General features: G+C 42.2%; 1 non-coding gene across 1 annotated transcript; it reads left to right on the forward strand.

Annotated features, from left to right (window-relative positions):
• Nucleotides 1-35,479: 35,479 nt before the first annotated feature.
• Nucleotides 35,480-35,617, forward strand: LOC114815885. The gene has a single exon (XR_003763682.1). It is a non-coding gene; the product is annotated as a small nucleolar RNA SNORA7 (small nucleolar RNA).
• The last annotated feature ends 36,472 nt before the right edge of the window (nt 35,618-72,089 follow it).

The raw sequence follows: 72,089 nt of genomic DNA on the forward strand, positions 1-72,089 counted from the left end.
CGTTTTCTGAAAATAAAAATGAAAACAATCTTATGCACTATGATTATGCATTGTCATTGTGAAAAATGTGTAGATAAATAAGGATGCTGAAATCCAGGGCTTGCAAGTGGTGGTGTTATACAGCATGAAGGAAGCTGTTTTCGGCTAAGGATTTTTGAGAGCTATTTTGAAGGCTGGAGGCAGAAGATGGATTTTTTAGAACTCCCTGAGACAGTTTCTCTCTGCCTCAAGGAGCTTTCCAGCAGCTGAACCATTTTAATGGATCAGGTATTAGAGAATTTAGTGTTGCCTTGTACATTTATCAGCCACCCATTCTAACAAAGCTAACCTCCCATAAGATTTTAAAATCAAAATAAAAAGTCCAAAAGTTGTTTGTCAAAGACTCAGGGATAAAGACAACAAAAATTACATTTTTAAACCCACCTTGGGAAATTAATATTGAGGTAATTTCCAAGCTAGGGTTGAAAACATAGTACTTTGTCATTTTAGAATAAACACCAGAAACAGATGCCACAATCTCATAAAATAAACATGCAGTGAAAGGGTAACACATGCATTAGCAGCAAACTGAGTCAGTAGCCAATACAGTATGATGAGAAGGAATACTCAGTATGGTGTGATGAGCAATAGAAGCCATTAGCCATATGGTGCAGGAAGAAGAGGGCCTTTGTGGCTCAGGAACAGTTGTATGTTATGTGGTTTATAAAATAATTATGCAATGGTGAACTACCCTTTTAAAATTATTGGCTGTTTTCAGATATTTGGGGGAATCTAGAAGCATTTATGAGGTGAAGGTTTTAGGGACAGTTAAGCTTTTACCTATTAGGTATGCTTTGTCTGTACAATGTAACCTGGGCTGCCATTTTGAAGGCAGTGACTGATTTGGTGTACCCACCTTCCATTATTGCCTTTGGAAAAGAAAAAGGACACAGCATCTATCAATGCAGGGGCAGGTTCCTTTTTGACTTGTTTGCACCTGCCACCTGTCAGTGTGGACATTTGTGTGGAGCTGAAACAGAGAACACACCTTTAGTTCATTTTCTTCACTTGTGCAGTATTATGAAAGTAATAATGACATTTATTCAGTGCTTACTATGTGCCAAGCACTGTTCTAAGCACTGGGGTAGATACAAGTTATTGAGTTTGGACGCGATCCCTGTTCCACACAGGCTTCACAGTCTATGTAAAGGGTCTTTCTCATTCAATTCAAAACACATGACAGCCATTTCCCAGAACAATTTGTGGCCAGGTATTTTTTTTTCCTCTCTTACAGATGCTGATGTGTAAAACAGTTATTGAAATCAGTTACTTATAATCACAGTGTATGGTCCTGCTACATAAATGACAGATTGTGGGAACACATGGTCCCCCTCCCCTACACCAGATACCTGCTTAGATAGAGAAGATTAGCCCCCCAATATGGAATGACTGCACTCAGTATCATTGTTAAATCAGTAAAATGTCTATGACTGTGATATTCTTGCCACGTGACGGCAGTACAGCCGTGCCTGCTGCTGAGAGATATGCAGAGGCAGAATGAAATATGCTAGAAAAACAGACAACCTCAGCGTGCAGAATCCCTGTTAATGAAAATGTGGTTTCCTCTTTCAAAATGGGTTATGTTTTCATACAGGCCCTTTTTTTTCTTTAAAATAGACCCTTTAGGCTGAAATGCTTTTAAATGAATTTTGACTTTGGGAAAGATACTGGCTTAATATCGATGACAAATGAAATTTTGCATGTATCTATCCTATTGAAATCTGCCTTGGAATTAAGAGTGATAGATTGCCTTTCCAGTTCAGTGTCCCTTCCCCTAAAGCATGTGCTTGGGAGTCAGAAGGATCTGGGTTCTAATCCTGACCTTGCCACATGACTGCTGTGTGACCTTGGGCAAGTCACTTAACTTCTCTGTGCCTCAGTTGTCTCATCTGTAAAATGAGGATAAGAGTGTTAGCCCCAGGTGGGACAGAGACTGTTTCCAACCTGATTAATTTGTTTCTATCCCAGTGCTTAGAACAGTGCTTGGCACATTGTAAGCACTTAAGTAATAATAATAATGGTGGTATTTGTTAAGCACTTACGATGTGCCAAGCACTGTTCTAAGCACTGGGGGGATATAAGATGATCAGGTTGTCCCACGTAGGGCTCATAGTTTTAATCCCCATTTTACAGATGAGGTAACTGAGGCACAGAGAAGTTAAGTGACTTGCCCAAAGTCACACAGCTGGCAAGTGGCGGAGCCGGGATTAGAACCCATGACCTCTGGCTCCCAAGCCCTGGCTCTTTCCACTGAGCCATGCTGCTCCTCCAAAATAATAGTATTTTAGTGCTTACTATGTGCCAAGCACTGTTCTAAGCACTGGGGGGATACAAGGTGATCAGGTTGTCCCACGTCTCACAGTCTTCATCCTTATTTTCCAGATCAGGTAACTGCAATACAGAGAAGTGAAGTTACTTGCCCAAAGTCACACAGCTGACAAGTGGTGGAGTGGGAATTAGAACCCATGACCTCTGGCTCCCAAGCCAGGGATCTTTCCACTGAGCCATCATTATTATTATTATTATGAATAAAGGGCAGAGTTACCTCTAGTCAACTGAGACTCTCTCCTTTGAAACAACCCTTTCGTTGGTATTTGTTAAGCGCTTACTATGTATCAAACACTGTTCTAAGTGCTGGGGGAGATACAAGGTCATCAGGTTGTGCCACATGGGGCTCACAGTCTTAATCCCCATTTTACAGATGAGGTAACTGAGGCCCAGAGAAGTTAAGTGACTTGCCCAAAGTCACACAGCCAAGTGGTGGAGCTGGGACTAGAACCCACGACCTCTGACTCCCAAGCCTGTGCTCTTTCCACTAAGCCATGCTGCTTAGCCCCTTGGGGTTTATAATCTCACTCAGGTGAGCTGCATATTGTGCAACCAACACTAGCTGGACAGTGACAAATGGAAAATTGAGGTGCTGATTGGAGCTGACTGCCTCATGTCCTGCTAAAGGAGGGGAAAAATCAAAGGAGTTTTCACTCACTTACATCTAGGCAGCCTTTTTGTCTTAATTAGTTCAGAGAATCACATGCTTGCTGGAGGTCTCAAATATCTATTGAGTTCAACTGGCTGCTCCCATTGAAATTAATTCCAAGGAATTCTCTTCTATTCATTCCCTTCCACTGCCCAATAATAATAGCACTAATAATAATGGTATTTGCTAAGTGCTTACTATGTACCAAACACTACACTAGATACAGGAAAATCAGGTCAGACACAGTCCCTGTTCCACATGGGACTCAAGATCTAAGGGGAAGGGAAAAACAGAATTGAATCCCCATTTTACAATTGAGGAAAGTGAGCCAGAGAGAAGTTAAGTGACTTCCCCAAAATCACCCTACAGGTAAATGAAAAAATTGTATTAGAAACCAGGTCTCCTGACACCCAGGTCCATGCGCTTTCCACTAGCTGCCGACCTCTTGTCCACATCCTGCCTCTGGTCCAGAATGCCCTCCCTCCTCATATCCATGAGACAATTACTCTCCCTCGCAAAGTTAAAGCCTTAGTGAAAGCACATCTCCTCCAAAAGGCCTTCCCTGACCAAGGCTTCCTTTCCTTTCTTCCCACTCCCTTCTGCATCACCCTGATTTGCTCCCTTTATTCATCCCCTCTCCCAGCCCCACAACACTTATCTACATAGCTGCAGTTTATTTATTTACATTGTCTGGCTCCTCCTCTGGTCTGTAAACTCTTTGTGGGAAAGGAATGTGTTTGCTGTTATATTGAACTCTCCTAAGCCCTTAGGACAGTGCTCTGCACACAGTAAAGCACTCAATAAATATGACTGAATGAATTAATGCTTCCCTGTGTAAACCCACTACTCTGTGGCAAAAGGAAGGAGACTGTGCTTGTTAAAAGACCAGAGTGGAAGTCCATGGGTTCCATGGATTTAAGTGTGAGAAGTAAGGAGGAGGGAATGAGAAGAGAGAAACCAAGGCCACTATGCAGGTCACTGGCTTTAGCAAATTGCAGTGTTTTCACATCCTTTGGAATAGAGGCTAGGACAGGAGGTAACCCTGATCTCTTCTTGTAATGTTCCCGATTATTCTGAAGTAGAGTCTTTGTGGAGTAGGCACCTGCCACCTGGGAGTAAACTGCTTCCCCTAGAGGAGCCTGGTAAGAGCAGTGATCATTTCCTCCCCAGTGGCTCCTACCTTCTGAAATCCAATTGGGAAATTAAGAATCAATAGGCCTCACTTAGCCAGGTTGAAGAGCATCTTAGTGGGGCATGTGGAGAAGTCCCCAAGGAAATTCCCTGATACCTTGCCCCTTTTTTAGCCATTCTATCCTGTGGCTTTCCTAATTACCAATGATCACTCAGCCTGATCCTCTGCCTGGGTTTAGTCTTGGCCCAAAATCTGGGAGATCTCCCACCTGGGGAAAAGAAAGTCAAAGGAGGCATATGTGACTGCTGAACATAGGAGATCTTCGATTCTATATGCTCTCACCCAAATATCTTGCAGAATGGTTTTTGGTACCCTAATCTCCACTGAGCTGCGAAGAAGGTCATGGAATCTCTGGTGTTTCCCCGAAACTCTGTCATATACATGAGTGTGGAAGGCACCAATGAAAGATGACTGTACTACCCCCGATTAGACTGTAAGCCCGTCAAACGGCAGGGACTGTCTCTATCTGTTGCCGACTTGTTCATCCCAAGCGCTTAGTACAGTGCTCTGCACATAGTAAGCGCTCAATAAATACTATTGAATGAATGAATGAATAATGAGTACGAGGTGAACGTCCATCCAAACCGTGTCGTTATTGCCTAATATTTGAAAGTACTTCTTCTACCTTGGCAATTGAAACTTCTGCCTTTATGTCTTTCCTCAAGGAAGGGTAATAATTGCATATGTTACTCAAATTTAATCATGCTTTTTCTCAGGGTAGTAGTTTTTTAAAAATATTTTTAGTTATTTAATTTTCGTATTTATTGTCACCTGGAATGATACAGGGTGTTTAGCATTGTTTCTTCTCTTGTGGTTGCATGGGTCATAGTTATTATTTTCTGCATACCTGACTTCTAACATTGTCATACAAAAGTGAGGCATTTCTTCTGACGGTGTTTAACAAAGAAATGTGCTTATTAGGAAATAAGCAAATACTGTTGTCCTCAACTAGGAAATTAGAAGTTGCAATCCAGTCTCATATTTTTTTTCCCCACCTAAGTAAAGCCAACAACCATTGAAATGAAACCAATGGTACCTGGGACTTTATCAGAAACTTTGGGACAATAAATTCTGCTGACACATATTTTCTTGAATTTGGTAACGAATATTTGGAAAACAAGAAGAAACCCAGATTACTTGATGTAAGCCAAGTGAGGGTGATTAGTAGAGTGTGAATATATTTAAATAAAAACATAATATACATAAAAGGTAAAAGTCTGAAAGATAGAAAGTCTAAGGTTACCAAGAAGCTATTTATATAGCTTTGAAAATGGAGAACATTTACAGCAATACCCATTTTTTTCCATTTTAAACAACCTGATTTTTCATCGATGAAAACAGCTGGCACATACTGCTGAACTAGGTATTTCAATTACTCTGGCATTGCAAGCAAATATAGTATTTCCTTTTTTTTTTTTAACTGGCATTTGTAGTGTAAATGAGAAGCAACCTATTGTCAAATAACCCTACGAAGATCAAAGGAAGCAATCCCTACTATCAAGCTGCTTCATTCTGGGGAAATGTTTTTGATTATGGTTAATGATGTAATCAAATCAGTAAACTGTCTAGAAGTTGGGAGTTAAAACGGGATTACTGCTAACACATTATAGAGTACCTAATCGACAATAATAAGACCAGAAAGTTGTGAACATACAAAAGCGTAGCACTAATAAAATACATATTTAGGACTAGGCAGCTTTGATTAGAGCACTGAGCATGCTTTCTGAGGGGAAAAAATTGTGTGACATTAAGGATTTGGTATTAAAAATGGAAAGAAAAAAATAGAAAAAAGACTAAAAGCAACATTCTTTAACATCGTTGATTTCATTCTTTAAAGACCAATTACTTTTCTGTCCCCTGTGGGAGAAAAAGAAAAAAAAATACAACATTTTTCTTCCTAATAGCAGAATCATTCCATGACTTCTCTGATTCATTTTATATTTAGCAGATTTCAGTTTGAGTCATCAGTTGAAGAGAACATTGCCAACTGACAGACCTGAAATCATGTCCTTTGATTGTAATTGACAGGGAAAGCATTTAAGGTAAAGAAAAAAAATATTTTATTCATCTTTGATTACACTGTGATGTGATTTGGTGACATAATACAGCTGTGCACTGACTCAAGAAAGGCAGTAATTCCTTCTTGAGGGTTTGACATGATGTAGCCCTTTAGTCCTTCTCATACCTATGCCTCCAGCTACAATAGTCTCCTTGATGGAGTCCAGACAAATAGATATATGGACTGTTTCAATTTAAAAGGCAAACAGCCTTAAAAAAAAATCACATTTCTCAAGGTCATACATTTCAACACTAAATGCCTGTCAAGCTCCACGTTTGTCTGGACCAAAATTAAATCTATTCAGTTTAAGCATTTTATGGAGCAAAAGCACCTTCCTACAGTTAATACACTGCTTTGAAATAATACCAAATAAATGGTTTACGCCTAGGAGTATGCTTTTTTTCTAATCTATTTCTGAACTGGATGTGCATACAGGTAGATCCTGTCTGTCCCTATGGAAGGAATAGGAGTTGGTTTTCTAGACTCTCTTGCCCTCCCCTGTCCCTTTCTTAAGTTATTTGGAGCTCAGTAGGTTTGATTTAGTGCATTTTTCAAAAGAAGTGTGGGAAGAGAGATGTATAAACCCATAGGAAAGCTGGTGCTGGGTAGAGGAATCCACAAATAATTACATCTGTTTTCCTGTCATTGATTTACTTGATTAATGGAATGTTTTAATTATGCAGTGTATTTCAAATAATCATGAAAGGATCCCAGGTTAATAATTTCCAGGTTTGTTTAGTTCCATTGAAAAAGTATGATTCCTGTCCAGGAATCCCCTGGAATAAATGGAAAGTTAACACCCAGATTTGTTAAGCTTCAGTACCTAAACTAATGAATATAGCATACTTCATGAGGGACTGTCAAACTATCAGATGCTGTTATAAAGAAATCCAGAAAGCAAATTATCTGTTGCTCTTGCAATTTATCTTTAAATGAAGCTGTAGATTCAATGACTGACTGAGTTTTGTTTTCATTTCATATAAAAATATGAATGGAAAAGTATTCTCCAGATTAGATATGTTTGTGATTCAGGAAACAAAATATTAGACATAATTTAACTGGGCTGCATTTCACTCTTCTAAAAGAGGAAGAAAATAGAACCCACCAACAGAAACATTGGGATATTCAAATCAATCAGTACTAATAATGACAGTATTTTTTAAGTGCTTACTATGTGCCAAGCACTGTTCTAAGCGCTGGGATAGATACAAGGTTATCAGGTTGTCCCACATGAGGCTCACAGTCTTCATCCCTATTTTAGAGATGAAGTAACTGAGGGCCAGAGAAGTGAAGTGACTTCCCCAAAGTCACACAGCTGACCAGTGGCAGAGCAGGGATTAGAACCCACAGTCTCTCACTCCCAAGCCCATGCTCTTTCCATTAAGCCACACTGGGTGCAAACTATATGCAGAGCACTATACTAAGTGCTTGGGAGATTATAACTGAAGAGCCAGACTTCCCCAAGAAAGCAGATGAGTTGGATTGGAGCAAAGATGTTTCTTTACACAAACCGAACTCTTGCTTGTGTACACAAAAACGATGATGCTTGTGGATTTTCCAGTTGTCCAATCACAAACCAACAGTTTTTGAAAATTTCATCTTTGAGACATTATTTGGAACTCTTCTTGGCATGCTAGAGAACATTATGCTGTACGCCCACAGAGTAATTGTGCAAATATTCCACATACCTTTTTTTCAAAGATGCAACAGTCAATGCTATTTGAGTGCTTACTGTGTACAGAGCACTGAATTGAGCACCTGGAAGTTGTGCAAATCAATAGTTAGTGGACATGATTCCTGTCCTCAAGGAGTTTGCAATCTAGGGGGAGAAGCAGGCATTAAAATAAAGTACAGGAAATGACAGAATATAAAGATATATATGTACATAAGTGCTAAGGTCTGGGGGTGAGTTTTAAAGTACTTAAGGGGTACAGAGACAAGTGTAAGAGGATAGGAGGGCTCTGATATCTAAATAACATGTATAGTTTTAAACACACATTAGGCAAAGGTAACATTTGTATTTACGGTATTTGTTAAGCTCTGTGTACCAGATACTATACTAAATGCTGGGGTGGATACAAGATAATTAGAATGGACACAGTCCATGTCCCACATGGGGCTCACAGCCTTAATCTCCATTTCACAGATGAGGTAACTGAGGCACAGATAATTTAAGTGACTTGCCCAAGGTCACACAGCAGACAAGTGTTAGATCCAGAATTAGAACTTAAGTCCTTCTGATTTCCAGGCCTGCCACCCCGCTTCATTTATCAATGATAATAATAGTATCATTTATAGTATCACTGGCTCTAAACCAGCCCTCAGCTCCAATTAACAGCCCCACATTTCATTCATCCATTCAATCGTATTTATTGAGTACTTACTGTGTGCTGATCACTGTACTAAACACTTATCAGAATGGGCTCTAAGATGTGGATGCTCTAAAAGTGAGAGATCTTTTTGGAGAATGAATTATTACTCAAGGAAGACTACTCCCAGAGTAAATGACATGTGTGTATGGGAAGAATAATAATGATGGTAATTAAGTGCTTCCCATGTAGACTGTAAACCCCTTGTGGGCAGGGATTGTGTCTAGTAACTCTGTTGTACTGTACTTTATCAAAGGTTTAGTACAGTACCTGCACACAGTCAGCACTCAATAAATACCCCTGATTGACTGAATATATGCCAAGTGCAGTGCAAAATACTAAAATACAAACAATATCATCAAGTTGAACCCAGTCCCACATGGGACTCACAGTCTAATCAGTCATATTTACTGAGGAAACAGCATGGTGTAGTGGATAGAACATAGACCTGGGAGTCAAAGTCATGAGTTTCAATCCCTGGCTCTGCCACACGTCTGCTGTGTGACCTTGGGGGAGTCGCTTCATTTCTCTGTGCCTCAGCTACCTCATCTGCAAAATGGGGATTGAGACTGTGAGCCCCACATGGGACAGGGACTGGGTCCATCTCGATTTGCTTGTATCCACCCCAGCCCTTAGTACAATGCTTGGCACATAGTAAGCACTTAACAAATACCACAGTTATTATTATTACTGAGCAGGTATTGTGTGCAAAGCACTGTACTAAGCACTTGGGAGAGTACAGTATAACAGAGTTGATACACATGTTCCCTGTCCACAAAGAACTTACCGTCTAAGATGGAGGGAGAGACATTAAATCCATAGTTTAAAGATGAGGAAACCGAGACTGAGTGAAGTTAAATTACTTGCTCAAGGTCACACAGCAGGCAAGTAACAGAGCCAGAATGAGAATCCACTTCTCCTTAGTCTGAGTCCTGTGCTCTTTGAATTGATGTTTTCTTAGCACATTGGTGCTGTGATTCAAGTTTTCCAAATGGAAGACTTAGTTGGGACTCTTCCTAGTAATTAATTGGTGAAAGAGGCACTGAAACACAAAAGGCACATAAAACCATTAAGAATGAGGATTAGTATTATAAACTTATCAAAGTTCATATTCAGCTTTCCATCACATTACTTACACTTTCCCCTCCCAGATCCCAACTTCTACCATCTTCAAAATTGAAAAAAAAAAAAAAGATTTGACAAAAACGTATCAAGCCAGCGCTCCTCAGGAAACTGAATCACAATTTAGGTATGATATGGTGATATTTTAAGACACTTTCTTGAACTTTCTTCTTCTGACTCCAAGGCCCTCGTAGGCAGGGGCAATGTCTACCAACTCTACTGTATTGTACTCTCCCAAGCACTTAGTACAGTCCTTTGCACACAATGTGTTCAATAAATACCATGAATTGATTGACTCTGGAGTAAAATGATCCATTTCCAATTCTTACAATGATATTTGGGATTTTTTTGTTTGTTTTTACTAATGAACTTTAAAGGCTACAGTAGATTGCTTGTTTCTAAATGTGTTTCATTTAAATGGTTTACTTTAGAAGTAGGGATAACTACTTTAGTTACCTTAAAGTAAAAGTATTATAAAGTATAATTTCATTCTTTAAATCTCTATAAAGGTTTAGACTGTGGCCAAGACTCAATACAAGTGTGAAATTGAATCAATTCAATTTCTGTGACTCAGTTACTTCATCTGTAAAATGGGGATTATGACTATGAGCCCTTTGTGGGACAGGCACTGTATCCAACCTGATTATCTGTGACTCAGTTACTTAATCTGTAAAATGGGGATTAAAACTGTGAGCCCCACGTGGGACAACCTGGTCACCTTGTATCTATCCCAGCACTTAGAACAGTGCTTTGAACATAGTAAATGCTTAACAAATACTACTATTATTATTATTATATTGTAACTACCCCAGTGTTTAGTACAGTGCCTGGCACATAGTAAGTGCTGAATAAATACCCTAAAAAAAAAGATAATCAGGAGTTGCATTTTAAAAAGGTCTCTACCTCTATAGCTCATTGTGGGCAGGGAATGTGTCTACCAACTCTGCTGTATTGTAGCATGGCTTAGTGGAAAGAGCATGGGTTTAGGAGTCAGAGATCATGGGTTCTAATCCAGGCTCCTCCACTTGGCAGTTGTGTGACTTTGGGTAAGTCACTTAACTTCTTGGTGCCTCAGTTACCTAATCTGCAAAATGGGGATTGAGACTATGAGTCTCACATGGGACAACCTGATTACCCTGTATCTACCCAAGCGCTTAGAACAGTGCTCGGCACATAGTAAGCACTTAACAAATACCAACATTATTATTACTTATTCAATGCTCTGCACATAGTAAGCACTCAATAAATACAATTTGTTGATTGTGTTATGAGCACCTATGGTTTTGCACCACTAAAAACTTTTCTGAAAAGGTTCTGAAAAATATGGAAAAATGCCCAACAGTCATTATAATCAAATTCCAGTATACGAATAAAATAGAAAATGCAAAATATGTCAAACTCATGCATCCTCATGATTTGAATAGAAGACATTTTGCAACAGGTGTGCTGCTGCATGCAATGTTAAATATTGATATTTGAAAATGTTAGAGTATGTGCAGAGGAAATATTTTTTTAAATTATGTATCAATTTTGTCTCAGAGGTGATATCTGCTGAATATTGAACAACTGGATCATGAATACCTGGTGAAAGTTATAGTAAATTTTCAGGATAAATGAACCCAGACTGTGACTTCCTGTGCTGCAATATGTTTTAAACTAAAATGAAATGCCCAATCAATGCCTTTCTATAATCTTGCATATACTCCCACTCAGTAATTTTGATAGCGAAATAATAGTATATTCCAAAATAATTTCCTTTGTATTAATCATTTCAGCGTTTTTTAAAAAAGTATGTTAAAAAAATCAGTGCTGGGAAATGAAGGTAAGTTATAGTTACAGGAATAAAATCCCTAAAATTAACATTTGAATGATAAGCAATTTGGGGAGCAATTAGAATTCATGCTCTACATTCAATGCATTCTGATATATGGATAATTACTTCTGTAATATGCTTTAGTTAGATTTTATAACAACAATAACAATTTATTGCAAAATTAATTCCATGGCACAATTTAACATTTAGTGATGTGAAGTTGAAGTGAAGAGATTTTATTGCTGCCCACTTGTGTTACCCTTTGTGATGTTCAGGCACTAATTGGTTATTATAGGTCACTTCAGTATTTGGTTTAAAAATAAATTAAATTGGTTGCAAGGTGCATTTAGTAAAAATGGAATGGTATTTTCAGCTCATGTGGTTTTATTTGAATCAAAAATGGTAAGGTAATGCAATCATCTTTGGTTATAAAGTGATGGGTGAATGGAAAACATTTTTGAATCAGGTCCATGGTACTGATGATTAGTACATTGTTAATCAAGTTCCTCAGATTGCTATCAAAAGCTTTATCTCTTTCACTCAGACTGGTGAGAGGATCATGAATATTAAAGAGATTCAAATGACTCTGCACTCATGTAATATGGAGCACTACAAAATGAAAAAGACTAAATGAACCCAGACTGTGACTTTCTGTGGTGTTATATCTTTTAACTAAAGAGAAATGCCTAATCAATGGCTTTGCTCATGTTGGGCTATGCACTTAGAAACTAAACTGAAATCAAGTTTTCCTAACCCAAACTATGAGTTTAGGCACTTTAGGAAACTACTGAATGAAAGATATGGAAATTGTTGCCAAAAAGATGAGTGGATAATATTGGAGAGCATGGCATGCAACAACTGGAATTTAAGAGGAAAGGCTAATTGGAGATATAAATGAACTATCATATGAAGAATTAAATATACAGGACCAAGGACATACTTTTTTTGCTAATAAAAACACTGGGAAATACACTGATGCTTATATAAGTAAAAATGAAAAAAGATTCACGTTCATTTCTTTTGTATTGTAAGCAGAATTACATGCACTATACTTTTTTGTGAAACTGATTCTATAATACATTTTCTGGGAAAAAATCAAGAATAATTTTCACATATTTAATGATCGAAATATAACTATTTTCTCTGGGTTAGGCAATACAGGCCTCTCTATGAAATGTGAGGGAAATAGAAAAAATTCAGAAATTAATTTGAGTATTTTTTCAAACTTATAGGTAAGGCAATGTTTAGGTAAAAAGGGCTTTACACTTGACATGCAATCAGTGGTATTTATTGAGTGCTTACTATATAAAGAATAGTGCACCAAAGGACTGTTAGAGTAAAATGCAATACAGTAGGTAGATATAATCCTTGCCTATAAGGAGTTTACAGACTAGAGGGGAAGACAGAAATTAAAATAAATAATTGATAAAGGAATGGAGAGTATGGTATAAACATATGCACTGTGGAGCTGGTGGAGGGGCAAATATAATAATAATAATAATGATAATCATGGTACTTGTTAAGCACTTACCAGGTTATAAAGCACTGTTATAAATTCTGGGATACATATAATTTAATCAGGTTGGACACAGTTCCTGTCCCACATAGGGCTCACAGTCTTAATCCCCATTTTACAGATGAGGTAACTGAGGCCCAGAGAAGTAAAATGACTTACCCAAGGTCACACCACAGACAAGTGGCAGAGCTGGGATTAGAACACAGGTCCTTCTGACTCCGGTGGCCTATGTTCTATCCATTAAGCCACACTGTTCTCATGAGGTTTAAGGACTATCACAAGGCTTAAGGAATACAGGCCCATACACAGGTGAGGTTTTGAAGTTTCAATAGCTTTCAGGGTAATGATGGCTAAAGTGTTGGTAAAACATTTAAAGGTGAGAGGTTGGGGCCAGGTCAATCAGTCAGTCATATTTATTGAGGGCTTACTGTGTAAAGAGCACTGTGCAAAGCACTTGGGAGAGTACCATATAACGATATAATAGACTCATTCCCTGCCCACTACGAGCTTACAGTCTAGAACAGGAGACAGACATTAATATAAATTAATAAATTGCAGATATGTACATAAGTTCTGGGGGGCTGGAAGGAAGAATGAATAAAGGGAGCAACCAGGACAATGCAGAAGGAAGTGGAAGTAGGGGAAAGGAGGGCTTAGTTAAGGAAGGCCTCTTGGAAAATATGTGCCTTCAATAAGACTTTGAAGGGGATGGGGATGGAGAGTAATTGCCTGTAGTTAAAAGGGTGATTAATTGAAAGGGTGATCCAGGCAAGAGGCAGGATGAGTGTTAGAGGTTGGCTTTGAGATAGAAGAGAGAGAGTTTCGTGAGAAAGTGTGTATTAGAGGAACAAAGTTTGTGGGCTGGGTTGTAGTAGGAGAGTAGTGAGTTGAGGTAGGAGGGGGTAAGGTGATTGAGTGCTTTAAAGGCAATTATAAGTAGTTTCTGTTTAATGCAGAGGTGGATGGACAACCACTGGAAGTTCTTGAGAAGTTGGGGGAAATCATAGCCTGAAAGTTTTTGTAGAAAAATGAACTGGCAACAGAGTGAAGAATGGAGTGGAGTGGGGAAAGACAGGAGGTAAGCAGGTCAGCAAAGAGACTGATACAGTTATCAAGGCTGGATAGGACAAGTCCTTGAATTAACATTGTAGCAGTTTGAATGGAGAGGAAAGATGGATTTTAACAGTGCTGTGAAGGTTGAACCAACAGGATGTGGTAATGGATTGAATACGCAGTTGAATGAGAGAGGAGTCTAGGATAATTCCAGGTGAACATCTGCTCAGTTCTATTGATACAGATATTGTTCAGTTAAATATGGGAAGGTCTTGGAAGTGGGACTTTCAATCAATCAATAAATAATAAAATATTTATTGAGTGCTTACCATTTGCAGAGCATTGTACTAAGGATGTGGGAGAGTACAATAATAATGTTGGTATTTGTTAAGCGCTTACTATGTGCAGAGCACTGTTCTAAGTGCTGGGGTAGACACAGGGGAATCAGGTTGTCCCACGTGGGGTTCACAGTATTAATCCCCATTTTACAGATGAGGTAACTGAGGCACAGAGAAGTGAAGTGACTTGCCCATAGTCACACAGCTGACAAGCGGCAGAGCGGGGCTTCGAACCTATGAACTCTGACTCCAAAGCCCGGGCTCTTTCCACTGAGCCACGCTGATTCCCCAATAGAACAGAGCTGGTAGACATGTTCCCTGCCCACAAGGAACTTTCAATCTAGAGGAGGAGACAGACATTAATCCAAATAAATAAATTACAGATATGCACATAAATGCTGTGGGGCTGAGGGTGAGGTGAATAAAGCATATACTTCCAAGAGCAAGGGCGATGCAGAAGGGAGAAGAGGTAGAGGAAATGAGGACTTAGTTGGGGAAGACCTTTTGGAGGAGTTATTATTTTAATAAAGTTTGAAGTTTGGGAGAGTGATCATCTGTTGGATATGAAGGAAAAGGGAGTTCCAGGCCAGAAGTAGGTTGTGGATGAGGGGTTGGTGGAGAGATAGACAAAATTGAGGTAAATGAGTAGGTTGGTTTTAGAGGTACAAAGTGAATAGGTTGGGGTGTAGTAGAAAATCAGGGAGGTAATAATAATAATAATAATGGTAATGTTGGTATTTTTTAAGTGCTTACTATGTGCCAAGCACTGTTCTAAGCTCTAGGGTAGATACAAGGCCATCAGGTGGTCTCATGTGGGGCTCACAATCTTAATCCCCATTTTACAGATGAGGTAACTGAGGCCCAGAGAAGTTAAGTGACTTGCCCAAAGTCATACAGCTGACACATGGCAGAGCTGAGACTAGACCCCACAATCTCTGACTCCCAAGCCTATGCTCTTTCCACCAAGACACGCTGCTTCTCCAGCAAGGTCACTGAAGTGGTAAGGTCACTGAGGTGGTAAGGTGGTTGCCCACTGGAGGTTCTTGAGGAGTGGGGAGACATGAACTTAACTTTTTTTTAGAAAAATAATCTGGATAATAGAGTGAAATATGAACTGGAGTGGTGAGATACAGGAGGCAGGGAGGTCAGTGAAGAGGCTGAAGCAATAACCAAGGCAGGATAGGATAAATGCCTGGATCAAGCTGATACCAGTTTGAAAGGCGAGGAATATGTAGATTTTAATGATGTTGTGAAGGTAGAACTGACAGAAGTTGGTGACAAATTAGATAGGTGGGTTGAATGAGAGAGAGGAGTTGAGGATAATTCCAAGTTTACAGACTTGTGAAATAGGGAGGATGATGAAGCTGTCTATAGTGATGGCAAAGTCAGGGAGAGGACAGCGTTTGGGTGGAAAGATGAGAAGTTCTGTTTGGATGTGTTAAGTTTTGGGGTGTCAGCAGGATATCCAAATAGAGATGACCTGAAAGCAGGAGGAAAAATGAGACTGCAGAGAAGGAGATCAAGGCTAACAATGCAATTTTGGGGATCATCTGCACAGAGATGGTAGTTGAAGCCACAGGAGTGAATGAGTTCTCTAATCGAGTGGGTATACAGAGAGAATAAAAGGGAGCCCTGGCTTTGAAGAACTCCCACAACTGGGGTGTGGGAGGCAGAGGGAGGACCCTGCAAAAGAGACTGAGAATGAGTATCCAGACAGAAGGAGAACCAGGAGAGGATAGTGTCACTGAAGCCAAGGTTGGATAATGTTTCCAGGAAAAAAGGGTTGTAAACAGTTGTTGAAGGCAGCTGAGAGGTTGAGGAGAATTAGGATGGAGTAGAGGCCACTGGATTTGTTATGAAGGAGATCACTTGGTGACCTCTGAGAAGACAATATCTGTGATGTGAAGGGTGCAGAAGCTAGATTGGAGGAGATCAAGGAGAAAATTGAAGAAGTGGAAGCAATGCATGTAAACTACTTGCTTGTAGAGTTTGGAGAGGAATGGAAGGAGGGAGATTGGGAGATACCTGGAGGGAGCCATTAGATCAAGGCTTCCTCCAGGAGCCTTTTTAGCATAGGGGATACATCAGCATGCCTTGAAAGGAGTGGGGAAGAAACCATTGGAGAGTGAAGAGTTGAAGATGGTGGTCAGGGAGGGAGGAAGGGAGAGGGCAAGTGCAGACGGAGGGACCGGATTTTGAGAGGATGTGGGAGATCTCCAGTTGAGATATTGCTGGGAAAGTTGTGAGAGTAGAAGAAGGGGCAGGAGGAGGGAGGGACTGGAGAGGAGCAGGGGATATTTCATGGAGCTCAGGCCTGATGGTTTTAAGTTTTATCAGTGAAGTGCATGGCCAGGTCATTAGGGTAAAGAAATGAGGGCTGGGGCAGGGGGTTTGAGGATGGAGTTAAATGTCTGAAACAACTGGGATGGGCAATGGACATAGGAGCCAATGAGGTCAGGAAGAATGAAAGCAGGTGGGGTTGAAGTTAGTTGAACAAGGTGGGTCTGGTATCTAGATTTCTGCCATCATCGTTCCACAACTTGTGCACAGGAGCAAAGGGAGTGTCCTGTGGAGGTGGTCTATTTAGGGTAAGTTTATGGGGTCTTCTTTTCTCAACCAGGTGACTACCCACTTTCAAGCCCCTTTCTCTTGCCATCTACAATTCTGGATTTTATGTCTTTGTCTTCTTTTTATCCCTATATAAAATGAGATTGGGCCAGAAGATAGGGAGATATTCCAGCACCCTAGATAACCTGCCTAAGCCATCCATTCACAGAAATGGAGGAGGAAGAAAGTTTAGAAAAGGGAGGCTGGATTCTCATAATAAGGCTCTTGAACCTTTCTTAATAATAATAATGGTAATAACTATGATACATGTTAAGCACTTGCTATGTTTCAACTAGTGTAATAAACATTGGGTTAGATCAGGCACGGTCTCTGTCCCACATGCAGGAGAGAAAATACTATTCTATGACTATTTACAGTTGAGGAAACTGAGGCTAAAGAAAATCACTTGTCCAAAGTCCCAAGATTTTGATCTTTCTAGATCATGCCAGGAACCCTGATTGGTTCTAAATTATTCCTCATTTTCAAGTGCCCTGCCTCAGGAAGTTATGATACACAGAATATTGCTTTGATGTTGGTGGAATTTCTGTGTTCCAGGACCTCATTTTTTGTGATCTTGTCATGCCATTTGCTGTTGAGTGCTCAGCCTATAGACCACTTATAAAAGATTGATCACTGCAATTGTGACATAGAGTTACAATTTGGTCTGAAAGCCAATGCAATGTTGGCACCACATTTTGTCTAGCAGCCTTCCAAAGTACCAGCTATTTTTCAAAGAGCATAAAATGTCACCTCATTCATTATCCTAGTTCTCCTCCTATTTCGCTGGCACCATCTCAGTCTCTTTCACGGGCTCCTATTCTACCTCCAACCCCCTAAATGTGGGAGTCCTTCCAGGCTCATTTCTGGATCCTTTTCTATTTTCCATCTAAACCTACTTCCTTGGAGAACTCATTTGCTCCCAGTGGCTTCAACTACCATCTTGATATGTTTAATAATGTTGGTATTTGTTAAGCGCTTACTATGTGCCAAGCACTGTTCTAAGTGCTGGGGTAGACACAGGGGAATCAGGATGTCCCACGTGGGGCTCACAGTCTTAGTCCCCATTTTACAGATGAGGTAACTGAGGCACAGAGAAGTGAAGTGACTTGCCCACAGTCACACAGCTGACAAGTGGCAGAGCTGGGATTCGAACTCACGATCTCTGACGCCAAAGCCCGGGCTCTTTCCACTGAGCCACGCTGCTTGATTACTAAATCTACATCTCCAGCCCTGATCTCCTGTGCAGTCTCAAATTTCCTCTGGTCTTTGGAACATCTCTATCTGGATGCCCTCCTGACACCTCAAACTTAAAATATCCAAAACTGAATGCCTCATCTTCCCACCCAAGAACTATCCTCACCGTGACTTTCCCATCAGTGTAGACAACAGCACCAACCTCCCTGTCTCACAACTCCAGAACCTCAGCATTATCCCTGACTCATCTATCTCATTCAAACCACATATTCACTCTGTCAACAAATCCTCTCTGTATTCTGTCCTCTAGACTGTAAACTTGTTGTGGGCAGGGAATGCTTCTACTAATTCTATTATGTTGTACTCTCCCAAGGGCTTAGTATAGTGCTCTGCAGACAGTAAGCACTCAATAAATATGGTTGGTTGACTGATTGAAAGTCTTGGCTTAACCTTTCCAACATTGCTAAAATCCACCCTATCCTTTCCACCCAAACTGCTACCATGTTAATCCAAGCACTTATCCTATCCCACCTGGTTTACTACATTTGCCTCCTTGCTTTCTTCCCTGCCTCCTGTCTCTCCCCATTCCCGTCCGCACTTTACTGCCCAAATCATTTTTCTGCAAATCTTTTCAGTACGTTTTCCTACTTCTCAAGAATTTCCAGTGGTTGCCCATCCATTTTCATATTAAACAGAAACTCCTTACAATTAGCTTTAAAATATTCAATCACCCTTCCCCCATTACCTTACCTTGTTTTTCCTATTGCAACTCAGCCGACACACTTAGCTCCACTAATGCCAAACAACTCACTGTACCTCAATCTCATGTATCTCACCATGGACTTATTGACTACATCCTGCCTAGAACACCCTCCTTTTTCATACCCAACAGTCAATCACTCTCCCCATCTTCATAACCTTTTTGAAAGCATATCTTCCACAAGAGGTCTTTGCCATTTTCTCTTCTCCCACTACTCTCTGCATCACTCTTGAACTTGGATTTGCATGCTCCATTCACCCCTCCCTCATCCCCACAGTACTCATGTATATATTCATAATTTATATTAATGTCTGTCTCCCCCACTAGACTATAAGTTTGTTGTGGGCAGGGAGCATGTCTATTAACTGTTCTACTCTACTCTCTCAAGTGCTTAATATAGTGCTCTGTATACTCTAAGCACTCAATAAATATGATTGATTGATAAGTACTACTGGGGAGGTGATTGGGAGGTGTGGAAGTGCTGAAGTGCAGTTGTGGGGACTTATGTTTGGAAGGGTAGAAATTCATCAGGGCAGGCCTCCTGGAAATGTGATTTTAGAAGGGATTCAAAAAAGGAAGAGTTGGCAAAAGAAGCTGAGGAGGATTGACCACAGAGGAATCAGGAGAGAACAGTGTCAGTAAAACAAGATAAGACAGTAATATCAGGAGAAGGAAGTGGTCCTCCAGACCAAGAACAGGTGAGAGATAGAGGAGGATTTGGAAAAATGTAGAATGCATTTGATTTGGTAAGGAAGCTGTTACTGGTGATTTTGGAGAAAGGGGATTCAACTGACTTCATAGGGCAGAAACTAGAGTCAAAGAGGGAGTTGGAGAAGGGGAAGTACAGTTAGTAATTGCATACAACCCTTGTAGGGAGATTGGGTAGGAAATGAAGGAGGAAGCTGGAGGGGGCAGTTGGGTCTGGATAAGGTTTTTTTTTAGGATTGTGGTCATGAGAATGAGTGGTTGAAAAGGATATCAGGAAGGGAAGAAGAGTAGGCTGAAATGTTTTTAGAAGGTGTGAAGAGTTGGAGTCATAGGCAAAGGTGGATGGGTTAGGTTTTGAAGGCCTATGGGAGATCTCCACTTGAGAGAGAGAGACAGTCAAGAAAGATTAAAGAATGGATTTGGGGCTGTGAGTGGGAAGGAGCTGGGGAGGTGAGAGAGAGATCAAGCCTGATGGCTTTGCTTTTTCAACCATGTTGCTGACAAAATCATCAAATCTTGAGAAGGGGGAGGCAGGGTCACTGGGGATTTCATGAAGGAATTACAAATCTGAATAATTTGGTAGAGTCAATGGGTATGTAAGTCCTTGAGGGCTGGAATGGATAACCACAGAGCCTCACAGGGTTGATACTCAAGGGTCCTGGCTAAGAGCCCTCAACAGGATAGAGCTTGGGCCTGGGAGTCAGAAGGACTTGGGTTCTAATTTGGATCTGCCTCCTGTCTGCTATATTACCTTGGGTAAGTCTTAACTTCCCAGTGCCCCAATTACCTCATCTGTAAAATGGGGATTAAGACTGTGAGTCCCCTGTGAGACAGGGACTGTGTCCAACCTGATTACCTTATATCTACGCTAGCGCTTAGTACAGTGCCTGACACATAGTAAGTTCTTAACAAATATCATAATAACAAAAAACAAAAAGACACTCCACATTGCACTAGTTGATGCTGCAACCCCAAACACCATTCCTGCCAAAAGCTGTCCTCAAGCATGGTCGCACAGAACACTATTTTCTCGAATTGCTTCAACTTGATTAGCTTGTATCTGCCCCAGCTCTTTGTACAGTGCCTGGCACTTAGTAAGAAAATTGTGGTATTTATTAAGCACTTACTTTGTGCCAGACACTGTATTAAGCACTGCGGTGGATACAAGCAAATTAGGTTGGACACACTCCCTGTCCTAAATGGGGTTCACAGTCATTCATTTACTCATTCATTCAATTGTAATTATTGAGCGCTTACTGTGTGCAGAGCCCTGTACTAAATGCTTGGAAAATTCAATTCAGCAATAAAGAGAGACAGTAATAATAATAATTATGGTATTTGTTAAGTGCTTAACTATGTTCCATGCACTGTACTAATCTCTGTACTAATGTAAGCAGATCAGGTTGGAAACAGTCCCTGTCTCACGTGGGACTCAGTCTCAATCTCCATTTTACAGAACTGAGGCCCAGAGAAGTGAAGTGACTTGCCCAAGGTCACATAGACAAGCAGTGGAGAGGGACTAGAACCCATTACCTTCTAACTCCCAGGCCCATGTTCTATCCACTATGCCATGCTGCTTCTCCCGACACTGGGCTTACAGTCTAGAAGGGGAAGACAGACATCAAAACAAGTAAACAGGCAATGATATAAATAAATAGTATTATAGATATATACACATCAAAACAAGTAACCAGGCATTCCAATATAAATAAATAGAATTATAGACAAATACCTATATATATAAGTGATGTGGGGCAGGGAACAGGGGGACAGCAAAAAGGATCGAGTCACGGTGACACAGAAAGGAGAAGGAGCTGAGAAAAAGGGGGGCTTATTCTGGGAAGGCCTCTTGGAGGAGGTGAACCTTCAGTAGAGCTTTGAAGGGGAGAAGAGTGTTTGGCAGATTTGAGGAGCGAGGGAGTTCTATGCCAGGGGTAGGATGTGAGTCAGGGGTCGGCGGTGGGATAGGTGAGATCAAGGCACAGTGAGAAGGTAAGCACCAGAGGAGAGGAGTATGTGGGATGGGATGTAGGAGAGAAGGGAGGTGAGGTAAGAAGGGGGCAAGGTGACGAAGAGCTTTGAAGCCAATAGTGAGGAGTTTTTGTTTGATATAGAAGTTGATAGGCAACTTGAGGGCGGGTAACATATCCTGATTGTTTCTGTAGAAAGATAATCCAGGCAGCAGAGTGAAATTTGGACTGAAGTGGGAAGAGGCAGGAGGTTGGGAGGGCAGAAAGGGTGATGCAGTAATCCAGTAGAGTTAGGATGAGTGATTACGACGTTAGTACAGTGGTTTGGATGGAGAGGAAAGGGCAGATTTTGACAATGTTGTGAAGGTGAGACCAGCAGGACTTGGTGATGGACTGGATATGTGTGGTGAATGAGAGAGCAGGGTCAAGGATGACACCAAGTTTGCAGACTTGTGAGATGGGAAGGATGGTTGTGCCGTTCACAGTGACGGGAAAGTCAGGGAGAGGACAGGGTTTGGGAGCGAAGATAAGGAGCTCTTTCTTGGACATGTTGAGTTTTAGGTGATGGGAGGACATCCAAGTGGAGGTGTACTGAAGGCAGGTGAAGATACGAGCCTGGAGGAAGAGAGAGAGAACAGTGGAGGAGATATAGATTTGTGTGTCATCTGTTTAGAGATGAAGCCATGGGAATGAATGAGTTCTCCAAGGAAAAGACTGTAGATGGAGAATAGAAGGGGACCAAGAATTGAACCCTGAGGGACCCCTACAGTTAGGGAATGGGATGGGGAGCAGGAGCCCATGAAGGAGACTGAAAATGAATGGCCAGAGAGATAAGAGGAGAACCAGTAGAGGACGGAGTCCTCTAAAAGATTGGATAACATACTGAAGAGAAAGGGATGGTTCACAGTGTCAAAGGCAGCTGAAAGGTCAAGGAGGATTAGGATGGAGTAGGTGCCATTGGATTTGGCAAGAAGGAGGTTATTCTTGACCTTTGAGAATGGGGTTTCAGTAGAGCAAAGGGAGTGGAAACCAGATTGGAGGGGGACCAGGAGACAGTTGGAAGAGAGGAATTTGAGGCAATGACTCTCTGAGTTTGGAGAGGAAGGATAGGAGAGAGATGGGGCAATAACTGGAGGGGCCTGTGGGGTCAGGGAGGTTTTTTTAGGATGGGGGAGATGTGGGCATGTTTGAAGGCTGTGAGGAAGAAGCCACTGAAGAGTAAGTAGTGGAAGATGGAAGTTACAGAAGGAAGAAGGGAAGGGGCAAGAGTTTTTATAAGGTGCTAAGGAACGGAGTCCAGTACACATGTAGAGGGGGTGGAACTTGAGAGAAGGCAGGATATATCCTCTTAAGATACTGCTGGGAGGATGGAAAAGTTGAAAAGGGGGCCTGGGGATGGGGAAGAGGGGTTAATTTTCTTAATGAAGTAGATGGCCAGATTGTTGGGGGTGAGGGATCTGTTTGTGTGTGTGTGTGTGTGTGGCTGGGGAGGCAGGGGGCCTGAGGAGGGAGTTAAATGTATGGAATAATTGATGAGGTGATGAGCGTGGGGGTCAGTAAGGGAAGAGAAATAGTTTTGCCAGGCAGAAGAGAGGGCAGAGTTAAGGCAAGAAAGGACAAATATGAAGTGAACAAGATCAGCCTGATGTTTAGATTTCCATCAGCAGTGTTCAGCGGCTCGAGCATAAGAGAGAAGGAGGGGGACAGTGCACTTGATCCAGGGCTGTGGGTTAGTAGAGTGAGAGCGACAAAGGGATAGGGGAGAGAGTGAGTTGAGTTGAACAGAGAGGGTGGTGTTGAGAGTATCTATTTGGTTATCAAGAGTGGGTAGAATGGGTATGGAGGCTAGGTGGGATAATAAGAGTAATAATAATGACAGTATTTGTTAAGGGCTTACCATGTGTCAAACACTGATCTAGGCACTGGGGTAAATACAGGGTAATCAGGTTGTCCCACGTGGGGCTCATAGTCTTAATCCCCATTTTAAAGATGAGGTAAGTGAGACCCAGAGAAGCTATGTGACTTGCCCAAAGCCACAAAGCTGACAAGTGGCAGAGTCGGGGCTGTGTTTTTAAGAATAGCATTTATCCTTTTACACCTAGGATGTGATGCACTGAGAGAGACGAGGCAACTGAGCCTCAGAGAAATGAAGTAACTTGCCCAAAGTCACACAACAGACAAGTAGCGTGGCTCAGTGGAAAGAGCACGGGCTTTGGAGTCAGAGGTCATGGGTTCAAATCCTGGCTCGGCAATTTGTCAGCTGTGTGACTTTGGGCAAGTCACTTCACTTCTCGGCGCCTCAGTTACCTCATCTGTAAAATGGGGATGAAGACTGTGAGCCCCACGTGGGACAACCCGATTCCCCTGTGTCTACCCCAGCGCTTAGAACAGTGCTCGGCACAGAGTAAGTGCTTAACAAATACCAACATTATTATTATTATTATTACAAGTAGCAGAGCCAGGATCAGTGTCCACGACCTTGCCTCCCCAAGCTTATGCTCTATCCCCTATAATAATAAGGTGGGTATTTGTTAAGCGCTATGTGCAGAGCACTGTTCTAAGCCCTGGGGTAGATACAGGGTAATCAGGTTGTCCCACGTGAAGCTCACAGTCTTAATCGCCATTTTACAGATGAGGTCACTGAGGCACAGCTAAGTGACAGAGCCGGGATTTGAATCCATGACCTCTGACTCCCAAGCCCGTGGTCTTTCCATTGAGCTATGCTGTGCTGCTTCTCTAAGCAGTTAAATACCACAAAAAAGAAAGAAAAAGAAAACACTCCTCATCTTGTGACAGAACTCCCTCTCATTCTTGCAACTGTGGTCTGCTGCCAGACAGAATGGAGGAAATGTGCATGAACCACAGCCCTGACCAGTTCAACTCAGAAGACCCCAGCTCATTGTTTTGTTGTCTGTCTCTCCTCTTCTAGACTGTGAGTCCGTTGTTGGATAGGGATTGTCTCTACCTGTTTCCGAATTGTAATAATAATAATGTTGGTATTTGTTAAGCGCTTACTATGTGCAGAGCACTGTTCTAAGCGCTGGGGTAGACACAAGGGAATCAGGTTGTCCCATGTGGGGCTCACAGTCTTAATCCCCATTTTACAGATGAGGGAACTGAGGCACAGAGAAGTTAAGTGACTTGCCCACAGTCACACAGCTGACAAGTGGCAGAGTGGGATTCGAACCCATGACCTAATAATGTTGGTATTTGTTAAGCGCTTACTATGTGCCGAGCACTGTTCTAAGCGCTGGGGTAGACATAGGGGAATCAGGTTGTCCCACGTGGGGCTCACAGTCTTAATCCCCATTTTACAGATGAAGGAACTGAGGCACAGAGAAGTTAAGTGACTTGCCCACAGTCACACAGCCGACAAGTGGCAGAGCTGGGATTCGAACTCATGAGCCCTGACTCCAAAGCCCATGCTCTTTCCACTGAGCCACGCTGCTTCTCCTACTCCCAAGCCCGTGCTCTTTCCACTGAGCCACACTGCTTCTACTTTCCAAGCATTTAATAGAGTGCTCCACACACAGTAAGTGCTCAATAAATACGATTGATTGAATGAATGCATGAAGTAAATCAGGAATGAGAGACCCCAAACCCAAAGCACGAAAAATGGGGTGGAGGGAGGATCTTCCTCCCCCGACCAGCAACCTGGCCTCTCTTCCCCTTCTCCAACCCCAACAACCCTTGGCTGCCAAGGAGCTGACCCAGATGGGGCCTCACCGACAGTGTCCATGACACAGCAACAGCCCGGGGCTAGACATGCTAATGGGTCCATTAACAACAACTAGGAACCCCATCAATTTGCAAGTGCTAATTGATGAGGGATTAATGATTGTTAATTAGACTAATGCCTGAAGCAAACATGTGAACCAGCAGTCCAGGCTGGGCTGGGAGAATGGTGTGGCTGGGGTGAAAGTGGGGCAGAGAGTAGAAGAGGAAGGCTCTACTCAGTTAAACCAGAGACGTGACTCCAATGTCACCATTCACAGCATGACATAATGACATTGCATCTCACGTGGGGGCCCTCATAGATTTCATCAATCTCGGGCTTTCACTGGGTTAATAAGGTCGGAGAAGAGTCCGCCAGTCCATAGTATTTATTGAGCAGTTAATGTGTGCAGAGCACTATACTAAGTGCTTGGGAGAGTCTAAAGTAACAATAAACAGACAATTCCCTGCCCACATTGAGATTACAGTCCAGAGCAAATATAGCGTAGACCTAGGAGTCACAAGGTCAAGGGTAATAATCTCGGTTCAGCCACTTGTGAAGTAGTGAAGTGTGTAAGCTTTGGTAAGTCGCATCATTTCTCTCTGCTTCAGTTACCTCATCTGTAAAATGGAGATTGAGACTGTGAGCCTCACGTGGGACAGGAACTATGTCCAACCCAATTTGCTTGCATTCACTCCAGCTCTTAATACGATGCCTGGCACGTAGTAAGTGCTTAACAAATGCCATAAGTGTTACTAGAGGGGGAGACAAATGTTAATATAAATAAATTACAGTTTTCTACATAAGTGCTGTGGGGCTGGGAGGGGGGATGAATAAAGGGAGCAAGTCACGGCAATGCAGAAATGAGTGGGAGAAGAGGAAAGGAGGATTTAATTAGGGAAGGCCTCTTGGAGGAGATGTGCCTTCAATAAGGCTTTGAAGGAAGGGAGAGTAATTGTTGTCAGATATGAGAAATAAGGGCATTCCAGTCCGGAAGCAGGATGTGGAAGAGAGGCTGGCAGAGAAGTAGACAAGGCTGAGGTACAGTGAGAAAGTTAGCATTAGAGGAGTAAAGTGTGCGGGCTGGGCAGTAATAGATGAGTAGTGAGGTGAGGTAGGAGGGGCCAAGGTGACTGAGTGCTTTAAAAGCCCATGGTGGTTAAAAGAGGGAGGAGTAGTTTTGCTGAATGGTGGAGGGGGCAGAGTTATAGAAGATGCAGATGAATTGAAGCTGCTGAAGCCAGTAGTGCTCCGCCTTATGAATCCAAGAGAGGAGTAAGGTATGGTAGAGGAGGTTATCCAGGGCTGGGAATTGGTGGTACAAGGTCAATAAAAGGGAAGCCCATCATTGGGTAGGGATTGTCTCTATCTGTTGCTGAATTGTACATTCCAAGCGCTTAGTATAGTGCTCTGCATATAAGTGCTCAATAAGTACTATTGAATGAATGAATAAAAGGTGAGGGGAGCAAAAGGGATTTATTTTGGTGGAAAAGGTGGAATTGAGAGAGCAGATTTGTGTATCACAGGGGCTTTTGGACCATTTAGGAGTGGATTCTTAGCAGCATACTCTATCTTCAGCCCAATTCTACCATGGTCTCCTATAAGCCTGCTGTTGATCCCCTGAAAGAAGTTCTAGGAATCAGAAAGCCAGAGTTCATTCATTCATTCAATCGTATTTATTGAGCACTTACTGTGTGCAAAGCACTGTACTAAGCACTTGGAATGTATAATTCGGCAACTGATAGAGACAATCCCTGCCTAACAACGGGCTCACAGTCTAAAAGGGGGAGACAGCAAAACGAAACAAGTAGTCAGGGTTGAAATCCCAGTTCTGCCTGCTGAGACTCTGCCATCCGTGGTGACCATCCCTGACTGCAAGGCAATGGTCTCTGGTTCATCAAGTCACAGCACAGTATTAGCACTATGATATGGTCACTTTGGCTGTACATGGGTCCTACACAATGTGGGCTAGTGGAAAAAGCATAGGCCTAGGAGTCAGAGAACCTGGGTTTTAGTCGCAGCTCTGTCACTTGTCTCTTGTGTGACATTGGGAAGGTCAGTTAACTTCTCCGTACCTCATTTTCCTCATTTGTAGAATGGGAATCAAAAACCTGGTTCCCCCTCCTACTTAGATATGAGTCCGATGTGAGCATGTGTCCAATCTGATTGTATTTTATCTACCCCGATGCTTAACGCAATATTTGGCACAGTGTAAGTGTTTAACAAATATCAAAATGATCATTATTATTATTAGTGTCCTGAACATATGATTCAGGGTGGGCTAGCCACCGAGTTGCTCAATGTACAGTGTATCTCCGTGGAAACATGTCAGGCAGGGACTAGGGAATGTGAGTGATGTGGAGTCAAACTATTAGCACTCTAATCAATCCTCCACCAAGGCTCTTGATTCAGATTTCTCATCACTCTCCATCCATGTGGCTCATCAGTCATTTTCAATAAGAGACTCGATCGCCACCGGTCTCCCCCATACCCTTAGGCCTTGAGTTAGGGAGGTGAGTGATGGCTATAAGTGTAATGTGTTAACTGCACACTTGTAGTGGTGATGGAGTCTGTCATAAATGGCAGGGGAGTCTCAGGTCAATCTTGAAGATTTAGGGTCCAAGAACCTGTGCAAGAGAATGGGTTAAAATCCTAGTAGTTTACACAGCACAGCCCTACTCTCCTGTCCCAGTTCCTGCTGGCACCAGGTGCAACTTTTTGCAAAGTGCGTACAAGAATCTTATGTAAAAAGAGAAGCAGTGTGAGCTAGAGGACAGAGCACAGGCTTGGGAGACAGAAGGCCTTGGGTTCTAATCCCAGCTCCGCCACTTGTCTCCTGCGTGTCCTGGGCAAGTCACTTCACTTCTCTTTGTCTCAGTTACCTCATCTGAAAAATGGGGATTAAGACTGTGAACCCCATGTGGGTCATGGACTCTGTCTAACCTGATTAGCTTGGATCTAGCCCAGTTCTTAGTACAGTGCCTGGTACATTAAAAGTGCTTAGCAAATACCATAAAAAAAGATCAACGGCCAAAGTGACCAGAGCAGAATGACAATTCTGTGCTGCAGTGTCACAGACCTGTAGGTGGTTGCCAGGGTAACCACCCAGTCTTTGCTACCATCAACCACTGATTTTCAGGATTCCTGATTAGCCTGTCCACTATGTGGGGCACCATATGGGGTTCTTTGTTAAGAAAGCTACATCACTGCTAGCACAGCCCCAATAGACACTCCCCTACTTCAATGAGTAGTATTTTTTGAATGCTTACATTGTGCAGAGCACTGTATTAAGCACTAGGGAGTATATCAAACAATGCTATTTATTGAGTTCTTTGTGTGCAGAATACTGTACTTAGAGCTTGCGAGAGATACAATAGAATTGATAGATATGTTCTCTGCCCAAAAGTAGCATAAAGTTTAGTGGAAAGCATGTGCATTATACCTACAGAGTTTCATACAGGGGAGATCATAAATATTTTCAATATTTAAGTTCCTGGAAAGAAAACTGCCTTTTTATGAATTCACCTGCTCATGTGTCCTACATCTAAAGTGATCATCGTCTTGCCTTTTAAACTGACCATTGCGAAGAACAATGTTATAGTAAATATGAAATGCTCCTAGGCATTTTTTAGGTTCCTCTAGACTGTAAACTCTTGTTTAAAATGGTATTTAAATGCTTACTATGTGCCAAACACTCTTTTAAGTGCTGGGGTAATGTTGGTATTTGTTAAGCACTTACTATGTGCCAAGCACTGTTCTAAGCGCTGGGGTAGACACAGGGTAATCAGGTGGCCCTACGTGGGGCTCACAGTCTTAATCCCCATTTTACAGATGAGGTAACTGAGGCACCGAGAAGTGAAGTGACTTGCCCAAAGTCACACAGCTAAGTGGCCGAGCGGGGATTCGAACCCATGACCTCTGACTCCAAAGCCTGTGCTCTTTCCACAGAGCCAAACTGCTTCTCTCTGGGGTAGATACAAGGTTATTGGGTTTGACACAGTCTCTGTCTCTAATGGGGCTCACATAGCTTAGTGGATAGAGCATGGGTTTGGGAGTCAGAAGGACCTGGGTTCTAATCTTGCCTACACTACATGTCTGCTGTGTGACTTTGGGCAAGTCACTTAACTTCTCTATGCCTCAGTTCCCTCATCTGTAAAATGTGGAAAATCTTAGAACGAGTCGTCTACAATCGATGCCTAGAATTCCTTAACTCCCATTCTCTCCTAGACCCCCTCCAATCTGGCTTCCGTCCCCTCCACTCTACCGAGACTGCTCTCTCTAAGGTCACCCGTGACCTCCTTCTTGCCAAATCCAATGGCTCCTACTCCATTCTGATCCTCCTTGACCTCTCTGCTGCCTTTGACACTGTCGACCATCCCCTCCTCCTCCATACCTTATCTCACCTTGGCTTCACGGACTCTGTCCTCTCCTGGTTCTCCTCTTACCTCTCTGGCCGATCATTCTCGGTCTCCTTCGCTGGAGCCTCCTCCCCCTCCCATCCTTTAACTGTTGGAGTTCCTCAAGGGTCAGTTCTCGGCCCTCTTCTGTTCTCCATTTACACTCACTCCCTTGGTGAACTCATCCGCTCTCACGGCTTTGACTACCATCTCTACGCAGATGACACGCAGATCTACATCTCCGCCCCTGTCCTCTCCCCCTCCCTTCAGGCTCGCATCTCCTCCTGCCTCCGGGACGTCTCCACCTGGATGTCGGCCCGCCACCTAAAACTCAACATGAGCAAGACTGAGCTCCTCATCTTCCCTCCCAAGCCCGGTCCGCTCCCAGACTTCTCCGTCACCGTGGATGGCACGACCATCCTTCCCGTCCCGCAGGCCCGCAATCTCGGTGTCATCCTTGACTCGTCCCTCTCGTTCACCCCACACATCCTATCCGTTACCAAGACCTGCCGGTTTCACCTCTACAATATCGCCAAGATCCGCCCTTTCCTCTCCACCCAAACGGCTACCTTACTGCTACAGGCTCTCATTATATCCCGGCTAGACTACTGTGTCAGCCTTCTCTCTGACCTCCCTTCCTCCTCTCTCGCCCCGCTCCGGTCTATTCTTCACTCCGCTGCCCGGCTCATCTTCCTGCAGAAACGATCTGGGCATGTCACTCCCCTTCTTAAACAACTCCAGTGGTTGCCTATCGACCTCCGCTCCAAACAAAAACTCCTCACTCTAGGCTTCAAGGCTCTCCATCACCTTGCCCCTTCCTACCTCTCCTCCCTTTTCTCTTTCTACCGCCCACCCCGCACGCTCCGCTCCTCTGCCGCCCACCTCCTCGCCGTCCCTCGGTCTCGCCTATCCCGCCGTCGACCCCTGGGTCACGTCCTCCCGCGGTCCTGGAACGCCCTCCCTCCTCACCTCCGCCAAACTGATTCTCTTTCCCTCTTCAAAACCTTACTTAAAAATCACCTCCTCCAAGAGGCCTTCCCAGACTGAGCTCCTCTTCCCCCTCTACTCCCTCTGCCATCCCCCCTTTACCTCTCCGCAGCTAAAGCCTCATTTTCCCCTTTTCCCTCTGCTCCTCCACCTCTCCCTTCCCATCCCCACAGCACTGTACCCGTCCGCTCAACTGTATATATTTTCGTTACCCTATTTATTTTGTTAATGAATTGTACATCGCCTTGATTCTATTTAGTTGCCATTGTTTTTATGAGATGTTCTTCCCCTTGACGCTGTTTAGTGCCATTGTTCTTGTCTGTCCGTCTCCCCCGATTAGACTGTAAGCCCGTCAAACGGCAGGGACTGTCTCTATCTGTTGCCGACTTGTTCATCCCAAGCGCTTAGTACAGTGCTCTGCACATAGTAAGCGCTCAATAAATACTATTGAATGAATGAGTGTGAGCCCCGTGTGGGACAGGGACTGTGTCCAACCCGAGTTGCTTTTATCTACCCCAGTGCTCAGAACAGTTCATTCATTCAATAATATATATTGAGCGCTTACTATGTGCAGATCACTGTAGTTAGCGCTTGGAATGTACAATTTGGCAACAGATAGAGACAATCCCTGCCCATTGATGGGCTTACAGTCTAATTGGGGGAGACAGACGGACAAAAACAAGACAATCACAATAAATAGAATCAAGGGGATGTACACTTCATTAACAAAATAAATAGGGTAATAAAAATATATACAAATGAGCACAGTGCTGAGGGGAGGGGAAGGGGGGGGAGGAGCAGAGGGAAAGGGGGGAAAAGGGGTTTGGCTGAGGGGAGGTGAAGGGGGGTCAAAGAGGGAGCAGAGGGAAAAGAAGCTCAGTCTAGGAAGGCCTCTTGGAGGAGATGAGCTCTCAGTAGAGGAAGAGAGTTAGTTTGGCAGAAGTGAGGAGGGAGGACATTCCAGGACAGCGGGAGGATGTGGGCTAGGGGTCGATGGCAGGATAGGAGTGAATGGAAGATGGTGAGAAGGTGAGTGGCAGAGGAGCAGAGCGTGTGGGGTGGGCAGTAGAAAGAGAAGGGAGGTGAGGTAGGAGGGGGCAAGGTGATGGAGAACCTTGAAGCCAAGAGCGAGGAGTTTTTGTTTCATGTGGAGGTTGATAGGCAACCACTGGAGGATTTTAAGGAGAGGGGTGACATGCCCAGAACGTTTCTGCAGGAAGATGATCCGGGCAGCGGAATGAAGAATAGACTGGAGCGGGGAGAGACAGGAGGAAGGGAGATCAGAGAGAAGGCTAACACAATAATCCAGCTGGGATACTATGAGAGCCTGTACCAGTAAGATAGCTGTTTGGATGGGGAGGAAAGGGCGGATCCTGGTGATATTGTAAAGGTGAGACTGGCAGGCATTGGTGACAGATTGGATGTGTGGGTTGAATGAGAGAGCTGAGGCAAGGATGACACCAAGGTTGCGGGCTTGAGAGACGTGAAAGATGGTCATACCATCCACAGTGACAGGGAAGTCCGGAAGAGGACAGGCCTTGGGAGGGAAGATAAGGACCTCAGTTTTGGAGGGAACGGAAGCCAGATTGGAAGGGGTCCAGGAGAGATTTGGAGTTAAGGAATTCTAGGCAGCGAGTGTAGATGACTCGTTCTAGGAGTTTGGAAAGGAAGGGTAGGAAGGAGATGGGGCGATAACTGGAAGGGGAAATGGGGTCAAGAGAGGGTTTTTTTAGGATGGGGGAGACATGGGAGTGTTTGAAGGCAGAGGGGAAGAAGCCATTGGAGAGTGAGAAGTTAAAGATAGAAGTTAAGGAGGGGAGGAGGGAAGGGGTGATGGTTTTTATAAAATGAGCGGGAATGGGGTCCATAGCACAGGTGGAGGGGGTGGCACTTGCGAGGAGGGAGCAGATGTCCTCTGAGGATACTGCAGGGAAAGATGGGAAAGTAGGAAAGAGGGTTGGGGGGGGAGGCAGCAGGGAGGGGGTGACTTTTGGGAACTCAGACCTGATTGTGATAATTTTTGTGATGAAGTAGATGGCCAGATCTTTGGAGTTGAGGGATAGGGTAAGCGGAGGAAGTGCTTGGCACATAGTGCTTAATAAGTACGATCATTATTATTATTATTAGGTAGGGAGGAGTAGGATTCTTCTGTGGTCAGCTGGTTTGGGTAGGAAACACATCTACCAACTCTGTTTTACTCTCCCAAGTATTTAGTACAGCCCTTTCCACACAGTAAGCACTCAAACACCATTGACTGTGAGCTCATTGGTGGGCAGGGGATGTGTTTGATGTTATATTGTATTTTCCCAAGTGCTTACTACAGTCCTTTGCATACAGTAAGTGCTCAGTAAATACAATTAATAATTGATGGATTGAGTGATTTTTATTTTTTTTTTTGGTAAAGGTACCATGAAAGTAGTATTAGCTTCTAGGGCTACTCCAGAGTAATTTTCAGCAGTGAAAGAATTGAGTCTGATATTTTTAAAAAATGCATTCAAATTTTGCTGTGAAGCATGTGGGAAATTCTTCCACAAAATATTTGCCTTAGAGTTTGCTTAAACATTGGGAAAATATGCATTTTCCCACCCTCGGATTTAATTAGGGTTTCAGTGAGTTGGTCTTCGCAGACAACTCATGCTAAATTTCACCCTATAAGAAGGTTGTTTAATTCCATCCAAAGGAAATGGATTAAAATTTCCTTCAATTTAAAAAGGGTTATTATGGTATTATTATAAGGAACTAATTTTAGTAGTCTTAAACATGACAGACCACAGACAATGGGAATTGGTTAAGTGGAAAATCTTGCCTACCTTTCAAATTAAAAAGTAGAGGGACTTCAGTCCTAACTTAATAAAGCTCTGCTGAATCTATGGACTTTTCACCTCAAGAAGCTGAAAGGTGTTCATGGTAGCTTTACTCTCTGTCACATAGTTTCTCAGGGTTAGTTTATATTCTTATGCATATTCTAGGCTATTCATCATTTTAAATTGCTTTCTTCTACATATAGAATTTATCCTGAACTAGAGTCAGTGTTTTTAATTGGCTTTATTCCAAAGCAATCATGTGGATTTTCCTCTTAAAAACATGCATGAGTTGATATTTTCAGTTACAGAAGACATAGGTTTCCAATTCTTCCTTTTTCCTTTCAATCTGCTCAGGAGTATTCTGTGATAGACTAAACTCCTTCCTCTTCCTAACTTTCCCATCTCAGGTAATACCACCACTTTTGTTGTCTCAGAAAGCCATGGCTTCTGTGTCCATCCATGACTCCTCACTGTATTTCAGCTTACACTCAATTTCCTGCCAAATTCACTTAAAACAGTGCTCTACACTCAGTAAATATTCAATAACTACCACTGATTGCTTGATTAGGATCACTAATAAACACTGAAAATATATTCACTGCAACACAACTACACTGGATGTGACATCAGAATAGGTGACAGCAGGATCACAAAAAGCTGTTTATGTGGAGAACTGAAACTTTAAAACTAAAAGTAAGAAGGACTGAGGAAACATTTTAAGGTCACAGGAAAACAAATCAACAGATAGTACTGCATCCTAGATGAAAACTAAGACTCAAACTCAAACTAAAACTAAGATGAAAACTAAGCTGTAGATGGCCCAGTGGAATCAAGAAAAGTGTGTCTGTTGGAGTAGAAGCTCTGTAAAGCTTGTGAATACAGAGGCGAAAGGAAAAACAGCATCAGGAGCTATTTATATTAAAAATTACAGCAATATACATTTCTTTAATTGATTAACATTATTGACTTTATTCCCCTCTAAACTCTAAGCTCATTCTAGGCAGGTAATGTGCCCACCACTCTGTTATAATGTACTCACCCAAGTGATAATAATAATAATGTTGGTATTTGTTAAGCACTTACTATGTGCCGAGCACTGTTCTAAGTGCCGGGGGAGACACAGGGGAATCAGGTTGTCCCACATGGGGCTCACAGTCTTCATCCTCATTTTACAGATGAGGGAACTGAGGCACCGAGAAGTTAAGTGACTTACCCACAGTCACACAGCTGACAAGTGGCAGAGCTGAGGTTCGAACCCATGACCTCAGACTCCAAAGCCTGGGCTCTTTCCACTGAGCCACACTGCTTCTCTAAGCAGTGCTTAGTTAAGTGCTCTGCCAACAATAAGTATTTAATATATATAATTGATTAACTATTAACAAGGATCAGACTTTGGGTGTGTACAGTGTGGCCAGATTTCTGGGTTCCTCATTAGCATTTTAAGTCATACCCACCCACCACAGGATGAACTTCACCATCTGTAATGCTTCCCTCAAGAAGGAAGGATTGCTATATTGTCACCTCATCATGCCTAAGAATGCAATATTTGTTCTCGTTGCTGGCATTAAAATGTGGTTCAGCTTCTCTGGGAAATTTTACTTTTCACAACAGAGCAAGACCATCATCAAAAGTTCTATAGACAGTCATTCATGAGTTTCCCTACAGGCATATTCCAAAGAAGACATGCAAATGATATACATCACTCTGTAGAGTTCTCCAGGGACTATGCACTGGTGACACCTCTGAAGAAATATGAAGAAGGAAGAAAGAGCTTTCCACAAGAAAGACTGGCTTGGTCTGGGGAACCTTCATGCATATGGTACTTGAACATGGTTGTGTGTAGGGTATATTTAAAAAAAAACCCCTTAGGGTTGCACCTGGAGAGTTTCCAGTACTCTATCAGTCTCGATTACAGGAGGGAGAGTCAAGCAGAGGCGTATCCATTCCATTACTATCTTAGGCAGTGGCTAGAGAGTGGAAGGCAATCTGCTACAAGTCAAAACTCACCTGTTCTGGGCAGCAGTGGCATGGGAGGGATTCGAGGGTGGACACTCAACTTTACTGTGCAGAAGAAGGCAATGGTAAACCACTTCTGTATTTTTACCAAGAAAACTCTATGGATACCCCAGAATTATTGCAGTGGGAGGTGGGGCGCTCTGGAAGAGATATGTGCATGGTGTCGCTATGGTCCGGAGATGACTCTACATCATAAGACAAGACTAGATGTCTCAAATACTCTCAAATACCCTTCCCAACTTCCCTCCTCAAAAAAAATGTGTATATCCAGATATGTTTGTAGGTACATGTGCATGCTCTCCACTGTGTATATATTCTGACTTTTAAGATAATAATCAATGGTATTTATTGAGCACTTATTCTGTGCAGAGCATTGTACTAAGTGCTTTAGAAAGTACAATACAACAAAATTAGCAGATGACCTGTTCCCTGCCTATAACTAGCTTACCATTTAGAGGGAAACATATTAATAAGTAACATAATATATAAAGATATGTACATTAGTGGTGTGGGGTGGAGTGAATAGCAAATGTCCAAAGATCAAAATAATATTTTAATCGCTTAAATTTAAATGGAGAACTATGTAGGTTCAAGTCTCCTTAAAATTGTGGTTATTGCTCATTTACTTTCTAAATCCAGGGACTTGAATAAATGTGAAATAACTCAAAATTAATTGCCTTGGCAAATGAAAGCTTTGCTCAATTAATAAACTTCTAGCATAGATGGGGTCTCAACAACAGATCATTTGGTCTACTCACCTTGTTCTAGGCTGACTTCTTATCTTTAGGGCAGTGGATTTGTATGCTTCTTTGGTTGAGTTTTTCTGGCAAACTAAAATAACCTCTAATGTTACTTATCACTGTGTGGTGCTCCTCCAAATACTAGTCAGCTCAACAGCTTCAACATACAACTCTATTATGCTATACTTTTGCAAGCTCTGCACACAATAAATGCTCAATAAATACCATTGACTGACTGATTGAAATAGTGTGCAATGGCTAACCACCAATGCTGGGGAGGGGGCTTCTCTATGTCAGGTGCAGATTATACAGTTAAATACAATGAGACGGGACTGTAGAATACCAGCTGGTTATGTGGGCACCAGCATAGATCTCAGCCAAGGTATTAGTTCCATTTCCAGATTCAGTGGTTCAATACCAGCTCAGTGCCATTTGGAATGGGCTGTCAGTCTCTAGACTCACATCTAGAGGGAGATGTGGTAGGAATCTACATGACCAAACTTTCGTACAGGAGCTCTCCCTGCATCACTGCTGTGTTTGAGTGGATTATTGTTACGGGAACTATTGCTTGGCCCATATATGGCCTTTAAATGTGAATCATTTTTCGAGTTTGCTTAGTTGTTCATCTGTCTCTAAATAAGGGTGATTCCATTTAATTTTCTGGACTGTTTTTCACAATGGTGTTGATCAAAACGTACAGGTTATTTGATCTGCTCAAAATTGTGAAAGCAAGGCTCTGGGATTATCAGCAGCTCCAGCTTCCTGACTGTAGAATTTGTTTCCAATTTTTGTCTAGGGAAACAATCTGTCATTTGTCAGCAAACTGTTTGCTGCTGAATATGAAAATCTTAAGTAAAAACATATTTTTGTTTTTGTTGCTGTGACTCTTGGGAAGGCAGAAGATATGTACACCCAGTTCTTGTTGATAATTCCACAGCCATCTGTAAGTATTTGGCTAAACATAAAGTTTAACAGATGCATGCACTAGTCTGAAGTAACGGATTTTTATTTTCCATTGGTTGACAGAATGGGGATTTTCAATTCTAATTTTCAATTGGGAAATACAGAATCACTTTCATTTGTCTTCTTTCAAGTATATTGTTTGGTTTATGCATTAGGAGAACTGACTGACTGAGTTACTCAAGGGAAGGATACAGACGTATCTCATGCTTTGGGGGAGCAAATTAGAGGAGGTACAGGAAAAAAGAGAGAAAGTTGGACGTGAAACCCAAGGCACAGGGAAACTTGCCTTAATTAGTACAGGCAAAAGGAGCTCGGGGAAAAGGAAAAGTTTATGACCCACGAGTGAGCTTCCCTATTTTATTAAAACCTAACTTTCTGATTTTGGGGAATCAGCCAGGTTCTGAGGGAAGAATGGAAAGTGAGCCTGATGTGCATCAGACAACGGTTGACAATTCACAGATAGAAACAAGCAGACCAGCAAACCCGGGGTTGTTTGTCAGCAGGGCCTGACACCAGGTGTTTTAAGTTCTCAGGCAAACAGCAGATGTGTTGTGCTTACTCTTCATGGGAAGAATAAGGATTTCTGGAAAGAAATATCAAAGCCTAGGGAAACATACATAGTTTGGCTAAGGAGAGAACCTGTGTTCTTTATCCCCTAAACTATGGCAGGACTTCACAAATCTAATAGTCCACCACTCTCTCCATCTTCAAAGCCCTACTATAATTTCATCTCTGCCTGAAGGGCATCCTGGACCAATATCTCATTTTGCCACCCTAAATTCTCTTCTGTATCACCTAAGGACTTGAGTCCTTACACCATAAGCATTGCAATACTCGCTGATTATCTACATATCCTTATACTTTTTTCTCCCTTATTTGCAAGTTCGTTTGATGTCTGTCTCCCTGACTAGATGACAAGCTACTTGTGGGCAGAGATTGTGGCTACTAACTCTATTGTAGAAGCAGCATGGCCTAGTGGATAGAGCAGGGTCTGGGAGGCAGAAGAACACGGGATCTAATCCCAGGTCTTCCACTTGCCTGCCATGTGACCTTGGGCAAGTTGATTAGCTTCTTTGTGCCTCAGTTACCATATCTGTAAAATGTGGATCAAGACTGGAAGCCCCAATGGGACAGGGACTGTGTCCACCCTGATTTGCCTATATACACCCCAGTGCTTGTACGGTGCCTGGCATACAGTAAGTGCTTAATGAATACCCCAATTATTATTATTATTATTTTTCCCTAAGTGCTTAGTATAGTGGTACGCATGAAGAAAGCACTAAATCATCATTGACTGATTGATCTGGGGACAGTACAGAGAAGCAGCATCATCCTCTTCAAGTAGAGCATGGGCCTGGTAATCAGAAGGTCATGGGTTCTAATCCCAATTCCTCCACTTGTCTGCTGTGTGACCTTGGGCAAGTCACTTCACTTCTCTGTGATTCAGTTACCTCAGTTACTTGCTTGTATCCACCCCAGTGCTTAGAACAGTGCCTGGTTACATAATAATAACTCCAAAAAATATCATAATCAAAATAATTATTATTATTACATCCCTTTCCCAGTTGGTGGTCACTGGGGCCAACCGTCGTCCAAGGCAGGGGGAACTCCCCTGGGCCAGGGAGTGAAGCAGTCACTTCCTGGTCCAGTGAAGCAGCCTATCTCACCATCTCGGTTGGCGTTGGCTGCCCCTGCAACTGGCCAGAGGTGAGACCCCACCAAGTACTTTAGAACCCATGGCATCAGCACTTGCCTTGATGTGTGCATCAGGTCTGTGCCTGTGCCTCCATCACAGCTGCAGAGATCTATGTGGGGAAAGGTCCCAGGTCAGCTTCAGAATGCATGACTGACCGATGTCACTCATAAGGGAGGTGGTGCCATGGTGGATCATAATTCTATTTCTTCTACTAGAGATTGGTAGATTTGTTAGGATGCCCAGACACAGTTTAAACCAACCAAAGCCACCCCCTTCACCCCAACCCCCCATCATGACCCCAGTAGTTGGTCAATAATTAATGTTGATGAAGATTGGTCTCTTGTGCCTTTTGCGTAGCATGTCATCCTGGCAGAAATCACTTCTTCTTGAAGTGATTGATACTTGGAATTCCATCATCACAGAACTAACCAGAAAATAGCCTAGCCCTCCCCAACTCCTGGCCATTGACTTTCCAGTCCAGCACATCCAACATCCTGAACCTGTCCTTGTTTGTCCCAAGTCCCTTCCCCATTAGACTGGAAGTCCCATGTGGGAGAGGGTCTGTGTCTAGCCTGATTATCTTGTATCTGTGCCTAGTTTAGTACAGTGCTTGGCACAAAGTATTAAAAAATTCCACAATCATTATTAAACCCAATAATATTCAAAAGCAAGGGGAAGAAATAAACCATTAACCCCACACAGTTCATCCTGATTCCCTTTTTAAAAGTTATCACCCATTAACCATCAAGTATTTCAGAGAGCCACAGGAACAAAGGCGATTGAATAAAATATCAGTGTCTGACACATATTTACATCTGGTGGTTTTGAAATTCCCTGTCCCATCTGTAGTCATGCCTACTCTCTCCTTGAATTTTTCACTTTGCACAATGTCTCTGAAATCTTCCTGTCCTCTTCTAGGTCTCCTCAACATTTCTGCCCCTGCGGGATAGCTGGACACCTAGGAGTAAGTAATAATGATAATGGTACTTGTTAATTGCTTACTATGTGTCAAGCAGTGTTCTAAATCCTAGGGTACATTCAAGTAAATCAGGTTGGACACAGTCCCTATCCCACATGAGGCTCACAGTATTAATCCTCATTTTGCAGATGAGGTAACTGAGGTCCAGGAAAGTTAAGTGATTTGCCCAAGGTCACAGAACAGATGTGTGGCAGAGCTGGGATTAGACCTCAGGTCCTTCTGACTCCCAGGCCATGGTCTATCCGCCAAGACATGTAGCTTCTCAAAGTCCTTTCAATCACTCACTCCCTTCAAAATCCTGCCTATGACAAATAATATCCAGCTCCTTTCCTTAGGGGCAGGCTTAAGAGCTTCTCTGTTGGCATCTATTTCATGGGGATGGCAATAAAGTTGATCTCTAGTGCTCAAGAGCACGGGCCTTGGAGTCAGAGGACATAATAATAATAATAATAATAATGGTATTTTTTAAGCACTTACTATGTGCAGAGCACTGTTCTAAGCACTGGGGTAGATACAGGGTAATCAGGTTGTCCCACGTGAGGGTCACTGTTAATCCCCATTTTACAGATGAGGTAATTGAGGCACAGAGAAGTTAAGTGACTTGCCCACAGTCACATAGCTGCCAAGTAGCAGAGCCAGAATTCGAACCCAGGACCTCTGACTCCCAAGCCTGGACTCTTTCTACTGAGCCACGCTGCTTCTCTATGAGTTTCTAATCCCAGTCTTGCCACTTGTGTGTTGTGTGACCTTGGGCAAATTACTAAACATCTCTGTGCCTCTGTTTTCTATTCTGTAATATGAGGATTAAGACTGTGAGCCCTTTGTGGGACAAGGATTGTAACCACCCTGATTATCTTATATCTACCGCAGCACTTAGTACAGCACCTGGCACATAGTAAGGGCTTTAAAAATGCCTCAATTATTATTATGGATAACAATGATAATAGTTAATCAGTGGTAATTACTGAGTGTTTACTGTGGGCAGAACTCTGAATTAAGCATTTGGAAGAGTCAAATACAACCGAACTGGCAGCTGTGTTCCCTGCCCACAGTGGGCTTACAGTCTAGAGGGGGAGAAATAAATTATTCAATAAATTATTGAATAATTATTGTCTATTCACAATATACTTAAATCAAAGCTTCAGATTTTACTTTGAAGAAATAACAGAATTTTGCCCTTCACATCTGGCGTTATACTAGTTCAGGTTCAGAAGTTGTTGTTGTTTTCCCTGTCATTATAAATAATCGGTGTAAATTCATGCCTTATTTTTTGAACTAGGTACATGAACAGGCAGAAGCCCATGAATTTTGTCATTTAAACTTAAGAAACAAATCTTCCCACATTTTTAATCCATATAAAACTCTTTTAAGATTTTAAGTAGCACATAGTCTTTATGCAGGCTGGTCAATTAGTTCAGTGAGTAATAAAAGTCATTAACATCCTCATCACAATGGAAAAAAGTGTTCCCACACAGGCACTGAGCATGCCATTCTTGCTAAATGATGTTGACTAACCAGTCCTAATAGTAACAGTGTGCTCCGTAACCACTATTTTATTTCACAAACAAGTGATTTACCAACTTCAAAGGCAAAACACCAATTTATTTGCTTTATTTCATCCATTTCAACTGATACACCATTGTCCACTTCATCATCAAAAGGAGTAAAATCTCACCCACCTTTATGATTTTCCCAGTAGTTTTCTCCCTTATTGTTTTCCTGGGTTTTTTGGCTTCACGTTGCTAAACTATAAAACCCCTTCGAATCTCATCTAGCCCCAACTTTTAATCTCACTCTGCGGGGGTTTCTTTTTCTATTGATGTGTAAGTTTGCACGTGTACACATTTGCCATTGATGGGTGAGATTAGCATTAATTGAATTTACCTGTGTAAATCTTTGGGGCATTTATGGGAGAATAGGCTACTCCCACCCTTTTCTTCAAGGCTAAATTCACTTCCTTTGGTACAATACTATGAACCAGTAGTTACTTAGCTGGTTCCCATAGTTACCTTGTATTTCAGTTAGTTATTGTATTCTTCAGTCCTTCCGCAAAGAAGCATCCTTGCTTAGGCCAGATTTACCCAGCCATAGCTCCCCAGAGACCCAGACCCAGGAAGGCTAGAGAAAATTTCTCATACCCATGAGTGTCAGAGGTGTCAACATCTGGAGGCAGAAAAAATGGCAGAAGACTAAAATCTATAGATGCTAATTTTCAATCAATATTTTAATGGTATTTATGAAGTGCCTACTGACTATAGAGCACTATAATTAGCATTTGGGAACATAGAACATTAGCAAGATACATGTTTCCTGTCCTCCAAGAGTATAATTAGAATAGTGCTTGGCACAGAGTAAGTGCTTAACAAATACCATCATTATTATTATTATTATACCATGTAAATAGGGAGACAGACAAAAGTATTTACAGACAATGAAAGCAAGAAGAGGAACAAAGATAGAGAAGGAAACAGGAAGAACAGTTGAACAAATAACTGAACTACAGATAAAAAGTAAATAAGTAAAATATGTCTAGGTATATGAGTGCTGAGGATAGGCATAAAATATGTACAGTAAGATAGCCAACTGGAAAATGCCTGGGCCTAGGAGTGAGAGGACCTGGGTTCTAATATTCTATATGCCACTTGCTTGTTATGGGACCTTTGGCATATCACTGGCCTTCTCTGTGCCTCAATTTCCTCTACTGCCAAAATGGGGATATAATTCCTGTTCTCCCTCCTACATAGACTGTGAGCCCAGTGTGGGACCTGATTATCTTGAATCTACTCCAAAGCTTAGAATAGTGTCTGACACATAATACCAATTTACCAAATACCATGATTATTATATACATGGTAAGAGTGGGATTTAGGTTTAATTTTGTGAATTAATCAGGGAAGGTTTATGGAGAAGGTAGAATTTAGAAGGGTTTTGGAGATGTCAAGAGCTGTGATCTGGAAGTTGTGTGGAATGAGGGATTTCTAGACTGGGGAAACAGCATGAATGAACACTCAGATGCCAGAGTTAATGATAATTAATAATTATGCTACTTGTTAAGGGTTTACTATATGCCAAGCACTGTTCTAAGCACTGAAACAGTTACAAGTTAATCAGATTGGACACAGTCCCTGTCCCACTTGAGAATCACAGTTTTCACCCCCATTTTACAGAAGAGATAATTGATGCATAGTGAAGTGACTTGCCCAAGGTCACACAGCAGCCTAGTGGTGGATCCAGCTTTAGACCCCAGGTCCTTCTGACTCTCAGGCCTCTGCTCCGTCCACTTGCTCTTGCTGCCTCTCAGTTGAGTTGAGAGTGAGGGGCAGTTAGAAAGTGACTTTATGAGTGGCTAAGTTTCCAAGCTGGGGAATAGCAGATAATATTCACCCTACCTTCAGGTCCTCAGCATTTATGAACATATCCCTAATTTATTTATGTATACTGATGTTTGTCTCCTCCCCAAGATTGTAATCTCCTTCTAGTCAGTGACCTTGTCTACCAACTCAATCAACCAATCAATTAATCATATTTATTGAGCACTTACTATGTGCACTATACTAAGACCTTGGGATAGTACAACACAACAATATAACAGACCTATTCCCGGCCCACAACAAGTTTACAGTCTAGAGGAGGAGGCAGATATTAATAGAAATAAATAAATTATGGCTAAGTACATAAACACTCTGGGGGTGGGGGGTGAATAAAGAAAGCAAGTCAGGGTGATGCAGAAGGCAGTGGGGGAAGAGGAAATGAGGATTTAGTCAGGGAAGGCCTCTCAGAGAACATGTGCCTTCAATAAGGTTAGGAAGCTGGGGAGCATCATTGTCTTTTGGACATAAAATGGGAGGGTTTTACAGGCCAGATGTAGAATGTGATGAAATAGATGAGATTGAGGTAGAGTGAGTAGGTTGGCATAAGAGGAGTGAGGACTGTGGGCTGGGTTGTAGTAGGAAAGAAGCAAGACGAGGTAGAAGGGGACCAGATGATTAAGTACTTTAAAGCTGACGGTAAGGAGTTTCTGTTTGACACACAGGTGGATGGACAACCACTGGAGGTTCTTGAAGAGTGGGGAAACATGGTCTGAACATTTTTGTAGAAAAATGTTCTGGGCAGCTGAGTGAAGTATGGACTGGAGTAGGGATGGACAGGAGGCAGGGAGGCCAGCAAGGAGGCTTATACAGTGATCAAGGCAGGATAGGATAAATGCTTGGGTTAAAATGGTGGCAGTTTGGGTGGAGAGGAAAGAATGGATTTTAGCCATGTAGTGAAGGTTGAACTGGTAGGATTTAGTGATAGATTGAATATGTTTGTTGAATGAGAGAGGAATCGAGGATAAAGCCCAGATTATGGGCCTCTGAGACAGGAAAGATGATGGTGCTGTCTACAGTGATGGGAAAGTCAAGGGGGAGGACAGGGTTTGGATGGAAAGATGAGGAGTTCTGTTTTGGATATGATAAGTTTGATGTGATGGCAGGACATCCAAATAGAGACGTCTTGAAGACAGGAGGAAATGCTAGACTGCAGAGAGGGAGAGAGATCAAGGCTGGATATGTAGATTTCGGTATCACCTGCATAGCGATGGCAGTTCTGTTGTACTCTCCCAAGTGCTTAGTACAGTGCAGTACACTAAGTAGTCAATTAATACCATCAGTCAATTGATATCTATTTAGAAATGGGAGCTTTAAAACCAATAGTGAAGACTTTCTGCCTAATAAAGAGGGAGATGGGTAGCTTTTTGAGGTTTTTGAGAAACAGAGAGATATGTACAGAGTGATGCAGGAAGATGTTCCATACAGTAGCATGGAAAATAGAGACTGAAATGGGAAGTGGAGGCAGGAAGAACAGGCAACCTAATGCAGTAGTATAATGTTAGTCAAATAATAAGATCTTGGATGAGCTTAGAAGCTGCTTGAGTGCAAGAGAAGTGAATGGCCCCATCCTCCATTTTGGCCTCTAGATTTTGTTGTAGTCGCAACAAAACATCTGCTTTGCCACATGCAACCCTTTGGATTTAATAATATTGTGGTGGCCATCGGAAGGTATCCTTTTTTCTGATTTTTTTTTAAGGAATTGAGCTCACCAACTCTTTGAAGCCCTACACAGTTTGCCCAACTCTGTTCACCTCCATTTTTCTGCCACACACAAACTTATTTTCATTTGAACTAATTAGAAAGTCAATTAGGGAAACTGATTTCCAGTTCAGGTTTAAAAAATCACTGCAGTTATTATCCCAACCAATCGAGATTTCCCATTATAAATACCCCCACATCCCACTGTGAGAGACCTTCTCCTGTAGAGAAAGAAAGCTACGTCCATTTCTTGATTAAGGATAGTTTCATCAACATCGTCAGGACCAATCAGCATCTGTCAGGAAAGTTCGCTTGGTAAAGACTGATCATCCTCACTGGAGACAGGAATTTCTGTTGACTCCGGACTTCAAGGTTTGCAAGTATTCAGGTTCATCTTGAATCTGAATATAGAACCAAGCTTTTACCTTTGGTTTAAACCAAGTCTGAATCTTTAAGAGGTCTTATTGGACACATCTCATTTAGCTTCTTGGAAATTCATTCATTCATTCAATAGTATTTATTGAGCGCTTACTATGTGCAGAGCACTGTACTAAGCGCTTGGGATGAACAAGTCGGCAACAGATAGAGACAGTCCCTGCCGTTTGACGGGCTTACAGTCTAATCGGGGGAGACGGACAGACAAGAACGATGGCACTAAACAGCGTCAAGGGGAAGAACATCTCGTAAAAACAATGGCAACTAAATAGAATCAAGGCGATGTACAATTCATTAACAAAATAAATAGGGTAACGAAAATATATACAGTTGAGCGGACGAGTACAGTGCTGTGGGGATGGGAAGGGAGAGGTGGAGGAGCAGAGGGAAAAGGGGAAAATGAGGCTTTAGCTGCGGAGAGGTAAAGGGGGGATGGCAGAGGGAGTAGAGGGGGAAGAGGAGCTCAGTCTGGGAAGGCCTCTTGGAGGAGGTGATTTTTAAGTAAGGTTTTGAAGAGGGAAAGAGAATCAGTTTGGCGGAGGTGAGGAGGGAGGGCGTTCCAGGACCGTGGGAGGACGTGACCCAGGGGTCGACGGCGGGATAGGCGAGACCGAGGGACGGCGAGGAGGTGGGCGGCAGAGGAGCGGAGCGTGCGGGGTGGGCGGTAGAAAGAGAGAAGGGAGGAGAGGTAGGAAGGGGCAAGGTGATGGAGAACCTTGAAGCCTAGAGTGAGGAGTTTTTGTTTGGAGCGGAGGTCGATAGGCAACCACTGGAGTTGTTTAAGAAGGGGAGTGACATGCCCAGATCGTTTCTGCAGGAAGATGAGCCGGGCAGCGGAGTGAAGAATAGACCGGAGCGGGGCGAGAGAGGAGGAAGGGAGGTCAGAGAGAAGGCTGACACAGTAGTCTAGCCGGGATATAATGAGAGCCTGTAGCAGTAAGGTAGCCGTTTGGGTGGAGAGGAAAGGGCGGATCTTGGCGATATTGTAGAGGTGAAACCGGCAGGTCTTGGTAACGGATAGGATGTGTGGGGTGAACGAGAGGGACGAGTCAAGGATGACACCGAGATTGCGGGCCTGCGGGACGGGAAGGATGGTCGTGCCATCCACGGTGATGGAGAAGTCTGGGAGCGGACCGGGCTTGGGAGGGAAGATGAGGAGCTCAGTCTTGCTCATGTTGAGTTTTAGGTGGCGGGCCGACATCCAGGTGGAGACGTCCCGGAGGCGGGAGGAGATGCGAGCCTGAAGGGAGGGGGAGAGGACAGGGGCGGAGATGTAGATCTGCGTGTCATCTGCGTAGAGATGGTAGTCAAAGCCGTGAGAGCGGATGAGTTCACCGAGGGAGTGAGTGTAAATGGAGAACAGAAGAGGGCCAAGAACTGACCCTTGAGGAACTCCAACAGTTAAAGGATGGGAGGGGGAGGAGGCTCCAGCGTAGGAGACCGAGAATGATCGGCCAGAGAGGTAAGAGGAGAACCAGGAGAGGACAGAGTCCGTGAAGCCAAGGTGAGATAAGGTATGGAGGAGGAGGGGATGGTCGACAGTGTCAAAGGCAGCAGAGAGGTCAAGGAGGATCAGAATGGAGTAGGAGCCATTGGATTTGGCAAGAAGGAGGTCATGGGTGACCTTAGAGAGAGCAGTCTCGGTAGAGTGGAGGGGACGGAAGCCAGATTGGAGGGGGTCTAGGAGAGAATGGGAGTTAAGGAATTCTAGGCATCGATTGTAGACGATTCGTTCTAAGATTTTGGAAAGGAAGGGTAGTAGGGAGATAGGACGATAACTGGAGGGGGAAGTGGGGTCAAGAGCGGGTTTTTTTAGGATGGGGGAGACGTGGGCATGTTTGAAGGCAGAGGGGAAGGAGCCCTTGGAGATTGAGTGGTTAAAAATAGAAGTTAAGGAAGGGAGGAGGGCAGGGGCGATGGTTTTAAGAAGGTGAGAGGGAATGGGGTCCGAGGCGCAGGTGGAGGGGGTGGCACTTGCAAGGAGGGAGGAGATCTCCTCTGAGGATACTGCAGGGAAGGATGGGAAAGTAGGGGAGGGGGTTGGTGGGGGGGAGGGGAGAGGCGGAGGGGTGACTTTGGGGAGCTCAGACCTGATCGTGTTGATTTTCGTGAGGAAATAGGTGGCCAGATCATTAGGGGTGAGAGATGGGGGAGGGGGAGGAACAGGGGGCCTAAGGAGAGAGTTAAAGGTCCGGAACAATCGGCGGGGGTGACGGGCATGGGTGTCGATGAGGGAGGAGAAGAAGCTTTGCCTGGCGGAGGAGAGGGCAGAGTTAAGGCAGGAAAGGATAAATTTGAAGTGTGTGAGGTCGGCTTGGTGCTTGGACTTTGGCCAGCAGCGCTCAGCAGCTCGAGCATAGGAGCGTAGGAGGCGGACGGAGGAGGTGATCCAGGGCTGTGGGTTAGTGGAGCGAGAGCGGCGGAGGGAAAGGGGGGCGAGAGAGTCGAGATGAGTAGAGAGGGTGGAGTTGAGAGCGGAGACCTGATCGTCGAGAGTGGGAAGACAGGACAGGGCGGCGAGGTGAGGAGAGATGCTATTGGAAAGACGGATGGGATCGAGAGAGCGGAGGTCTCTGTGGGGCAGTAGCGAAGATTTGCAGCGGGAGGGAGTGTGAGAGATGAGGCAGGTGAGAAGGTTATGGTCAGAGAGAGGGATTTCAGAGTTGGTGAGTGAGGAGATAGTGCAGCGGTAGGAGATGACGAGATCGAGGGTGTGACCGAGTCGGTGAGTGGGCGCGGTATGGTGTGGAAATCAGAGTGCATTTATCATATGGCAAGTACAGAGGAAAGAAATCTGTGTTTAAATACAAATGAACTTATTATTGATGTTCACCCACATAAAGTATCAGGTGGGAAAGGCTCCTAAAACATTGTGAGTTTCGCCTTGCACAACCCTTTGAAAAATATTACAGTATTAGTTTGTCTTGGCTCGTCCCTCCCTGTGATCAGTGAATGAGACTGTCACCCAAATATAAGCTCTATTATTATTATTCAATATTCAGTAAACAGCAGCCAGGCAGGCTGCACTGTACATTATATAATGGCAAACACATTTGGCAGCTCTCAGGATGCAGCTTTTTGAAATTGCACCGGAAGTTGAAAGCACTCTAAAGTGTTTCCACTCATTTCAAGCATTTCAGTAATGAAAAAAAAATATACCGTAAGAACGAGCCTGCAGAAGTGCAGGGCAGAGTGACATTTTGTATATGGTTTTGATAAAAGCGTCCAAATACTTTGTATGATTTTCTTGCTCCACCTTTTTAAAACATCCTAATGAAGTCGATGTCTGCCAGAGGAGCTGGTAAATGATGATTAATGTGTGACAAATGCATCAAATGGGAGGAGAAAGAAAAAACCTCCAATGAAACATTTTACTTTTGAAAATCTTTTAATAGATTTCAGAGGAACAAAATTCCATAGGAAAACATTAGGGTTACCAAAATGAGCTCATTAATACACCTATGTGAAGATGTCTAAAATAAGGAAACATTTTTCACCTGAAATGATGATTAATTAGCATGAATTAGCCTAATTACCTTTGTCTGTGATCCTCAGAGAGGGCAGAACAAACATTTTCAAGACCCAGTGATACACAGTCTCAACCAATGTGCTTGAACAGGGGGATTATTGGAAGACAACAGCAGCAGTGTAGTTTAGTGGAAAGAGCCTGGGCTTGGGAGCCAGAGGACATGGGTTCTAATTCTAGCTCCGCCACTTGTCTGCTGGGTAACCTTGGACAAACCACTTTACTCAGTGCCTCAGTTACCTTATCTGTAAAATGGGGATTAAGACTATGAGTCCCACATGGGACAACCTGATTACAGTTTACCCTAGAGCATAGAACAGTGCATGGCACATAGTAGGCACTTAACAAATACCATGATTATTATTATTAACAGCCTGGAGGGTAACAATGAAAAGAGAATTTGATTTCCTTGACCAGAATGACTTTATTTCTTCCATCTATCTGTAACCTTTTAGTGTCTATCTCCCCTGCTAGATTGTAAACTCCATGATGACAAGGATCATTTCTTCTCATTTTAATGCATTCTCATTAGCCATTAAAATGCTTTGCACACAATATGTGCTCAGTAAATTCTATTGATTAATTGATTGACATCTGTTCCCTGTTCATAGTGAATAATGGTCTGTCTCATCAATTAATCAACCCCATTACTTAGCCCTTAAATAACAGGGCATGTAAGATTCACATATAGTTACTATCGGCCGTTGTGAGTACACCAGCATTTAGGTGGGGCAGATGTGTTAAAGTGGCAGTGGGGAATATAAACTGGGGAAATTAAGAGTTGAATCAGGGAAGCCCTCTTTGAAGGGGTGTGGTTTCAGTGGGCTTTGAAGGTGGGAAAAGGTGTTGATTGTCAGATTTAAAGAGAGGGGGAATTTGGTCAGAGGAAATTTTGTAAGCAAATTCCTAAGAAATTCTCTTAGGCAGTCAGTGTTAGGAGAACTAGACACAGTAGATAGGTTAGCTTGAGAGGAATGAAGACTGTGAAGTAGGAAGTAATGGGAGAAGAGATTGTACAGGCATGGGGGAGAAAGCTGAGTGAGTCCCTTAAAGCCAGTGGTCAGAAGTTTCTACTTGATGCCGAGAGGAATGGGTGGCCACTGGAGATTTATGGAGAGTGGGGAGAGAGATATTTTGCATGACAGGATGGTGCATTTTTCACTGTCACATTATTAGGCAAAATCCTTCAAGATGACATATCAAACCATGTTCTTAAATGTCTGTAGAGCAACCTCTCTCATGGTCTGTATTACTAAATTGTCCAATCTGGTGAGCAGGGGGATGAGCTGGGGAAGAGAAAGACAGGACTTTCTCTGAAGAAGGGGAGGAAAGAACTCGGGATGATCTAGACTGTTCGCTCCTCTAAACTGTAAATTCCTTGTGGGCAGGGAACATGTCCACCAAATCTGTTCTAGTGTACTCTCCTAAGCAGTTAGTACAATGTTCTGCACACAGTAAGTGCTCAATAAATGCAATTGATTGATCACAGGAGTGCACGAGGTTACCTTTGAACCTGGAGATGACCCTCATGATGGGGGGACCCCAATCTGGGGAAACTCAGTTGGGGTCTCCAAGCTTTCCACAGACAGCTGCTGCTCCAGCTGCCTTCACTGCCAGTGCCAGAAAGATGGGATGGGAGGGAGCCAGAGGGTTACCATTAATGCCATTCTAAATACAAAATCCCCTGGTACTGGTGCTTCCCCATCTCTGATACGTCTGGCTGGAGGGCTGGCAGTAGGTATTCTTTTCTATAAAAGTAAAAAAAAAAAAAATCCCCTTCAACTTGCAAGCTCATCTTCTACCTCTTTCGGACCCTTTCTCTGCTTCCTCTCCTTCTACCTTCATGGTTCTGCACCTCAAGGAGCCAGGAAGGCTCCCACCCTTACTGCAGCAGAGGACAAGAACAAATCATGTTGGTCCAGGTAGGCAGGAATGAATCGGGCGTGGTTCATATGGACAGGAACTAATCAGATGGTGCGGCTCATAACCATTCCATAAATTAATCCCTTTAACTGATTGAATAAAAATTAGGTAAGGGTGCCAGGGATGGCCATAACCCAATCATATGTAGTTTAGTATGTTTGCATACGTGTACCTGAGAGATGAAGAATGGTGTTTTAGAAAAATAATTTGGACAACTGAATGAAGTGTAGACTGGAGAGGGGAAAGGCTAAAGAGTTGAAACCAGGTGAGGCAGCTGATGCCAGAAGTCAAGTTGGGATCCGGCAAGTGTTTAGGCTCTCAAGGTGGCTCCTTAAGGGTGGTGAATGTATCTGTTTATTGTAATATTGTACTTTCTCAAGCACTTAGTACAGTGATCTGCACACAGTAAGTGCTCAATAAATATGACTGAATCAATGAATGGCTGTACATATGGAGAGGAAGTAGGCTGGGAATGTTGTGGAGATAAAACAACAGGAATTGACAACAGATTGGACATAAGATTTGAAACTCATTCAGTTCATTCAATTGTATTTATTTAGCACTTACTTTGTGAAGAGCACTGTACTAAGCACTTGGAAAGTACAATAAAGCAATAAAGAGAGGCAATCCCTGTCCACAATGGACTACGTGTAAGTGTCAAAGATGATACCAAGATTGTGGTTTCAGAGATGGCAAGATCGTGATATTGTCAACAGTGTTGGGAAAGGGAAGTGATGAAGATTTACTTTAATATTCACTCCACCTTCACCCTCACAGCACTTATGTATATATCCTTAATTTGTTTCATTCAGTTGTATTTATTGAGCACTTACTGTGTGCAGAGCACTGTACTAAGCACTTGGAAGAGTACAATGCAACAATAAACAGTCTCATTCCCTGCCCACAATAAGCTTACTGTCTAAAGTTTATTCATTTATTCATTCATTCATATCACTCTGTCTCCCCCTCAAGACTTTTTTTTTTTGTTAAGCACTTACTATGTGCCAGGTACAGTACTTAGCCCTGGGGTAGATACAAGCTAATCAGGTTGGACACAGTCCCTGTCCCACATGGGGTTCACAGTCTTAGTCCCCATTTTATGGATGAGGTAACAGAGGCACAGAGAAGTGAAATGACTTGTCCAAGGTCACACAGCAGAGAAGTGGTGGATTAGAACCCTGATCCTTCCAACTCCCAGGGCCAAGTCTATCCACTAGGCAATGCTCCTTGTCTTAAATGCTAAGGAAGTTTAACAGCTGTTAGCAGTAAGCTCCTTGTGAGCAGGGAACATATAATAAAATGTTACTATGTTGCATTGTACACTAATGCAAGAGCTTAGTATAGTGGTCTGCACAAAGTAAACAATAAATACTACTGATTGATTGATTTGGGAAGATGAGAAGTTTGACTTGAGATGTGTTTGACCTTGAAGGGCTGGCCGGTATCCCCTGCCCAAAAGACAAGATCTCATTACCTTTTTTGAATATTTGTCCATTTGCCCCTGTAAATTTTCATTTGACTTATTGATAACATTCATTATTAAATGCTTCTATTGGGAGTAATTGTCCATAAATCCTTTCAGACATGATCTTTGGCCCACAAGGGTCTCCTTCTCATAAGTGAGGGATGATGGACTAATAGAACATTGAGAATAATTGCAGTTTAACTTTAACACACAAATATTCAACATATAAGTTGAGCTCTCCTGGGAGGGTAAAGTCTTCAAGCACTTAGTACAGTGCCCTGCACAGAGTAAGTCCTCAATAAATATGATTGATTGATCTCTTGGCTCCAAGCAAGCAGTCCCTGATAAGCTGCAATAACCTTTTTAACGTACTCTAGGTGATACATGGGTTTCTGCCCAATCCCTGCTTCTTTGATTCATGGTACTTGTCTTCTGGGTATGGTAACAGCTGTCGGTGGAATTCCTTAACTATCTGTTACCAAATTTTCAGAAGAGAGAGCGAGCTTGGGGTTGCATGATCTGGAGCTTCTGTCTACATGCCTTAGGGGTATCACTGTCACAGAGGCAGGATATATGAGTAGGCAGAATCCAAATTTTGCATCCACAGAATTAAGAAGCAGTCTGGCCTAGTGGACAGAGCATGGGCCTGGAAGTAAAGGGACCTGCTTTCTAAACTTGACTGGGCCACTTGCCTGCTGTGTGGCCTTGGAAAAATTACTTAACTTCTCTGTTCCTATCTTTCCTCATCTGTAAAATGGAAATCCAATATGGGTTCTCCCTGTCACTAAGACTCCAAGTCCCTTTTGCAAGCAGGGACTATATGTAGAGCTGATTGTATTGTACCTAGTCCAGTGCTTAGCACAGAGCTTGGCACATTTGTTCTTAACAGATACCACAATTATTATTATTATTGTACGGACATGGATAGGACCTTACTACCGGTATATTCCACCTTCAAGAAGACAGGATGTGTGTATGGGCAAATCCGCCTTCCATTTTACAAGTGACAGACTAAAATATTTTAAAAGCTTCAATGAAGTTCAAACAGCCATATATACCTCTGCCATTACTTTGCTAATAAATATGAACTCAGTGTAGATGAGCATCAGTTACTGTATGTCACGTTTTGACTTTGAATTCTAAACAAATGAAAAAAAGTAGAGTAGAGCCTGGTAAACTGTGCCCTTAGCTAGCATTTAAAATGAGTTTCATTTGTAGCACTGGGAGTATTTTCAGAGTCTTTTTAATCCATCCTGGCACTGAGCAGTGTCAACAGTCAAGGCCTTTGCCGACGGGCTGAGTTGTTGTTGGGTCAAGCCTTAAAGCTTCATGGTTTTTGATGTTGCAAGGATTCTGAAGCTTTGATGCTTGAGAATGCTGACTCCATCAAGGAAATGCCAATCCTGAATGCCTTTTGCTTTCCTCTTTTAGTGAAATTTCACTCACATACAAATAGAAGTCGTGCGAAATGTCACAAAGCCAGTAACCCCAACACACACTTAGTGTAGTTAAGGCTCCCATCAAATGCTCTAATTCCCCCTGAAAGAATCCAACTTTTCCATATAAAATTTAGCCCCATTTTCATACAAAACTAAATTTTTGCTTGGTTACTGGAGTGCTAATGACCACCTCTTGTCTGTTCTCCGAACCATCCTCGACCAGGAGAGTGGGCTGGTGGTACCTTGTGCTCATGTATAATACATGAATAAGGAAACCATAAAGGTTATTGTGATGGAAAGGTCTGCCTCTATTTAGGTTGCAGCTCAATTCCCAAAGAAATATCATCCATTTCTTTAAAATCTTCAGAAATGGTAACACGATGATTTCTCAGTATTCCAGCCAATATTACAATCAAGTTCAATCCGTCAATAGTATTTATTGAGCTCTTACTTGGTCAAAACAAAAGATGTTTTGCTAATTTCTATTTTACATCTCTCCTGTTGCAATTTAAGCCAAGGACCCAAATGAAAAACACCTTCCCCCAAAATTTACACACACATATACACATATCTTTTTGCCATTTTCCCTCATCATTATTATTGTTATCTATAAAGGAAATACTAGCATTGTGGTCCCACAGAAAGCAAGATAGCAGACTGCTCTGCCTCCCAGGAGTGGATTGGTAAGTTTCCTAGAGCTTCTTCCTATTTTTGTGATACAAGGATGCATTTCTTGCCATCACATAATAAAACGGTCCCCAAACTGGGATACTTGGGATTCTGCCCAATGTCGATCTTACCTGACTTCCATGACCTTTTTCATCAGAGTTTCCTTTAGCCCTGAAGAATACTCTAACGGACAATCCTTATTTTTGCACCCTGGTTTCCTCTACTTGAAAATTTGCGTCAAAAATCTTAAAGTTCATCAAAGAATGAATTAAAGACAGAGCCCTGTTAAACAGAGAAAGTTAAAGATTCTACTGTTTTACTAATTATAATAAGGGGTGGTTGTCATCAAATTACTCTGGAATCCAATGAAGTCTACAGTTGTACCTGCTTTAAGAAAAACCTCACTATTAAGGGTGGCAAGGAAAAAACCAAAACCACAAATAGTACTGTATTTCTGACATCAGAGTGTATTAGTAACATTGTTCACAACTTCATTAAAGATTAAAGCCTATGGAACACTGTGAAACTTAATCATTTTTTGTTGGAATGAAGATAATTTTAAATTCCTATTTAAATTTTAATGACCTCATTTTAAATGTATTTTGAAATGAAGTAGCCATTCCATGGAGACAATTTGTTTGCACATCATTTGGTATAGTCTCTGGATGAAACACATAAGCCCTTTTATCTCCTCAAGTTGACTGTGGATGTTTCATGAACAGCCTGAGCTGAGAATGGGAATCTCTGCAGGTATAAGCTATGTATTCTAGGCTTGAAAAAGAGAGGGCCAGGGAGTACTTGGGAGGTCAAGTTTATCCTACAGGCAGAGTGAGAAACATCCTTAGGAAACCTCCATTTTAAGAATCTAATAAGGAGATGAGGTTTTAGTAGAGGCTCTACTTCTGGAGTCTCCTTCCATGTGTCCAGAACTGTCTAGAATAATCTGAATCAATATTCAGCACAGCCTTAAGTACCACATATTTGCCAACTCTTCACTTAGCTTTGGCAGGTTAGACACAAAGTGCTGTGCTCTGAACATTTTCAACAGCACATGGCATTTTCAAACTACTTCTTTTACCTCTCAAACTTCCTCCTTTATTTGCTGAACCCAGTCATGGCTGTCCAACACATTTCTTCATTTTCTTCATAGGCATTTTCAAAATGTTAATATATTGATGACCACCTTGTAAAAGATATGCTTTTGACATTTCAATTCCATTGTAGCTCTTTCCTTCTGAGTTAAATTTTTCCGAGGAAGATTTTCTGCCTGAACAATTACTCTTTTATGCCCTCTAATGGTGGCAAGTAGAAACTCGTACCAAACGTGTTACAAACGAAGTTACTTTTAAGGAATATTTTTTAGATGAAAACTACTTGTATAAAATGTGAGTTTCTAATAATAATGATGTTAAGCGCTTACTATGTGCAAAGCACTTTTCTAAGCGCTGGGGAGGATACAAGGTGATCAGATTGTCCCACGTGGGGCTCACAGTCTTAATTCCCATTTTACAGTTGAGGCAACTGAGGCACAGAGAAGTTAAGTGACTTGCCCAAAGTCACACAGCTGACAAGCAGCAGAGCCTGGATTTGAACCCATGACCTCTGACTCCCCAGCCTATGCTCTTTCCACTGAGCTATACTGCTTCTCTCAAGAGGCACTGCCTCCCTTCACATTGACTGTATTTTCCCCAAGCATTTATCATGTTGGAAAGCTGACTGAAAATCTGCTTCCTCACCACCATTTAAGTTCTTTCCTGGGAAAACATTTTCTAAGGAATTGAATATCTTAGCATATGTCATGCCCAGAAAGTACAGGAATATTTTTCATTTCAAAGAGCTTTTCCTGCAAAACTGTAAATATGGATACAGATTTTGGATAAGGAATTTGGAAAGGAAGGATAGTGAGATAAGAAGACACGTTTGAAGTCAAATGTGTTTGATTTCCTATTCTAACGATCATGCTTGCCCAAACAATAACAGTAGTAGGAATAGTAGATGTAGAAGTAGGAATTATAGTGCTAATTGAGCACCATGGAGTGCAATAATAATTGTGATCTTTTTTAAGTCCCAACTACGGCATAAAACTATACTAAGCACTGAAGTAGATACAAGAAAATCAGGTTAGTCACAGTCTCTTTCCCACATGAGGCTTACAGAAACAGAAGAGGGAAAAACTATTGGATCTCTCTAATACATCAGGAAAGATATAAACAGTGGGACCAGAAAAAATAATTTAATGTAATAATAATTTTTCTTTAGCACTTACAATGTTCCAGGCACTATGCTAAGCATTGGGGTAGATACAAGATAATTAGATTGGGCATAGCCCCTGTCTCTCACCCGGCTCAGAATTTAAGAACGAAGGAGAGGCAAGTCTGCTTTCCCATTTTACAGCTAAGGGAACGAAGCCACGGAGAGGTTAACCTATTTTTCCAGCGTCATTCAAGAGGCAGAGCTAGGGCAAGGACCCAGCTCTTCAGATTTCCATTCCCACATTATTTTCACTAGACCACACTGCTTCCCTGCCCCAATTTGTGAACATTAGATAAATTAAACTTCATTGGGAACGAAGAGGTGTAGGAGAAATGTTCCCCATTTCATGCTTTCTGTCTTTAGAACAGGAATGGTGAGACTTTGTTTTTCCTTTTTGCATTTCACTTCTGATGTTCCCTCATTTGGCATGATCCTCTGCTTGAGATTTCTTTCTTTCATCCGATCCTGCCCCAGTGCAGTCTCTGGAAATGTAGCTTTTGTTCTCAATAATGGTGGGACACAGAATGGAGACAACTGCTCAAGGGTAAGGCAAGAACCTCTTTTTGTTCTTGGGTTACCAGAACAGGAAGGACTACAAAAAGAAAATTTTATTACAGCAGTAAGCAGATTAATCATTCAATCATTCAATGGTATTCATTAAAAACATAGTAAATGCTAGGCATTCTACTAAGCGCTTGGAGAAGTAGTGTGGCTTAGTGGAAAGAACATAGGCTTGGGAGTCAGAGATCATGGATTCTAATCCCAGCTCTGACACTCGTCAGCTGTGTGACTTCGGGCAAATCACTTAACTTCTCAGAGCCTCAGTTACCTCATCTGTAAAATGGGGATTAAGACTGTGAGCCCCACTTGGAACAACCTGATAATCTTATTATTAGTAGTAGTATCATGGTATTTGTTAAGCACTTACTATGTGCCAAGCACTGTTCTAAGTGCTGGGGTAGATACAAGGTAATCAGGATGTCCCACATGGAACTTGCAGTTTTAATTAAGTGGCTTGCCCAAGGTCACAGAGCAGACAAGTGGTGGAGCCAGGATTAGAACCCATGTTCTCTGACTCCCAAGCCCGTGCTCTTTCCACTAAGACACACTGCTTCCCCAATAATAAATAATTATGGTACTTGTTAAGTGCTTACTGTGTGCCAAGCACTGTTCTATGTACTGGGGTACATTCAAGTTAATCAGGTTGGACACAGTCTCTGTCCCATGTAGGGTTCACACCCTTAATCCCCATTTTACAGATGAGGTAACTGAGGCCCAGAGAAGTGAAGTGATTTGCCCAAGGTCACACAGCAGATATATGGCAGAGCTGGGATTAGAATCCATGACCTTCTGACTCCCAGGCCAATGTTCTATCCACTAAGCCATGCTGCTTCTTAATTGTATTTCCCCCAGTGCTTAGAACAGTGCTTAATGCATAGTAGCTTAACAAATACCATCATCATTATTAAACACTTGGGAGGGTACAACTGCAATAAGACACATATTTCCTGCACTCATGAAGTTTACACTCTAATGGGTGGTAACTCACAATTTTTTTTAATGTTAGCCAGGAAAATAGAGACTGCAATGACAGGATATTTTACAACTCACTGTTATCATCCAGGTTTGCTGAGGAAAACATATTCATCAAATCACTGACATCTCCATCTTCAAGCTTTCAGAGGCAGATTTTAATTATTTTTATTGGATATGGAGCAATTCACAATGTCCTTCTAATACATAAGAAGGATAAAAATAACGAGGACACAGGGCTGATTCTGGAGTGGGATAATGTGGGTTTCATTTTTAACTCTACTATTAATGTGCCTTCTGACCTTTGGTTAAGTCCTTAGCTTCTCTGACCCTCATCCATAAAATAAGAACACTATAAAGTGAGAGGATTGATGAGAGCCAGAAAATGGTGCACTTCCAATTATTCTAAACCTAAACTCTAAATCACATAGTAATGCTTTTACTCCATTTTCCTGTGTGAGAAGAGTTGTCTTGTTCACTCCCCTGGTCAGGTATCTTGAAACCAATGTAACTTAATGGACAGCGATCTTCCTATTTGGAAAATTGATCAAAGATTGCCTATCTTCAAGCTCTCTTGAAAACACTGTTCCCTTTCTCAAATGTACTAAGCCTCTTTTCTGGCACCATTGGAAAAGAGGGCATGCGGTGGGGTAAGTAGGTAGGAGGGGAGTCCCTCTTCAGTTAGGTCACGGGAAGGTGGTCGGGGTTCCAGTGTGCTTATTCTGCATTTCCCGGGAAGATTCATTAATTCAGTCATAGTTTTTGAGTGCTTACTGTGTGTTTGTTGAGAGCTTACTGTGTGCAGAACACTGTATTAAGCATTTGGAAGAGTACAATACAGCATCAAACAGACACATTTCCTGCCCACAATGAACTTTCAGTCTAGCGGGGGAGAGACAGACATTAATACAAAGAAATAAAATTACAGATATGTACATAAGTGCTGTGGGGCTGGGGTGGGGAAGAGCAAAGGAAAAAATTCAGGGTGACACAAAAGGGAGTGTGAGAGGAGGAAATGTGGGGTTTAATCTGAGAAGCCCTCTTGGAGGAGATCGGCCTTCAATAAGGCTTTGAAGAGGGGGAGAGTAATTGTTGGATTTGAGGAGGGAGGACATTTCAGGCCAGAGGCAGGACGTGGGTTAGGGTTTGGTGGTGAGATAGGTGAGATCAAGGGCTCAATGAGAAGGTTAATAATAGAGGAGTGAAGTGTATGGGCTGGGTTGCAGAAGGAGAGAAGCGAGGTGAGATAGGAGGGGCCAAGGTGATGGAGTGCTTTAAAGCCAATTGTGAGGGGTTTTTGTTGATGGGAAGGTGGATGGGCAACTACTTGAGTTTTTTGAGGAGTGGGGAGTCATGTCCTGAAAATTTTTGTAGAAAAATGATCTGGGCAGCAGAGTGAAGTATGGACAGACTGGAGTGGGGAAAGACAGGAGGTTGGGAGCATTTCCTGCAGAAACGCTCTGGGCATCTCACTCCCCTTCTTAAAAACCTCCAGTGGTTGCCTATCAACCTTCGCACAAAACAAAAACTTCTCACTCTAGGCTTCAAGGCTCTCCATCACCTTGCCCCTTCTTAGCTCTCCTCCCTTCTCTCTTTCTACTGCCCACCCCGCACCTTCCACTCCTCTGCCACCCACCTCCTCACCGTCCCCCTTTCTCGCCTATCCCACCAACGACCCCTGGACCACGTCCTCCCACAGTCCTGGAATGCCCTCCCTCCTCATCTCTGCCAAACTAATTCTTTTCCCCTCTTCAAAACCCTACTTAAAGCTCACCTCCTCCAAGAGGCCTTCCCAGACTGAGCTCCCCTTTACCCTCTGCTCCCTCTACACCCCCCCCACCTTCACCTCTCTGCAGCTAAAACCTCTTCTCCCCCCTTTCCTTCTGCTCCTCCCCCTCTCCCTTCCCATCCCCTCAGCACTGTACTCATCCACTCAACTGTATATATCTTCGTTACCCTATTTATTTTGTTAATGAGATGTACATCACCCTGATTCTATTTATTTGCTATTGTTTTAATGAGATGTTTTTCCCCTCGATTCTATTTATTGCCTTGTTCTTGTCTGTCTCCCTGGATTAGACTGTAAAAGCCCGGCAAAGAGCAGGGACTATCTCTATCTGTTACCGATTTGTACATTCTAAGCGCTTAGTACAGTGCTCTGCACATAGTAAGTGCTCAATAAATACTATTGAATGAATGAATGAGGTCTGCAAGAAGGCTGATGCAGTAATCCAGGTGGAATAGGATGAGTGATTGTGTTAACATGGTAATAGTTTGGATGGAGAGGAAAGGAGATTTAGTTCTCTCTTCCATAGCACCCCTTCCTGGGCTCCAGACACGCTCCACCTTCCTCCCAACCCTCCTGTCCCCATCATAGTAGCATTGGGGACAGAACTGGGCTCTGGTATGAGACAAGTGACAGTGAGTGTGACTCAACTCATACACCCTCCTGGTTGCATCCAAACTGCTCCTTGGCCATCCCACTTCCCACAGTTCCTGCTTTTGCTATGGAAAGGATTCAGGACTGGTAGTCAGGAGACCTGGGAAACAGAATTTCTTGTTATCCCTTTTCCCAGAGTTTCCGCTTTTAGCTGCAGAAAGAGCTCTTAGTAATAATAATACTGATTATGGTATTTGTTAAGTGCTTACTATGTGCCAAGCACTGTTCTAAATGCTGGGGAAGATACAAAGCAATCAGGTTGTGGGGCTCATAGTCTTAATCCCCATTTTACAGATGAGGTAACTGAGGCACAGAGAAGTGAAGTCACTTGCCCAAAGTCACACAACTGACAAGTGGCAGAGTAGGGATTAGAACCCATGACCACTGACTCCCAATCCTGTGCTCTTTCTGCTAAGCCATGCTGCTTCTTAGGCTCCCTGAACTCCCAAGCTACTCCTATCCCATCTCCACACTGAAGTGGGGAACTCAAAAGGCCAATTTCTCCACCAATCAGATCTGAGGAAAGCCCTCAACAGGCAGAATTGCCCACCAGCCGGATCCTGCCAGGGAGAAACAATCAGAGGAGGGAGGGTCATAAAACAATATTTTACCTAGTAGGATCTGAAGAACAAAGGTCACCTAGAAACTATCATTTGTTTTGGGTGGGGGGAGTCATCCATTAGCAAGTTGCTAACCTTTTATAATGTTGGTATTAATGTTGGTGTTTGTTAAGCGCTTACTATGTGCCGAGCACTGTTCTAAGTTCTGGGGTAGATACAGGGTAATCAGGTCGTCCCACGTGAGGCTCACAGTTAATCCCCGTTTTACAGATGAGGTAACTGAGGCACAGAGAAGTTAAGTGACTTGCCCACAGTCCCACAGCTGACAAGTGGCTGAGCTGGAATTCGAACTCATGACCTCTGACTCCCAAGCCCGTGCTCTTTCCACTGAGCCACGCTGCTTCTCAATTTATATTTTATATTTAAGAAACAATTTGGTTTAGTAGAAAGAGCACGGGCCTGGGAGTCAGTGGTTGTGGGTTCTAATCCCAGCCCCGCCACCTGTCAGCTGTGTGACTTTGGGCAAGTCACTTCACTTCTCTGTGCCTCAGTTACCTCATCTGTAAAATGGGGATTAAGACTGTGAGCCCCATGTGAGACAACCCGATTACCTTGTATCTGCCCTAGCATTTAGAACAGTGCTTGGCACATAGTAAACACTTAACAAATACCATCATTATTACTATTATTATCCTGATCACACTGTAAGCCCTCATGGCCAAAAATATCCTTAAACCCTGGAGCTAAATCAGTGTAAGCGTCCACAGGCACAATTGCTATTCCCTTTGATTTTGGTAGGATCTTTGAATTGGTGATTAAGGAGCTACTAGTAATTGTACCCTGGAAATACATAAACAAGAAGATATGGAGATTATTATGAACCACTTCTCAGAATAACAAAGCAGTATGGATTGATAATTCACTTGAGAAAGATCGAGTTATGTACCAGTCAGCATCTGGAAAATTAATCAGTCAACCAAGGATCAGCAGAGCTGAATGTTTAAACTGAATGCTGGTGTCTAGTTAAAGCATCTTCTAATTGTGCTGGGATGGTTAAGGAGTTAGAAGTCAAATCAAGAAAGCTACCTGTCTTGGCTACGGGAGGGAGAGTCAAGCAGAGGCATACCCATTCCATTCTTAGCTTGGCCAGTGGATAGCAAGTGGAGGGCAATCTGCTACAAGTCAAAACTCACCCATGCTGGGCAGCAGAGGCATGGGAGAGAATCTAGTCGAGGGTGGAGACTCACATTAATTGGGTGGAAGGAGGCAATGGTAAACCATTTCCATATTTTTACCAAGAAAACTCTATGGATACACTACCAGAATGATCACAAATAGAGGTGGGGCTTTTTGGGAGAGATATGTCATGGAATCGCTATCTTTATCTGTTGGAAATGACTATTTAGCGTAAGACAAGTCAAGAGTACTAGAACAGTACCACCAATGTCCCTTATAAAGAATAACTGAAATCAGATATCAAGAGGAGTAATAAACTCTGAGGGGTATTTAAACACAGACCACCAGCATTGAAATCATACTTATCACATCACACCTTTGCTGGATGACTTGAGTAGAATGGATGACACTATGGTGCCCCATCAACTGCTCTATGGAGAGCTGAAATAGAGTAACTTTAAAATTCACAAACAGTATGCCAGTTGGATAATAGCTGCAGATGAAATGTAAGTCAGATGTTCAGCATTCAGAAATAGAGTAACTGACTTAGGGCAGAGCCCCAAGATATTGAAATAAAGATAGTGAAGAGAAAATAGCGCTGAGTATTATAAGGAACATATGCAAAGGTGCAACCAGAGACAATATTTATGTGTGCATGATTCAGTAGGAATTTTTGGTCACACTGATACTATCAGCCACACCTGCAAATGTTTATAAATCTCATCATCAGTAGTGTCATCTCCAAGCCTGAAGAACAGATGATAGATAAAAGAAGAAAAAGATGCAATCCCTACCCTCCAGAATCTTACTATTATATAAATAATTTATTCATGTATGTCTATTCATTACATATATTCTCTCTCTCACTAATACATATAATCCATCAATAGACACATGTGAATAAATAATTAAGACCTAAATAAACCAATAAATACATGAGTTCACTGCCTCATGTTCCTTCTCTGCATCTTGCATTTTCAGTTGTCAGTATATTCATCTAAAAAAATCACCGATCTCTACTTGTAAATGAAATGCAAAACATTTTTCCAAGTAACAAATATGGAGATCATTCCAATACTTTATGTCAAAATATTGTGTTAAATTTACAGAGAATTCAAGAACATCAGCAGTACCATTACAGGTTCAAACCCATGATCTGGCCCAGCATTCTGACTCCAACAGGAACACTGGTACTTTTGAAGGATCTATGTAATGGGTGCCTTCCTGGACAACCAACCTTGCGTTTGTCATTGTATCATCCAACACTCCTACCACTTTCATCTACATCTCCAAGTTTCCCTTTGATATCTCACTGTGGATCTCTCTTCTTCAAATTTTACCAAACCCTGCTTGAACCTCTGGTTCAGTTTAAAATTGACTTGCCTGCATTTATCAAACTCATCATTGGTCAAGTCAGTTAATGTAGGAGAAAGAAATCTACTTTTTCACCACTTATAAGTACACAGCAAGAGTTCAAAATATAGAGTTCAGTAAATACTACTGATGGTGATCCATCCTGAAAATCTGCAAATATGAAGATTATTCTGGCATACCTAGTTTTCCTTCAAAGTGAGGAATATTTGCTTGCAAAATCCCATATTGAGGAAAACTTGCATGGTGATATGATAATAATGATAATAATTACAGTACTTGTTAAGTGCTTACTATGGGCCAAGCAATGCTCTAGGTGCTGGGGTAGATACAAGCTAGTCAGGTTGGACACAGTCCCTGTCCCACATAGGCTTGCGCTCTTAATTCCCATTTTACAGGCCCAGAGAAGTAAAGTTACTTGTCCAGGGTAACACAGCAGACATGTGGCAGACCCAGGTTTAAATCCCAGGCCCTTCTGACTCCCAGGTCCATGCTCTACCCACTAAGCCGCACTGCTTCCCTTAGCCATGTGGCTTCCCTGCATGGATAAGCACAAGCAATCTAATCTGATAATGCAGCATGCTGAACACACACAGGCCTGTGTTCTCAGAAGAACAACCCCTATTTCCTAAACAATGTTCTAATCAAAACATGTAGCGATAACACACATTATGGTAGATCTGAATGTAAGAGTGTGCATGCATGCATGAATGTGCGTCTGTGTGTGTGTGTGCAAGTGTTTGGAGAGAGAAGGGGAAAGGGTGATAGAGCAAGAGACAAATTCAGACAGAAAAACACAAAGAAAGTGAACCCTATTTTCATATTAAGAGGTGACTATTGAAAATGAGAGCCTATTAAAACTTGCAGTTCTGATTGAAAAGACATATTTGTGATCAACCAGGCATGACAAGTTTCGATTAAGTAAAAATTGCCCTTTCATGCTCCAGTGACTCTGCCACACATGGCCATTTTCATATCTGCCTCTTGATCTCCCTATCATCCCAAATCTTATCAATCAATCAATCAGTAGTATTCACTGAGTGCATACTCTGCACAGAGCACTGTATAAAGTGCTTAGGAGACAGTAATACAATAGATTTGATATACACAATCTCTGCCCACAAAGAGCTGTGATTGCTCTTATCACTGCCCACCAGGCCAGTTTATTTGCTGTAGGGATATCTCAGCCTACAGTGTTTGAGACATTTTCACTATGTCTTGAAATGGTTCATTTTGTTCTCCAGGCTTTCATATTTTCTTTTCAATTCATTCTGCTGAATGTCTTCCTTTTCCCCTCAAATATCTTGCCCAGTGGAGCTGGGTTGTGATGAGCATTGTCTCAATGCCGGTGAGCTGGCTGTGTTCCAGGTCTCTATTGTTGGTGACTGTGCCTTGTATCTGTATGTATATACTTGTCTCACCCACATCCTTTTGGACCCCTTCTTTCTATTCTAGTGCTGGATGTGTTTTTTGTATGAGGGCGTCATTATTTTATTTTCCACATTGCTTTTGGAAGGCTTTCATGCATGAGTATGTATTTCATGTAAACTGCATTTCTTTTCAATTCTCAGAAATAAAGCAGGAATATTAGGTGGTGCCTGCCTCCACATCATCAATGCACATAGTCCTTGGATGCCTTTTAAAAGGACACCCTTAACTTTCTTGCCTTGCAGTCCAAGAGGCATATATGTTTCCTTTACCCTTTCACCCATCCTTGTCCATGATGCATTTTTTTTTACAGGCTTTGTTTGAGTTTTCTATATTTCATTTTCTAAACCTCCAAGCAATTGTTTGCCTAAATTCTGCTGTGTTTGCTGTGTACACAGGTTACCTGGAACAAGCTTCTGCTTAATCATCAGTCAACTGCTGGCAAGAGTTTCTTTTCTTGACCACATGTGGTGGACGTGATAATACTCTGCATTTTGTCAGCTGGTCCAGGGATTGCCAGCCATTTTGAGGGGAGGAATTCAGGAGGATACGGGCCATTGCTCAAGCAGTTATATATCCCTTGCAGAGAAAAAGAGATCACATATTGAAGACATTTTTTCTGCAAATATTTAATTTTTAATTCTAGCACAAATTATGTAGGATTTCTTAGGGCTGAGTGACCACTGGGGGTGATAATTGCAGCAGAAACAACTTACCTGGCAAAAACCCGCTATTGTTCTCCTACATTAAACTGTTCTTATTTCTATTTTCTGGCAGCATTTGGAATGGGGGTGGAGATTTGGTTCTACATCTGGCTCTGCCACTATTTCATTGTCTGATATTGCACAAGTGATTATTCTCTGTGTCAAAAAGCCCATTGGTAAAATCCATTCCCTGCTGAAATAATTACATTGTACGTGAGGGCAGTGAAGCTGAGTTAGATCGTATTCACAATGCGTTGTGAGCTGATCAGAAAAAAACAAAAAACTGCATCCTATCATGAGAGAGAGTTTCAGAGAGTTTAGAGATAACTGAGCCTCTGGATGATGCTGACAGAAATATTTTTTCTGTCCAGCAGAGTGGGGATTTTGGAATAAGCGGGTATCTCCTTTTTCTATATATGCTTTGTGGAACTTTGAGGGAAACTCAGTCCCCAGACAAGATCCCTGTCATCAGCCCATGTTGGACCCCAGTGAGCTTATAAACCTGGTGATTTTCTCAGAGTTAGTTTGTCATTTCCTTAGCAACCATGAGATAGTCAAAATGAAACCCACAGGCTCTAGATTCTTAGTCACAGATTCCAAGATCTGTGAAGCCCATGTGAGGTGAAACTGATTTCTAATTTCTCAAAACTGTGCTTGTGAAGTCTCTTGACAGGGAATGGAGGGTCATCGTGGACCGCTCAATGAAGGTATCTGCTTGGTTTAGGATGAGTGATAGCTCCACCAATGCCTGACAGAATTGAACTATGATTTTTAGAATACAATTTAATTGTTGTAAATCAGACACTCTTCACTCACCACAAAGCAGCAAAGTTGCAAGACTGATGATGCCTCTTGTTAATAGTATAGGAAGCTTAGAGACTGGGGAGATGTTAAAACATTTCACAATTTTAGACTAAAAAGAAGATATGCTGGAACAGAAAACAAGTAGATGAAAGAAGTAGTGTAGTCTTTTGGAAAAAAACATGAGGCTAAGAGGCAAGAAACCTGGGTTCTCATCTACACTCTGCCACAGGCCTGCAGTGTGAACTGGAACAGGTCACTTAACCTCTGTGCCTCAGTTTTTTCATCTGTAAAAAGGTTGAATAATACCTGCCTTTTCTTCCTTGAGAGAGTTGTGAGATTATTAATGTGAAAGTGCAAATTTAAGATGTTATCAAGGGTGCTTACTGCTTCTTCAATCCTAGTCGAGACCAAAAGAACATAATGAAGTTTAAAACTGATTAAAAATGACTGGTATTTAGGATTTATTGCTAAATGATATCTCAACTTCATTTGCTGAAAAGTAGGCCAGGTTTAAGGAATGAGAAGAATGAAAAGAAAGGATTATGAATTGAGACAAAGTAGACAGGTTTTATATGAACAAACTGAATCCACCCACTGCCTCCATTTCTTCTACTCCAACTACCTACTTGACTCCTTGCAATCTGGTTCCTACCCTTCAGTCTATTGAGACTGCAGTCTCCAAGGGAACCAATGACTATCTCTTTCCCAAATCTAACAGACCATACTCTATCCTAATCCTCTTTGATCTCTTGGCTGTCTTTGACAGTGTGAGTCAATTCCAGGGCTAGCTATCAGTCATTTGATCATATTTATTGAACACTTACTGCCTGCAGAGCACTGTACTAAGCATGTGGCTCAGTGGAAAGAGCATGGGCTTGGGTATCAGGGGTCATGGGTTCTAATCCCGGCTGCGCACTAGTCAGCTGTGTGACTTTGGGCAAGTCACTTAACTTCTCTGTGCCTGTTACCTCATCTGTAAAATATATGAAATGTATAATATAAATATATATGTTCAGCTCCTATAGATCACAAAGATTCTTATAGATGCTCTTACCTGTAGGCTAGAATGCAGGTGCAAACTTTTTTACCAAGCTAACCTTGACTTTTCTGATACTGTACTTTCCTAGCTCTCCTCTTACTTTTATGCCACTCTGTCTCTTTCACTGTCTCTTCCTTTGTGTCACTGTTAACTGTGGTTCTTTTTCAAGTTTCTGTTCTAGATCTTGTATCACTTTACACTAACTTCCTTGGGGAGTTCATCCACTCCTACTGTTTCATCTACCGTCTCTAAGCAAATGACTCCTAAATCAATTAATCCATCAGTGGTGTTTATTGAGCACTTACTCTGTGCAGAGTACTTTTCTAAGCAGTTGGGAGAGTTTAATACAAGAGAATAAGCAGTCACATTCTCTATCCTTAATGAGCTTATATTTGAGAACTACAGTCTACAGTCTCCTAAATCTACTTCACTTGACCCTCCTTCCCTGTAATCAGGCATGTATTCTTGCCTCTATGATATGTCTACTTGGATAATCTGCCAACACCTTAAAATCACTATATCTAAAACTGACCTCCTCATCTTTCCTCCTAAATCCTGTCCTGCACCTAACTTTGTCACCACATTTCACCCAACACCTTCTTCCCGGCCCCATCCGATTCTTTAACACCCGTAATGTGGGCTTTTTTCTCGACTCCTACCTCTCTTTCAACTTCCATATTCAGTTTATCGATTAATTCAGTTGGTTTTACCTCCATAACATTTCCTGAATCTGCCCCTCCCACTCTACCCTAACTGCAATCATGTTGGTCTCTTTAACCAAGTTAGTCCCTTCTGCAGTCATACTTCACTGCTGCCTGGATCATTTTCCCAGAATATAAGTCTGTGCATGTGTCTCCACACTTCAAAAATCTTCAGAGGTTGCCCATTCCTCTCCAATTCGAGATGAAATCTCAACCTACTGGCTTTAAGGCAATCCATAAGCTCTGTCTCGCCTAGTATTATTACTTATTCACTCTCTTCTCCTACAAATCTCAGCATGCTTCCTTTTGTTCTTCTTAAGTTAGCTTATTCACTATGCCTAATTCTCTTTTCTCCCACCTTCAAACTTTGTTCATCCCAGCTCTCCTGCCTGGAACTCTTCTTTCCTTCAGACCTGTGATATCACTTCTATCCCCATTTTATAGAAGTTGTACTGAAGTCTCATCTCCAAAAGGTCTTCCCTGATTATATATTATACATTTCCACTGCCCCTCTTCCCTTCCCCATCCTCCCTACTCCTTCCCTCTGCTCTACCCTCTTCCCCTCTGCACAGCACTTGTGTATATTTGTTTATATTATTTATTACTCTATTTTATTAATGATGTGTATGTATCTATGATTCTATTTATCTATTTTGTTGGTACTGATGCCTGACTACTTGTTTTGTTTTGCTGTCTGTCCCCCCTACTTTTAGACTGTGAGCCCATCATTGGGCAGGGATTGTCTCTGTTGCTGAATTGTTCATTCCAAGTGCTTAGTACAGTGGTCTGCACACAGTAAGTGCTCAATAAATATGATTGAATGAATTGAATGAATGAACATTCTACTGGTTCTCTCTTTTCTGCTACCAACACTGTGTTTTTGAACCAACTACATATTTATTTATTCACAATCACAAGTAGCACTTCTGTCCATGCTATCTGACCTACACTGTTTTACTTTAAGCATTCACTCCTCTACATATCCACTAATCCTTCTTCCTCTTATCTCTAAAGTATTTTAGAGTCTTTCCTCCACAGCATATTGTGAGGGACTCAAAGTCAAAGCTTTGTCTACTAACTCTTTGGAACTATCCCAAGTGTGTGTTTAATACATACTATTGATAGATAAATAGGTAGATTGACTGAGAGGCCTATCCGTACTTGTGCATCATGTCCAAAGCAACTGATAAAGCATAGCTACAGTCAATCGATCATTTAGTAGTACTTATTTAATGCCTACTATGTGCAGAATTAACATTCTTCCTCTCATGTAAGTGAGTACAATTGAGTTTGAAGACAAAATCCCTTTCCCTTAGGAGCTTAAATTGTCTTATACTGATGATAAATGTCGAGGCTTTCTAGTGAATGACTGGTGTCCTGAATTTCTGCAACTGTAAAGTTGTTCATGTATCTGAAATAGTCAGCCACCTGTTGAAGATGGGAAATTGTTATAAAATTTATGTTCATAATTCTTACTTTGAGCCTCATAAGGGAAGTTTGGGAACTGAAAATCAATCCATCAGTTATATTTACTGAGCAGTTACTGTGTGCAGGACACTGTACTAAGCACTTGGGAGAGTACAGTGCAACAATATGACAGAGTTTATAGATAGATTCCCTGCCCACAATGAACTTATAGTCTAGAGGGTGAAACAGACATTAATATAAATTAATAAATTATGGATATGTGCTTAAGTGCTGTGTGACTGGGGTGGGGTAAATAATGGGAACAAATGCACATGATGCAGAAGGGAGTGGGAGAAGAGAAAATGAGGGACAAGATATATACTCTGCCTTGGTCTTTGTCTCCATGGTCACTTGCTTCATTATTTGTCAAAAGTATTCGTTTTTTGTATTTTCTACTGTGACCCACAGTTCAGTTTTTGAAAATGTGGACTCACGTGCACCTTGTGACCATGGGCAAGTCACTTAACGTCTCTTTTCCACAGTTTACCTCATCTGTAAAATGTGAGCCCTATGTAGGACATGGACTGTGTCCAACCTGAGTAGTTTGTATCTACCCTAGCCTTTAGTATACTACCTGGCACATAATAAGCACTTAACCAATGCCATTAAAAAATGCACAATTCATTTGGGTAGCATTAAAAAGTAAACATGCTTTAGATATCTAAAATAGGGACATTAGCAATTGGCATGTTTTTAATCATGTAAAATACATGTTCTGTTTTATTAAGCATCAAGTAAATAAACTCAATTAAATCTTTCATACTTTCTGTCTAGGAGTTTGGACCTGTTTAATACTTGAAACTAATAGGAGGGATTGAACAAAAAAGTGAACAAGCAAAAGCTTAAGCTGAACCTTGAGCAATATTCTTGACAGCGTAGTCAAACCAATCAATGTCAATCAATCAATTCTATTTATTGAATGATTCCTGTGGGCAGAGCACAGTGCTAAGGGCTTGGGAGAGTATGATATGGCAGAGTTGGTAGACATGTTCTCTGCCCACAATGAGACCAGGTGGAGAGCGAGTAAATTCCCGTATTTGAAGGCTCTGGATTTAGACAGCCTATGCTCTCAGGGAATTTCAGAAAGAACTGATCTTAAATTGAGCAGAGAATGAACCAGATGAGGCAAAGTTTGCTTTTGATTTGGTATACTAAGAGAGGAAGAGAACTTGCTTTTCCAAAAACATTTATAGTGTCTAGTGGCCCATGTCCACTAGATTAGACTGTAAGCCTGTCAATGGGCAGGGATTGTCTCTATCTGTTGCCGAATTGTACATTCCAAGAGCTTAGTACAGTGCTCTGCACATAGTAAGCACTCAATAAATACTATTGAATGAATGAATGAATGTCCTCCTAGAATAAATGGAAATTATTCATCAAACTCAGCATCCTGGTTGTTGGTGAAAGGTTAAAACCTTCAGACATCGATGTGCGTGTTAATGGGGATGATAAATTCATTCCTGAGTCTTCTACCATCCTTTTACCTTCTTTGTAAAGGATTTCCTGGCCAAGCACCTTTTCTAGTCTTCCATCTCTTATGAGGTCCAGCTCCACAGCATCAAATGTTTATTTCACTTACTTTGGGTCCATGCTACTCAATGGCATTTTCTTCTGCAGGCTGAACTCTTCTTTAAGGAAGAGACTCAGCTGGCCCACTGGGGAAGGCTATATGAACCTGCAGATGGTATATCCAGGCTTGAGAGAAGGAAAACAGCATTAAATATCAAAGGGATTTTGGCCACAGGTTTCAGTAGCATTTCCCCTGAGCCTGGCAGGTCTGTCAGGTTCACTGTTTGTTAAAGGAAAAACAGCTGATGAATTGAACATTTCCAGATTTTGGCAGTTCTACTGGATGGAGGTGCTAAATGACTGAATTAGAAATAGAGTTTAAACCCAATACTACTGGTGCTGAGGTTGTAAGAATGCAAGCTAGGGGACAGGGGGAAGGTGATGGGGGTGGGTAAGAGGGATTATGAATGCTGAATGTTAAAAGAAAATGACTCGGTGATTGAAAAGAATAGAAAAGAATTAAAATAGCAGCTTGGGTGCAAAGAAGACAAGTGGAACCAGAAA

This window comes from Ornithorhynchus anatinus, chromosome 1 (assembly GCF_004115215.2).
Source record: "Ornithorhynchus anatinus isolate Pmale09 chromosome 1, mOrnAna1.pri.v4, whole genome shotgun sequence".
NCBI classification, from domain to species: Eukaryota; Metazoa; Chordata; class Mammalia; order Monotremata; family Ornithorhynchidae; genus Ornithorhynchus; species Ornithorhynchus anatinus.